Genomic DNA, 59903 nt, shown 5'->3' with positions numbered 1-59903 from the left:
GTCTCCAACTTCCAGAGGCAGATGGCTTCATGGCTTCATTTTCTCGAATTGACCCGATTTTCTATTTCTACACTAACTACCTGTCCTTAATTCTGGCTTCATTCCCCCCTTTAGCTATAGGAACTCCTAACTGCTTTAAGGAAAAGGGGGCGTCGGTCGTTCTGGCTGCTTCGAAGCTGAAAGGGGGCAGCGAGGGGTAAAGCAGTTTGGAGTTCCTTTTTTAAAAATCGGGTCAATCGAGGGGTCCAAGGTAGAAGTCTGGTTGGGGAAGAGCAGGTTGTAAAGTCATCTGGGGGTGGGTGCTTCTATGATAGAAGAACAAAAAGACATGAGTACTGAAATGAGATTAGTACAAAGTAAATGTTGCAGCATCTGGAACATGCCACTGAGTATCATGAAAATGACAGAAGTCAATCTTTCACCAGGCGGGTGGAAGAATTGAGAAATTGTTCCCATAACTAGGCCTAGCAAAGGCTGGAGAGGACAAGGCCTTTATTTGGGAACTTTAACATTGTCCAGGTTATCAGGAATGTAAACACAACATTTAACTCTTAATGTCATAGATGTCCCAAAAAAAAACATAGTTAAGCTATACTTAATGTCATCTGATTTTTGTAAAATATCCCTTTATTGGTATAACCTGTGTTTAGTAGAGAGCTCTATACTTCTGTTACTTAGGGATAGCTAATCATATGAGCAAACATAGGTTAAGTCTACCTGTGTAGCTTAGGAAGGTCTGCAGGCCTTAAACTGACTAAAAACTTCTGACTCTGGCAGTTTCTCTTGATAGTTATCAGGCACATTTGCTGAAGAATCTTTCTTTCATTTGTAGCTTCCAGTCTTTATTCTAGTGGGCTAATACAAGTGTACATCTTAAGTTACATTTAACTATTATTTCTTTTAAATGCCCAAGAATGATTATATTTTGGTTTTCACTGTTTTGCTGGGTGTCTAAGATCAAGCTGGTCAAATTGACCTGATTCCTGTCTTGTTAAAGAGTCAGCTGAGTTCCCACAGGGGCCACTTGTAGAGAACTTAAGAGCAGCTTCTTAGCTCCACCAGTGCCATTGGTTAGGTGGGGTCTCCTTGATGAGGTGACTTCCTTTGGAAGCATTAAGGGATGTCTCCCTTTTTCCATGACCCTCCTTTGCAGCAGATGCACTGAGTGATTTTTCATCCTCTAGTCTCAACAATCTCCTTGATCAGGAGGTTGTGTGACCCAGAGTTGCAGCACTCCTTAGAGAAGTCCTCTTATTCCCTGGGTTCAGGCTGACTGAGAGCAAAAGATCCAAATACTGGTCTATCTTGCCTTCTGTATTTAATTCCAATCTCTAAGTTTGATCTTAATCATCCAGCAAGCCAGTCTCACCAGTCATAAAGTAAGAGTACTGGGCTTTAACTTTAATGTCCATAACTTTACAGTTATTTACCCTTTTATCTAACTGGAGTCTGCATTAGTTCTGGAAGTTACCACTATCTGTTAGGTGATGGCTTATTATCACAAGTTACCTAGGTTGCATGTTCTTGAAGCAGCTACTTCTGCAAAACATTAACAGGTAACAGTTTTACAAAATGAAATTAGCAAGAGTAAAAATATATTCAGCTTGTATAATAGCTATGTTGAATTTTGACTGAGAACCACATTATATTCCCTATTTGAGATCATAGTAATTTTACAACAAAAAAATAATCTTTTGACTATAACTTTAAATAAGCTGAAGTCTGACTAACAAATAAATAAGCTGGAGTCACTCTAACATGCAGTAAGGTGGGAGGCAGAGCCTTATCTCAGGTAAGGCATGGCTCTTTACAGACCTTAAGTGTTCTTATTCTGATGTTGATTTTTGTTTCTTCCTTAAATATCATTAAGTAGTTCACATATACTGTTTCCTGAGTCTATATAAACTTTATAATTAACACAATTTAACATTGTATCTAAAACATGAATCACAGAAAGGCTGAGAGAGCTTTTAACTTTCCTTTTGTGTGTCAAAGTGGCAAAATATTTTCATGTTTCACAAAATTAACCTTTAAACAAGTCAGGCTCTAATGTTTAGAAATACATTTACATTTGAAATTCTTTATCTCAGTGTAAAAAGTAACAAATTTTACATATACCCTATTGATAACAGGTCCTATAATAGAACATTAAATGATAGAAATAAATCCCCAATAAAATTTACTCTTTATAAGTTTAAAATTACCATTACAGACAAGTTTAATCTGGAGAATAGCAGCTGGATAAATTCCCTGCTTTAAAACTTGTATACCTGAAAAATATGAACACATTTAATATACAACTAGTGACCACTTCACAATTACCTTGACACTTTTTTCTTATCAAATTTAGTTTTTAAAGAAAAATGTAGACTCTGTAACACAGTATAATACTCTAACAGTTGTTTAACCATAATTGTATAAACCCCAATTTTTAAGACTAATTGTTCTAAAGAAAAAAAACTTAATAGACACAAAGTTAAGAGTAAATTAGTGTTTCTAAGAAATCCTTGCCATTTAACCATGTCATTTTACCATATAGATTAAACTTTGGTTTATATCAGAACATTAGTATTTCACTTTAGGAAAAACCTTAAATAGCTTTAGCTGTTTCACATACATACAACCAACTTAGTTACACGCAAACTTGTTGAAACTTGCCCTTTACGTACACAGACTTTCTTAGCACTTACTTAGACCCTCATGTATTTCATCACACAGAAACATTTCCTTTTCCCTTTTACTAAATATATTTCCATACCCAGAACCTTTTATTTTCTCTTTCCTATCTGTTGACCCTTTTTTGTTCATATTTTGAAACAACTCTTATGAAATTTCTGAATTTAGATAAATTGCTCTATTTTAATAAGATTAAATATTTTGTTGTTTATAGTACTCTAATTGAAACACAGTTGAAACTTTTGGGACCCTTTGTACATAGAATTGCACTTGTTAGGACATAACTCTTAGTAACCTTGTTTTTAGTTTAGTGATGACACAAAGCAAGTTTAAACCCTTTTATTTACCAACCTATAAAAACACCAATAATGTTTAAGTATGATACCCCATGGAATTTAAAGAGTTAAGAGTACTTGATGTTATTTAACAATTAGCATTTTAACTTTGAAAATTAATCAGATGTCTCTACAAACACATTTGAGTAATCCCATACATGTTAACTCTAATTCACTTATTCTGTAAAAACCAAGAAAGCAGGCAAGTGTCCTGAACAGTATTTGCTATCTCTTTCCTGTTGAAGGAAAGTCCTAGAAACAATTGATATTAGACATTTTATTAACATCAATATTTTATTAGATTGACCACCTAGAGACTTGCGAGTTATTTTCAAAGACATTTTACTTTCATTAGTTTACCCAATTTGAATTGAACCTTTAAATCACGTGAATTAAAAGTATTTGGATCCATTTTTAAATTTTAATTTTAGGAGCGCTCAGTTTTGATACAGACAACACCAGACAGCACGACATACAAATAACACAAAATCAAAGGCCTTGTAACTTTATAGGTGAATCTCCATTGCAATGTAACAGATGTTCAAAAGCTGTAGTTGAATAAAAAAATAGAACTTATCAAAAAAAATCATGAGCTCAAAAAATATATAGAATTAAAAAAAACAAGAGTCCTGGAAAAATGATACGGCCGTTAATTACTTTAGTAAAGCACCATAAAATTTACTTTTGCTGGAGTTTAGGTAAGGCTCTTTTTACCTTTTTTTTCTTTGGGTTTGAGACCGGTCTCCTACTGAGCCTTTGGGCTTCTTTTATTTACATTTCAATGTAAGCCTTGACTGAGATCTGGAAGGACCTAACAGATTTGAATAGAAACCTTGTGCCTAAGGCACTTTAGCCATCTCATCAGTACAGGTTGGATGTCAAAGAAAATTATGAGACCTTATTTTCCATTTCTTTTGAGAATGAAGCTACTTTGCTAAGTTCCTCACTGAGATATGCCATTGGTTATTGAGTTGCCTATGGCTGCCTATCCAGGATTTATTTTCCCCTTTTGTGACAAACAGGTTAAATCTTGCTTCATAGGTAAGCTGAGGACAGGAGCTTGAAGTAAGGCCCCTTCCTGGGGCAGAATATTGTCCTATAGTGGTTATTTTCTGTAGTATTGAACCTGTTGATGACATAATTAAGCTTTATTTTTTTGAGATATTATAATTCCTATTAGCTAAGAAGTTTAGGAGTTCTGCAATGGCCTTTTGATATTCCTCCTGGGTGGAGGCACATAAAGTATGTACTTTACTTACTGGAGAACAATCACAGAATGTTTTATCTCTGAATTTTGTTAAGTCCTTAGCTAAGGTTTGTCCGGAACAGGTGAGGGCCATCTAAATCCTGAGGCAATACTGTCTAGGTTAGTTGAGATACAGTATCTGGTTCCTCAAAGGCAAACAAATTGTTATTCAGAGTCTAGCATAAACAGGAAAAACCATCTTTTAAATCTAACAGTAAACCAAGCAGCAGTTGGAATCCAAGATAAAAGTGTATGGATTAAGAACTACAGGATGGGGGAAATTACTGCTTCATTATTCTAAGGTCTTAGACTAGGCAGTTTGCTTTTTAACTCCTAAAATGGGCAAATTGCATGGACTATTGCAAGGCATTAAAAGTTTCTATCAGTTTGAATGATCTTTAATAAGTCCTTTTTCTTGCCTATATGTTCCCTTTTTTCTTTTTGATGTCTATTAAAAACAGAAGATGCAAGCTGGAGAAGATCATCTGAGGATTGATCAGGGCCACGTGCCAATTTTGAAATTTCCTCTAAATATTTGGGGCTGACTAAATGATAAATTTATACTTTAAAAGTAGGTGGCCCTTTATGGATTCAGGATTCAGAGTGGTGTGCTTTCTTATTGCTTTCCTAAGTCTCTCCATGAAAATAGCAGGACTTTCCTGAAGGCTGCATAATAGTTTTTTTAGGCATCCTACTCATTATTGGATGGTTTCTGGGAAGTGCCTGTGCTCTAGATGGTTAATAGCATAATTTTCCAGGTGAGGTCAAATACCTGGCATAAGTTTTGAAACATCTCAATATTTATTAGGATCCTCCAAAAGCCTCCTTAAATTTATTTTTGCCTATCTTAAGTTGGGAGGGTTCCCTCAATTTTCCTCCCTTAGTGGGCAATTCCTCAAGACTTTCTCCTCTCATGGTAGAGATTATTGCTGTCAAGCATGGTAACATATGAAAGGCACTTTTCATTTGCAATTTAGCAGTATGCAGGCTAGTGGTGAACCTGGCAATACTGTTGAGAGAGAAGCTCCCATCTAAGTGGAAGAAAAGAAAAATAGACCTCAGGCGCCCGTGCCGGAGACTATGTGCAGGGACGTCTCCCTAAGTTTGAGCTTCAATCCGGTCCAGAAAACCCGTCTCTCACCACCTGGCTTTGCCAAAGTATTTCTGGCCTCCTTTGGCAAAGTGCTGGGGCTCTAGTTTGCCCTGTGCTAGAGACCCTTGGAGGATTCAGACTTAAGGGCATTACTGCTTTCCTCCCTGCCACTATAAACTCCTAATTATGAAAAATGATGACAAAAGTAAAAAGTGTGCCTTTTGCCTATCTTCTTGCCCTGTAGACGAAAGGAATCTCCGGAGGGTGAGGGGACATCTATTGGTTGTTAGGCGTATAACGCCCTTTGCTTGGAGGGTCTCATGGGAGGGGTTTTTAAATGCCTCCCTCTTGCAGCTTAAAGAGAACACAGTGAGCACATTTAAGCATGGGAACAGTAATGGGGAGACTCTAGATAGACTAGTGAAGGCTAACTATGTGAACAAAGGGAACCTGGGCATTTTCATACTAATCATCCCAGGCCTTAATCCTACAGCTTGAATTCCTAATGTCTGACCGGCAAGGGAAGGGGAGCATCCAGGAGGGAGTGGATGTGCGGGAGTGTTGTGCACTGTATAGCCCATACGGAGGCAAAGGTGATTGGCGCTTTCCCTCAGTGCCATTGTCTACCGATCAGCCTGGATACCCTTCAGGGCTGTCGGGAGGGGGAGTCTGGAGAAGGAACCTTTGGGGTCCACCCGAGAGTAGCCCGGGCCGAGAACCCCGCAGTTGCTCCAACCCTTCCTCCACCTCCACGCATCCTGGGCAGATCAGGACTAGGGACACTGTGTACTTGCGGCAATTGCGCTCCGGGCCTGGACAGAAAAGTAGGAAACGGCTTCAGCAGAGCCCCAACATGCCTGCAGAGCAGGGGATTGGAAACTTGCCTGGGCCGGGAAACCTCTCACCCGAGTCTTAAGGATGGCGGCTGCACTAACTGCATTTAAGTAGCCGACGGGTGCCCATTTTGCCCTCCAAAAATAAAGATACAGAAAGAAAGATGTACCTCAAACAGATGTGGGGTGCATGGAGAGAGAAGCTTACTTACCTTGGCGTAAATCTCGGTGGGACCTCCAAATCTGATACCGCCGTTTACCGGTGACGAGTTCTGCTTCTTCTAATGTTGAAGATTAAGCACTAGAGAAGCACGCCAAGGCAAGCATATTAAGCAGGTTTATTTAAAGGGAATAATACAGACTTCTCCCGGCAGGGAGAAGGGGGCCATGGCTGATGTTCTAAAGTCCCAAGAAGTGAGCGCACCCTACATCTTTTATAGGTTAAAGTCTTTTGTTCTCCAGTTCTCTCCCCCCTTATCTCTCTCTCCTTCCTGCCTACGTGACTAGGCCCGGTTTTGCATAAGTGAGAAGCCAAGGGCAGGGGGAGGGCCAAGGTGATTCAGGCGGGTAAGGGCCAGGGGGCATTAATTAGCAGCTCCTTGTTTGCAGTCCTTGATAAAGGCAGGTAAATTTGGTAATCAATGGGCTCCGGAGATCTTTGATATTCCATTCTTCCAGGGGCAGTCTCCAACTTCCAGAGGCAGATGGCTTCATGGCTTCATTTTCTCGAATTGACCCGATTTTCTATTTCTACACTAACTACCTGTCCTTAATTCTGGCTTCAATGTAAAGAAGTGCAGTTGTACTAAGCAACAGGGTCTATTCTGATGATCAATTTAAGATGAAGTCACCAAGGTGGACCCTTTTCTGACTGTACTTATGAAAAGAGAAAATTTGAACAAAAGAACACACACACACACACACACACACACACACACACACACAGAATGCAGTGTAAAGATTGGAGCTATGCTGCAGCAACTCAAGGAACTACCAAAACTTGAGAGAGACCTAGAGCAGATCCTTCCCTAGCTCCTTCTGAAGTATCATGGCCCTGCCAAGAACTTGATCGCAGGTTGTCAGCATCCAGAACTGTGAGATAATAAATTTTGTTTTGTTTAACTATTCATTACCCCTATGGGCACTCTTGCAATGTTACACTAACTCATCTCTCCCATTTTCAACACATCTTCCATACTACCGCAAAAGCAGTCTTAATCACAAAGATGAGCCTTTGTAAACTAAGAACACAACGTGACCTATGCCCTAGAGTACAAAAAAATCTCCACTAGCTCTATTATAAACAAAATAAAGCCTAAACTTGTATTACCTGTATTACAAAACTCAACAATCTGACCTCAACAAGCCATTCCACTTTTATCCCTTAAATAAATGTTAGTAGTCTTTAAAAGTGCTTCCCTTGCCTTGCCTTTGTGAATTTGCTAAAAAAAAAAGTTTTACTCATTTCTCAGCATACCAAAATCCTTTTACTCCTTGATAGCTCAATTAAAGATCATATGTTTATGAAAACTCTCTAGTTTTTTCATATCACCATGAGAGAGAGAAAGACAGACACATGCCCTATCACACACAATACCCTCTTCTATACTTCAGCACCAGAGACCAACACATAAAGAAATTTCATTAAACATTTTTTGAATGAATGAATAAAAGCTCTTTCAACAAAGGTTTTCCCAAATGAACTTGTACCTTCAGTTCAAAGAGGCTACACATGGTATTTCTTCCTGAAACTTGAAACAATCAAGCTCTTGACCTAAGCTTAAAGTAAAAGGATAAAAGAATAAAACATCCTCCTAACCCTTGTTGTACAGCTTATAACCCTCTTACCTTATCTTGTTCTTTCTTCTGCCTGTTATTATTTGTAGATGCATCTCAATACCATGTATCTGTGGCAATACATGATCAGGGCTTCATTGCTTGATTAATGATGCCTGAGTTCAAAGCATGACATATCATGTCAGTCACTTGAGATCAACAACATACCCCTGAACTCTGATTTTGTTTTCCTACTAGGCCCTCCTCCATCCCAAGGCAGTAGCATCACATACGTCCATCCCAGGATAAAACATTCACACAGGTAAACCACAGCCACCCATCTATAGAATACATGATTGTTTCCATTAAACTTAGCCATTCTAAAAAGCAAGTTAATTATAAATCAGTCAATAACCTACTAGAGTAATTACATTTGCATATTACATGTGTAAAATTTTGAATAATCAACAGTTACTAATGATATTTCAAGTTGATTTGTTATTCTTCATAACACAAAACAAAAAATTAAATTTCTCATCATTGGAATTATTTACATAAAAGTTTCATACAGATTTAGATACGAAGGCTTTATGTCATCTAAGAGTTTTAATAATCAAACAAGGGACTAAGGAAATTGCACATCTTATGTTAAATAAGTGTCTTCTAGGGGTTGGGGTTGTGGCTCAGTGGTAGAGCACTTGCCTGGCATGTGGAGGCACTGGGTTCAATTCTCAACACCACATGTAAATAAATAAAATAAAATAAAGGTCCATGGACAACTAAAATCATGTAAAATTAATAAATAAATGTCTTCTCCAATTATGCCAATGTTTTGGTGTGCATTAGTCCTTAAATCCCTTTTATATTAATATTTATCAATACCATTTATCACTAGGGATTAAGAGAACACAAAGACAGTTTTTTTTTATCATTTATTATTTTTTATTTAACCATGAAACCACCATCTTAAAAAAATTTCCACAGTAACTCTTTGGTTAATCTATAATATAGTTCACAAAACAAAGGTAGGATAAATATTTGAATCTTTCCTTTATCTATCTAATATACAAAATAATGAATTGGATTCACAGTGTGCTCTAGGTATTTCTTTTTTTATTTTTATTTTATTTAGCTTTTAATTTTTTACAGACTGCATTTTGATTCATTGTACACAAATGGGGTACATAATTTGTTTCTATGGTCGTACACAATGTAGATTCATACCATGCATGTGATCATACATATACAAAGGGTAATGATGTCTGTCTCATTCCACAAAGACAGTTTTAATAAGCAATTTTTCACAGCTGTTTTCTCCTGCAGATGACTGCATTTCAACATGGGAGTCAAAACTTTAGAGAATAAAAGCATATATTTACCTATTTCCTGTGAATTTACAGCCAAGAACTTCAGGTACATAGAGCTGTCCCATAAAACAGAACCACCACAGGTTCAAAAGACTTTGCTTCATTTGTCCACTGAGCTGATTTCTCAGGACTTTGCACAGGTTGAAAAGACTTTGCTTCATTTGTCCACTGAGCTGATTTCTCAGGACTTTGCACAGGTTGAAAAGACTTTGCTTCATTTGTCCACTGAGCTGATTTCTCAGGATGCTCGAGAGGATAAATATATGAGATTAAAAAGGCTGGACTCAGTGGCACACACCTGTAATCCCAGCAGCTCAGGAGGCTGAGAGAGGAAGATTGCAAGTTCAAAGTCAGCCTCAGCAAATTAGCAAGGCCCTAACCAACTTAGTAAGACACTGTCTCAAAATAAAAAGGGCTGGGATATAGCTCAGTGGTTAAGCACTTCTGGACTCAATCTCTGGTACCCCACCCCCCACCCCCCAAAAAAGAGAGAGAGAGTGAGAGAGAGATACAATGAGCAACGTTGGCATGAGAAGTACACTGATCATCAGCATAATTAACTGCACCACAGAAGTGTCCACAAAAGCCAGTTTCAAGTTAGCCAGAATTTCACAAGTGAAATGATTGATGATGCTGTTGCCACAGAGAGACTGCTGCAGCACAGGCACCGTTTCCACCAGGGCAGTGAGGCAAGCCTGTCAACCAGGAACTAGCTGCAATCTGCACACAGACCCTCCTGTTCATGATGAGAGGGTATCTCAAGGGGTTGCAAATGGCCACATACCGGTCATAGGCCATCATGGAGAGGAGCACACTCAGTGGAGCCCATGGCAAGGGAGAAATACATCTGAGAAGCACATCCTGAGAAGGAGATGGTGTTTGTCCATGAAACAAAGTTGTGAGCATCAGAGTGAAAGCAGATGTGTACCAGATGCTGAGAAAGGAAAGGATGCTGAGGAGCTGAGGAAGAGGTACATGGGGGTGTGCAGTGGGAATCCAGAACAGGAATAGAAATCAAAGTTACACTGCCCAGCAAGCTGCTCAGGTACATTATCAGACAAGCACAAATGTGATGACCTCAACTTGGGGGCAGTGAGAAAATCCCAGGAAAAAAAAAATTAAAATGATTATCCAGCTTAAATCTAGAGTAGTGAATAGAAGTCTATATTTTATATATTTAAAAATTTAAACCTCATGAACTTTCAAGGAATTTTTATTAGAAGTGCTTTATAGGGATCATTGTCCTGTCAAAATTACTGGCAATATCACATTATTAATTCATTCATCCAACATTTATTGAATACACTATAGGGCACTGAATATCTACAGCTGAATTATACAAATCTTCTCTTGGGCAATGCACAATGAAATATAGTAAACAGAAAAGTAAATAAATAACTATAATATGATATAATTATGCCTCAGGATACTAGGCAAATACAAACTAAGAAACCTAACTCTATATTATAGGCAGTTGCTTCGTCAAATCTTATAAAACTTACAAATTCATTGGACCTAATTAGGACCAGAGGGAATTAGCTAGGCAAAGAGCTGTTTTTTTAAGTTGAAATAAAAAGTGACTTCATAAACATGCAGATTACTTAATATGACAGACAAATATTCTGTATCCTGACGAATATCAGAGGAGACTAGGAAGACAGGCAACAGCCCAGTCCCTGTAATACTACGCCATCTTTATCCTCCAGAAGGCACTTTTGAATATGGAAATGACCTCAAATCCTGCTTTATTAGAAAGAAAATCACTTTTAAAACTTACTATTTTATTATTTGAATCAAATTACCTAAAACATATGTCACAACTGATCACATATGGAGACATGTATAAAAACCCTGTTACACAAGACAGAGTTCAAACACAGTATCAAATACACAGATTTGCATTCTCTCTGTTCTCTACTTCTCCAAGCTCATTTCCCAACACTACCCCTCCCACTTCCACATACAATTTTTTTAAATTTTTAAAGTTTTATTTTTACAGAATGCATTTTAATTCACTATACACAAATGGGATACAACTTTACATTTCTATGCTTATACATGATGTAGATTTACACCATTCCTATAATCACACATGTACATATGGTAATGGTATCTACCTCAGTCCACTATCTTTCCTTCCCCTGCCTCTTCCCCCACCTCATTTCCCTTTACAAAATCCAAAATTCCACCATTCTTCCCTTATTCCCCCCACCTTCCCCCTGTTATGTAGCATCATCTACTTCTCAGAGAAAATGTTTGGCCCAATGATGTTGCTCATAGAAATAGAAAAAGCAATCATGGAATACATTTGGAAGAATAAGAGACCTAGAATAGCCAAGGCAATCCTTAACAGGGAGAGTGAGGCAGCAGGTACCATAATACCAGACCTTAAACTATACTACAGAGTAATAGTAACAGAAACAGCATGGTATTGGCATCAAAATTGACAGGTACAGAATAGAAGACACAGAGACAAACCCACATAAATACATTTATCTCATACTAGACAAAGGTGTCAAAAACATACAATGGAGAAAAGATAACCTCTTCCACAAATGGTGCTAGGACAATCCATATGCAACAAAATGAAATTTAACCCTATCTCTCACCCCATACACAACACAAAATGGATAAAGGACCTAGGAATAAAACCAGAAACCCTGAACCAAATAGGAGAAAAAGTAGGCCCAAATCTTTATGTCAGCTTAGTACCAGACTTCCTTAACAAGACTCCCAAAGCACAAGAAATAAAATCAAGAATCAATAAATAGGATAGATTCAAACTAAAAAGTTTTTTTTTTCAGCAAAGGAAACAATCAATAACATGAAGACAGAGCCTAAAGAGTGCTAGAAAATCTTTACCACACACACTTCAGATAGAGCACTAATCTCCAGGATTTACAAAGAAGTCAAAAAACTTTACACCAAAAATACAAAGAACCCAATCAATAAATGGGGTAAGGAACTGAGCAGATACTTTACAACTTCACAGAGGAAGATATACAAGCAATCAACAGATGATATATGAAAAAATGTTCAACATCTGTAACCATTAGGAAAATGCAAATTGAAACTACCCTAAGATTTCATCTCACTCCAATTAGAATGGCTATTATCAAGAATACAAGCAACAGGTTGGACTTCCCTCAAACACAACACCAACTGCTTCCTGATCCCAAACTGCCTGCAACTGCGTCCACAGGTTGTTTCCCAACTCAATACCCATGCCCCACTCGGATTCCCTGCTGTGGCTCCCTTGGGCATTTGGAGGCTGGTGCAGACAGCTTGAATTATCCCTGAGGGCATGGCCACCATCTATGGGTGAGGTGGTTCCCCTCCTGAGATGCCTGTGGAAGAATGTTTGACAGGTACCTCGCTTTCATTGGGATACCAAAGACTGGGAGGTCTGAGTGGTGGATGGCTATTGTAGAATTTTTTATTTTTTTTTCTCACTCTATTTTCCTTTTATTTACCCGTTTCCTCAAAGTCTCCTTCTCCTTTTTTTCATAATGAACAACCTCTTTTGATCTCACTATCACTCTTGCCTTGATATATTACCTCCGTATGCTCCCTTTTATCCCATTTACTCCTAAGCCCCTCCCCATCCTCATTGTCCACCATTAGAAATTATAGAACTCATTACAAGCCTATTGGCTATCTGTAGATTATAATCAAACCCATCCTATTTGTTCACTGCAATACTGTTAACATCTTCATAGGGTCTATCTGGTTTAGGGCTGCATATTGTTAGCTAATATTGATCTCTGCCTCAAAGAAGTATTGGAAACCTGCAGGGTCACAGTTAGCCTACAGGGGTAAGCTGCTATACCTCACATCTTCACTGCTAGAAGGGAAGATACACGAACAACATGAAAAACAGGAAAAGAAAGTGTCCGTAACAAACCAAGATGCTATTTTGATAGAATCCAATGGCAGCATGGCAGTAGAAATGACAGAAAAGGAGTTTAGAATATATATAATTAAAATGATTATGAAGCAAAGGATGAGATAAGAGAGCAAAAGCAGGCAATGTATCACTACTCCAATAAAGAGTTAAAAGAGCAAATGCAGGAAGCAAAAGAGCATTTCAATAAAGAGATTGAGATTCTGGAAAAAAAAAAAAAAAAAAAACAGACCAAACAGAAATACTTGAAATGAAAGAAACAATAAATCAAATTAAAAACTCAATAGAAAGCATTACCAAGACTAGATCTCATGGAAGACAGAATCTCAGACAATGAAGACAAAATATTTAATCTTGAAAATGAAGTTGACCAAACTCAGAAGATGGTAAGAAATCATGAAAGGAACCTAATAGAATTATTAGATATCATAAAAAGACCCAATTTATTAATTATTGGGATTAAGGAAGGCACAGAGATACAAACTAAAGGATTAAATGACCTGTTCAATGAAATAATATCAGAAAATTTCCCAAACCTGAAGAATATAATGGAAAATCAACTATGAGAGGCATACAGAACACCAAATGCACAAAATTATAAGAGATCCATACCAAGTTGGTTATACATTATAATGAAAATGCCTAATATCCAAAATAAAGATAGGATTTTAAAGGTTGTGAGAGAAAAAGCATCAGATTATATACAAGAAGAAACCAATACAGATATCAGCAGATTTCTCAGCCCAGACACTAAAAGCTAGAAGGGCCTGGAACCATATATTTCAAGTTCTGAAAGTACATGGATGCCAACGAAGAATCTCATACCTAACAAAACTAACCTACAGATTTGATGATGAAATACAATCTTTCCATGATAAATAAAAGTTAAAAGAATTTACAAATAGCCTGTCCTGTAGAACATTCTCAGCAAAATATTTCATGAGGAGGTAGTGAAAAGCAACAATACAAGTGAGCATAGGGAGGAACTACCCTAAAGGAAAAACCAATCAAAGGACAAGTTAAAAACCAAAAATAAGCCAAAATTACCAGGAATACAAATCATATCTCAATAACCCTGAATGGCAATGACTAAACTCAATAATCAAAAGACATAGACTGGAAGATTGGATTAAAAAGAAAGACCCAATAATATGCTACCTTCAAGAGACTCGTCTCACAGAAAAAGACATCCATGGACTAAAGGTGAAAGAATGGGGAAAAATATACCATGCACATGGACCCAGTAAAAAGCAGGAGTCTCCATCCTCATATCAGATAAAGTGAACTTCAAACCTAAGTTAGTAAGAAGGGATAAAGAAGGACATTTCATACTGCTTAGGGGAAGCATAAATCAGCAAGACATAACGATTTTAAAAATATTTATGCACCAAACAATGGAGCATCTATGTACATCAAACAAACCCTTCTCAATTTCAAGAATCAAATAGACCACAACACAATAATATTGGGTGACTTTTACACATCACTCTCACCACTGGATAGATCCACCAAACAAAAACTGAATGAAGAAACTATAGAATTAAATAATGCAATCAATGATATAGACTTAACTGATATATAGAGAGTATTTCAACCATCATCAAGCAAATACTCTTTCTTCTTGGCAACTCATGGATCCTTCTCCAAATTAGAGCTTATGATATGCCACAAAGAAGCCATTTGTAAATACAAAAAATAGAGATACTAACTTGTATCCTGTCAGAACATAATGGAATGCAATTAGAAATGAATGATTAAATAAAAAATAAAACTACTCCAACACCTGAAGACTAAATAATATGCTTCTGAATGATACAATGATAACAAAAAACATCAGGGAGGAAATTGAAAAATTCTTAGAGATAAATGAGAACAACAATACAACATAACAAAATCTCTGGGACACTATGAAAAATTCATTGCATTGAGCTCATACATTAAAAGAATAAAAAGTCAACAACTAAATGACCTAACACTACATCTCAAAGCCCTAGTAAAAGAAGAGATGAACACCCAAAGTAGTAGAAGACAGGAAATAATTAAAATCAGAGCTTAAATCAATGAAATTGAAACAAAAGAAACAATTTAAAAAGTTGACAAAAGTTCATTCTTTAAAAAAGTAAACAAAATTGACAAACCCTTAGCTGCACTAATGAAGAGAAAGAGAAAATTCAAATTACTAGAATTCATGATGAAAAAGGAAAGATCATGACAGACGCCATTGAAATACATAACATAATTAGAAGTTACTTTGAAAATTTGTACTGCAAGAAAATGGGAAATATTGAAGACATTGACAAATTTTTAGTCAAATGAACCTCCCAAACTGAATCAGGAAGACTTACACAATCTAAACAGATCAATTTCAAGCACCAAAATAGAAAAAGCCATAAAAAGCCTACCAACCAAGAAAAGCCCAGGACCAGATGGACTCTCAGCCGAATTCCACAAGCCCTTCAATGAAGAACTAATAACAATACTCCTCAAAGTATTCCAGGAAATAGAAGAGGAGGGAACCCTTCCAAACTCATTCTATGAAGCTAGTTTCACTCTGATACCAAAACCAGATGAAGACACATCAAAGAAGGAAAACTTTAGACCAATATCCCTGATGAATATAGTTGCAAAAATCCTTAACAAAATTATGGCAAATCACATACAAACACACATTAAAAAGATAGTGTACCATGATCAACTGGGGTTTATCACAGGGATGCAAGCTTGGTTTAACACCCAGAAATCAATAATCATAATTCATCATATCAGTAGACATAAGGTTAAGAATCATATGATTATTTCAATAGATGCAGAGAAAGTATTTGATAAAATACAGCATCCCTTCATCATGCTCAAAACAGCAGGAAAAATAGGAATATTAGGAACATATGTCAACATTTTAAAAGCTATCTATACTAAGCCCAAAACCAACATCATTCTAAATGGCGAAAAATTGAAAGCATTCCCTCTAAAAACTGGAACAAGACTAGAATGCCCTCTTTCACCATTTCTATTGAACACCATCCTTGAAATTCTAGCCAGAGTAATTAAACAGTTCAAAGTAATTAAAGGGATATAAATATGAAAAGAAGAATTCAAGCTGTCACTATTTGTCAATGACATGATTCTATATTTAAAGGACACAAAGAACACCACCAGAAAACTTCTAGAACTAATAAATGAATTCAGCAAAGTAGCAGGATATAAAATCAGCACTCATAAATCTAATGCATTTCTATTCATAAGTGATGAATCCTCTGAAAGATTAATTAGGAAAACTCCCCCAATCACAATCACCTTTAAAAAAAATGAAATAAAACAACAGAGGTGGAAGATCTCTACAATGAAAATTACTGAACACTAAAGAAAGAAATTAAAGAAAACCTTAGAAGATGGAAAGCTCTCCCATGTTCTTGGGTAGGCAGAATTAATATTGTCAAAATGGTCATACTACCAAAAGTTAAAATCCCAATGATGTTCCTCATAGAAATAGAGAAAGCAATCATGAGATTCATCTGAAACAATAAGAGACCTCGAATAACCAAAACAATCCTGAGCAGAAAGAGTGAAGCAGGAGGTATCACAATACCAGAACTTAAACTACTCTACAGAGCAATAGTAACAAAAACAGCATGATATTAGCACCAAAATACATGGGCAGACCAACGTACAGAATAGAAGACACAGAGACAAGCCCTCATAAATACAGTTACCTCATACTAGACAAAGGAGTCAAAAACATACAATGGAGAAAAGATAGCATGTTCAACAAATGATGCTGGGAAAACTGGAAATCCATATGCAATAAAATGAAATTAAAACTCTATCTCTCCCCCTGCACAAAACTCAACTCAAAATGGATCAAGGACCTAGGAATTAGACCAGAAACCATGCAACAAAGAGAAGAAAATGTAGGCCAGAATCTTCAATATGTTGGCTTAGGATCAGACTTCCTTAACAATACTCCCAAAGCACAAGAAATACAATCAAGAATAAATAAATGGGATGGACTCAAACTAAAAAGATTTTTATAGCAAAGGATACAATCAATAATGTGAAAAGAGAGCCTACAGACTCAGAGAAAATCTTTTCCACAGGCACTTCAGACAGAGTACTAAATCTCCAAAAAAGAACTTACAAAACTACACCAAAAATAAAAGAACCCAGTCAACAAATAGGTCAAGGAACTGGACAGACACTTTACAGAAGAAGACATACAGGCGATTAATAAATATATAAAAATGTGTTCAACATCTCTAGTAATTAGAGTAATGCAAATTAAAACAACTTTAAAATTTCATCTTACTCCAATTAGAATGGCTTTTATCAAGAACACAAACAATAATAGATGTTGGCATGGATGTGAGGAAAAAGGCACAATTTTACATTGCTGATGGAGTTGCAAATTGGTGCAGCCACTCTGGAAAGCAGTGTGGAGATTCCTCAGAAAATTTGGAATGGAACCACCTTTTGCCCCAGTTATCCCACTCCTCAATTTATACCAAAGAACTTAAAATCAGCATACTTCAGTAATGCAACCACATTAATGTTTATAGCAGTTCAATTCACAATAGCTAGATTGTGGAACCAATCTAGATGCCTTTCAACAGATGAATGGATTAAGAAACTATTGCATATATACACAATGGAATATTATTCAGCCATAAAGAAGAATAATATGGCATTTGCAGATAAATGAATGGAATTGGAGAATATCATGCTAAGTTATATAAGCCAAGTCCAAAAAAATCAAATGCCAAATGTTTTCCCTGATAAGTGGATGATGATAAGCAATGGGGGTGGGGTTGGTGGGTAAGAAAAGAATGAAGAAATTTAGATTACATAGAGGGAAATGAGAGGGAGGAGGGGTGAGGGTATGAAAGATGGTGAAATGAGACAGACATCATTACCCTATGTACATGGATGATTACACAAATGGTATGAATCTATATCATGTGCAATCATAGAAATGAAAAGTTGTACCCCTTTGTGTATAATGAATCAAAATGCAGCCTATAAAAATTAAAAAATAGATAATTTTTTTAAAAGTCAAAAAGAATAGAATACAGGCAATAATAGATGTTGGCGAGAATGTGGGGGAAAATGTACTCTTGTACATTGCTGGTGGGGTTGCAAATTGGTGTAGCCACTCCAGAAAGCTGTATGGAGATTCCTTAGAAAACTCGGAATGGAACCACCATTTGACCCAGCTATCCCACTCCTTGGCCTATACCCAAAGGACTAAAAATCAGCATACTACAGTGACACAGCTACATCAATTTTTATAGCAGCTCATTTCACAATAGCTGGATTGTAGAACCAAACTAGATGCCCTTCAGTAGATGAATGGATAAAGAAACTGTTGTATATATACAGAGTGGAATATTACTCAGCCATAAAGAAGAATAAAATTATGGCATTTGGAGGTAAATGGATAATATCATGTGAAGTGAAATAATCCAATCCCCCAAAACCGAAGGCTGAATGCTTTCTCTGATAAGTGGATGCCGATACATAACAGGGGTTGGGGGAAAATGCAGGAACTTTGGATTGTGTAGAAAGGGAAATGAGTGGAGGGGAGGGTGGAGCGGGAAAGAAAGATGGTGGAATGAGATGGACATCATTACCCTATATACATGGGTATGTACACAAATGGTGTGACTCCACATCATGTACAACAAGAGAAATGAAAAGTTGTACTCCATTTGTATACAATGAATCAAAATGCATACTGCTGTCATGTATAACTAAATAGAAAAGACAATAAAAAATTTTGAAACTTTTTTCTTCTTAGGACATAAGCCAACCACAGATTGTAGAAAATGTAAAATATTTTTAGCTCCAAAACAGTATACCCAATAAAAAAAACAATTTTCTTAGTACTAGTTATGAATGAGTTCTTTCAAATCCCATAAAACATTTTGTAATGATTTTAGTAAGGTAGCAAGGAAGAAAATAAAAATTATTATGAAGTACCTGATCACTATCTGTATCTAACAAATATAAAGCAAATTATGAATTTCAAGGTAAATTGTACCAAACATCTCTATGATAGTGTCTCTAGGTTGGCCTGATCTGGCCAATAGATCTGTAATATGAGTAGATTCTGAGACAAAAATACTCGTGCCAAGGTTTTAGAGACGACCCAGTTCTCAGCAGAAAACTTCCTAGATTTTAGCACAGACCAAGGTCAATTGTTCCTAATGATTTGAAGTTCAAAACAACTTTCTGTCTGGATCCCAGTAATGAAAACTTCTATCATAGGACTTATTTCAAAACCTAAGTTGAAAACACATACTTGGAGCTGCTCTTTTTGTTTTCAGAGAAGATGAGACAACTCTCTGTTCTACACTATTGGTACCAATGTTATTAACAATAACACCAGATCCTTTCTAAATGGATCCAAATTTTCAAAAATAAGCATGCCACTACTATTCAATATATATGATTATGAATTTATTAAATATTCTACTAAAATTTAACAGCAGCTACATGATTAAGAAATGGTATGTTTCGGATCAATATTTTCCATGGGAACCAGGCAGGCAACAATATAAATCTTTTACATCAGCCCAGAGGAATGCTCTTTATCACTCATGGGGAAATTGGACAGGGACAAATATTAGTTTACTTAGAGGTTTAGTTGACCTTTCATCAGCATCTATTCTATATGCAGAGCATGACTTCCCCAGAGTCTCAAAGTAACCTTTAAAAGGGCACTTAATAACACATTCATAGCAACTTGGGAAATTTGTTATCCTTCAGGACTCAAGATTATTCATAAATATGAGAGTTTAATATCATATCAAATAATTACATTTTGTCCCAGGTTTATTTAGACTCCAGAAAATAATTTTGTCAATTCAATTCAAGTAAGAAGTGTGAACTCTAATGTCAGTCTTTTCAGAATCATAACCATGCATGTTGACTTTTTCAAACTACTTCAGAATTTTTGAAACCAAGGTGATACCTCTTGTTTTAGATTTTAAGTTATTTAACTTTTAAAATAATAGCAATATCTGTAATAGCCCTAAAAGGCCTTAGCGAACAAATATCCAGAATGTCTTTTGAAGGAATGTATTAAAATCAATGACATATATAAAAAGACAGAACAACAGAATATCTATGTGCAAATGTCTAGTCATTCAGCAATTATGACTATCAAATTCAGGGCTATGATGGTGAATCAGGGAAGTATTTCAAATTGTTCCTAAGTCTGTATATATTGATTTATTGAACTTTAATTTCTAATGTTAAAGATGAATGATAGATGAAAGTGTGTGGCTTCAAAATACATTCTTTGTGATACACTCCTCATCTCATAAGTGAAGAAGAGGGAACTTCTGATGAAACAATTAGCATGTTCCATTGAGAAACACAAGTTTTCTTGTTTGAACATTCATTCTTTTACTTATTATTTATTAATAACATATCATTTTAGGTGAGATGGTCACCAATGCCTTCATAAAAAAAAAAAAAAGACAACCATGGAAGTGAAAGATTTGCATGCTGAAAACTATAAACATTGATGAAATAAATTGAAAAGATTCAAATAATGGAAAGATAACTCATGTTAATGGACTGCAAAAATTAATATTGTTAAAATGTACATATCAAAAAATGCAATTTCAATGCCTATGAATGTTACAATGGCATTATCAACAGAAATTTAAAAGTCAATCCTAAAATTGGTTAGGAAACCAGAAAAGTCCTGAAGCAATTTTTAGCAAAAAGAACAAAACTTGAGGCATCACATCTCTGATTTCAAAATATGTTATTAAATTATCACAATAACTAACAATATGATATTGGTCTAAAAACAGACATATCAACTACTAAAATAGAATGGACAGCCCAGAAATAAATCCAAAAATTTGTAGTCAATTGATTTTTCACAAAATCACCTAGCATTCGCAATGAAAAAGGTCAGTATCTTCAATAAATGGTGCTGAGAAAACTGAATATGCATAAAAAAGAAACTGGACACTTATCTCATACCATATACAAAAATCAACTCAAAACTGATAAAAAAAAATAACGGTAGGACTTGAAAATATAATGCTACTAGAAGAAAATATAAAGAAAAAGCTCCACAACATTGATCTGGGCAATGATTTCTTGGAGATAACTCCAAAAGCACAGACAACAAAAGTGAAAATAGACAAAATTGCATCAAACTATGAAGGTTCTACACAGCAAAAGACATAACAGAGTGAAGAGATAACTCACAGACTGGGAGAAAATATTTGTAACCCATACATCTGATAAGGATCTAATATCCAAAATATGTAAGGAATTCAGGTCAGAATAATAATCCAAATGTCTCATGGTTAGAGAAGAAGGAAAATTATAACACTGATATATTTTCCAGGATCAAAAATTTAGTAACATGCAGCAAGCTGTACAAAGGGCAATCAGCATTATGCATCATAACAGACTTTAAGTAAATTAAATTATGTTAATCATAATATTGAAATCCATGATAGTGACTAATTTATAAAAAATCTAAAACCAGATCATTCCATCTTATAATAAAAATAAGGAAGTGTGCCATTATGTAGGAGCAAGCACTGACTTCCTCAACAAGACACCTACGACTCAAGAAACAAAACCAAGAATCAATAAGTGGGATTGCATCAAATTTAAAGAACTTCTGCTCAGCAAATAATTAAGAGCATGAAGAGAGAGATTATAAAGCGGGAGAAAATCCTTGACAACTGCTCCCCTGGCAGGGGATTAATATCCAGAATATATAAAGAACTCATAAAACTTAAGGTCAATCAATAAATAAGTAAACAAAATAGGCCAATCAAATATTGAGCAAAAGAAGCAAGCAGACATTTCTTAAAAGAAGAAATACAAATGGCCAACAAATATATGAAAAAATGTTCAACATCTCTAGCAATCAGGGAAATGCAAATCAAAACAGCACTGAGACCTTACTTCACTCTAATCAGAATGGCAATTATCAAGAACCTAAATAAATAATGCCAGTGAGGAACTAGGGGGAAAGGTGTGCTCACACATTGTTGGTGGGACTGCAAATTAGGACAACCCACTGGAAAGCAGTATGGAGATTCCTCAAAAAAGTAGAAATTGAACCACACCCAGCTCTCGGACTCCTAGGTATTTATCCAAAAGAATTAAAATCACCATCTATAGTGATATAGTCACTTCAAGGTTTATGGCAGCACAATTTACAATAGCCAAATTATGGCATCTGACCAGATGCCTGTCAATAGAAGAATGGATCAATAAAACATGCTAAAATAGAATAGACAGTATGTTTACACAATGGAGTTTTACTCAGCCATAAAGAATGAAATTATTGCAATTGCAGATAAATGGATGAAAATGGAGAACATGATGCTAAGTGAAATAAGCCAGACTCAAAAGATCAAGGGTTAAATGTTTTCTCTCATATGTAGAAGTTAGAACAAATTAAAGAAGTCTGGGTAGATCAGATTTCACAGTTATAGGGAAGATCAGTGGAATAGAAGGAGATCCAAAGTGAGGAAGGAAGAGGTTGGGAAGGGGGAGGAAAGAGGAAATGAATTTAACAAAATTCCTTCACTTGAATATATGAATATACCACAGGGAATTTCACCGTTAGGTATATGTAGAAAGTACCAATCAAAATAAATAAAGGAGTGAAAGAAAGATCAATAGAACAGAGGAGGGAGAATGGGGGAAGAAGGGGGGAAATGTGGGGAGGAATGGGGACCGAAATAAAATTCCACACATATATGATTTTGTCAAAATGAGCTCAACTACTATGTATAACTATAAGGCTCTAATAAAAAATAAGGAAGTATGAAATTGGTTTTTGAAATAATTTTATGGAAATAAAAGGGAAAAGAAGGTTTTACTCCTGTCTATAAATCTCCCTCAGTATCATTGTGTCCCTCAATTTGCCCTCACAACCAAGTTTTTCAACAACAAAAACCAACACAACAAAGGAGACTATTATGCTAAGGGAAATAAACCAATTCAAAAAAAAAATGTCAAACGTTCTTTCTGATATGTGGATGCTAACACAACAAGGAAGGGGAGGGGAAGAATAGAAGTTCAGTGGGTTAGACAAAGGGGAATGAAGGGAAGGGAGGGGGGATAGGAATAGGAAAGACAGTGGAATGATCTGACATAACTTTCCTGTGTACATCTAAGAATACACCACGGTGAATCTCCACATCATGTACACTCACAAGATTGGGTTCCTAATTAGAATAAGATGTATTCCATGTTTGCATAAATATGCCAAAATATACTCTAGTTATGTATAACTAAAAAGACAAGAAGAAGGGGAAAAAAACTATAATACTTGACTCCTAAACACTGAAATTTATTTACTTATTTACTTTTTTCCTTATGTACTTCACCAGAGAATGATATTTTGGAGAGACTTGTGAGATGAATTTGAAATAGCAGCAGGAATTTGTGTTTAATTCTTATTTTCCTAATTGATTTCAACATTGTGATTATAAAATTATCTTCCCCTGTACCACTTACTTGTTTAAAAATTTTCTTCTCCGCAGATATTTTACTGCTTGATTCACGTTTTTGTTCCTAAGATTAAAGGATTCATCATAGGAGTAACCCCATAGAATAGGAAGTTACTGTTATTACTAGTAGTATCATCCCTATTTTATCGAGAGGAGGAAACAAGGCACAGAAAAGTTAGGTCATGTAGCTGATAAATTGTTAATGCTTGGGTTTTTTTTTTTTTTTTTTTTTTTTTTGGAACGTTAGCTCTATCAGACATGTACAACTTGATTTCTTTAAATACTTTTTTTTGGTTGTAGATAAACACAATACCTTTATTTTATTTATTTATTTTATGTGGTGCTGAGGATGAACTCAGTGCCTCACACATATGAGGTAGATGCTCCACCACTGAGCCATAACCCCAACCCTAATTCTTGGATTTAAACCCAAGCCGTATAGCTGCAGTGGTCAAGCTTTAAACGTTCATTTTTCAAAGAGAATTTGGTTCATAGGCTAGAATAGCCTGTAATCTGATTGACAGTACTAACATTTCAAAAGAAATATCCTACAAAATAATGTGACCAATGGCAAAAAATGTGACCAATCATCAATGTGATGATTTTAAAACAGTTGATTTTGATACTTTATACTATGCTTGGAAATTATACGTTTTTATAGCAACAAATATTTCGTCATTTGCACTTAATTCTTATAATTCTTATTGCTTCCATTGTATGAGAAGTTCTCATTTTTCTGTACTGTTATATGATTTATTTATTTGACTCACAAAGAATGTTCCTGTTGAAAGTCTTCCTTTAAAAAATATAGTAGCTTTAGGACAGATTTGTGCTTTCTACTTTTGCATGTGTGTTTCATTAATTTAAGTTTTTATCTTTGAAAATGTCTTTAACCTTATTTGGATTTATTTTTATAATTTTATGATATAAGAACACAATTATTTAATATTTCACATTTCTCCTGTAGTTCTAACTCTACTAAAGTCATTTAAAGCTGTTTTGCTTCAACTTTTTGTATAGACTTCTGAAATCTTTTCATGGGTTTCTAGAGAATATTTTTCATTTTCTTTCAGTGTCCTCTTTGATATAGGAGGTAGTAAGTACGTGTCCTTTCTCATCTAGTGACTAGGTATTTTTGTTCAATCTCCACTTTTTATTTCCAATTTATTTTATTATAAGAAAATGGGACTTAAAATTCTCTAGTTATGAACTTTTTGACAGTCAATTACATGATATGTTTTAAAAGTTGACCAAAAATGAATCAGAAATGTCTTATCACAAGAAAAGAACACATACATAGGCAACTCTTAGATTATGCTATTTTGTAAATGTTATCAAAAAATGTGATTTCTCTTTCAGAGGGATGTAAGGTTTTATAAACATACACAAAACATGTATACATATGATAAAGTTTATTTTGTATTATCACAATGTTTTCAATAATTTTAATTTTCTGCCACCCAAATTTAATCAATTCTGGATAAATACTTGTAATTCAATTCTTCTTGCAAATCTAGAATCATTTTGTTTTATGGGTTTAGTTTCTGTGTTGTTTCATGTATATGTTTTTATGACTGAAATAGCTTCTTCATCAATTATGACAGTTATCACTGATTGACATACCTATATTATTTGGTACTTTAATTTCCATTTTTATTATATATTAATATAACACTTTAGTTTCCTTTTGCTTTCCTCTGTGAACTTTTTAGTTTCAACTTTTTCTCTTTGTTTTACTACTTATAAATAACATATCTGAGTTTGATCGGAAATAACTTCTAAAGTTCTTTTTGTTGTTTTTAGAAATATATGACAGTACAGTGTATTTTGACATATTATACATATATGGAGTGCATCCCATTCCAGTTAGGATCCCATTCTTGTGGTTGTACATAATATGGAGTTACACTGGTGAGGTATTCATTTAGGAGCAATTAATTCCAATTCATTTAGTATGTCCAATTCATTCTACTGTCTTTCCCATTCCCATACCAACCTCCTTCCCTTCATTCCCCTTTGTCTAATCCAACGACCTTCTATTCTTCCTTCCCCTACCCTCCCTTGTTGTGGGTTAGCATCCACAGAGAGAGCATTCAGCCTTTGTTTTTGGGGGGAATGACTTATTTCACTTAGCATATTTTCCAGTTTCCATTCATTTACTCGCAAATGTCATAATTTTATTATTCTTTATGGTTGAGTATATATACCACATTTTCTTTACCCATTCATCTGTTTAAGGGCACCTAGGTTTGTTACATACCTTGGCTATCGTGAATTCAGCTGCTATGAACATTGATGTGGCTGTGTCACTGAAGTATGCTGATTTTAAGTCCTTCAGTTATAAACCAAGGAGTGGGATAACTGGGTCAAATGGTGGTTCCATTCCAAGTTTTCTAAGAAATCTCCATACTGCTTCCCATCTTGGTTGGACCAACTTGCAGTCCCAATAGCAATGTATAAGTGAACCTTTCTCCCCATATCCTCAGTGTGGTTTTTATTTGCATTTCTCTAATTGCTAGAGATGCTGAACATTTTTTCATATATTATTTGTTGGTCATTCGTATCTCTTCTTCAGCAAAATGTCTGTTCAGTTCCTTTGCCCGTTTATTGATTGGGTTATTTGTTTGTTTTTGTTAAGTTTTTTGAGTTCTTTATATATCCTAGAGATTAAGGCTTTATCGAGGTTTAGGTGGCAAAAATTTTCTCCCATTCTGTAGGCTCTCTGTTCATGTTCTTGATTTTTTCCTTTTCTGTGAAGAAACTTTGTATGTTGATGCCATCTCATTTATTGATTCTTGATTTTACTTCTTGAATTTGAGAAGTCTTTTTAAGGAATTCAGTTCCTAAACTGACATGATATAGATTTATGCCTGCTCTTTCTTCTGCTAGGTGCAGGGTCTCTGGTCTAATGCCTAGGTGCTTAATCCACTTTGAGTTTTATGCTGGGTGAGAGATAGGGATTAAATTTCACTCTACTACATATAGATTTCCAGTCTTCCTAGCACCATTGATTGAAGAGGCTATCTTTTCTCCAGTGTATGTTTATGTCACCTTTGTCTAGAATGAAATAACTGTATTTATGTGGATTTATCTCTGTGTCTTGTATTCTGTTCTATCGGTCTTCATGTCTGTTTTGGTGCCAATATCATGGCAATTTTGTTACTATGGCTCTGCTATATAATTTAAGGTCAGGTATTGTGATGTTTCCTAATTCACTTGTTAAGGATTGCTTTGGCTCTTCTAGGTCTCTTATTATTCCAAATGAATATCATGACTACTTTTTCTGTTTCTATGAAGAATGCTATTGGAATTTTAATTAACCCAGCATACTGTTGGGTCTTGTTTTTTAAACCAATCTGCCAGTCTATGTCTTTTGATTGATGAGTCTAGACCATTTACATTCAAAGTTATTATTAAGAAATGATTTTTATTCCCTATCATTTTGATTTGTTTCTGGTTTTAAATTTGAATTAGTTTTTCCTTTGATTGAGTATTCTTCTTGTGTAGTTCCTCCCTTTGTTGGTTTTCACTTTTATTTTTCATTTCTTCTTCATGAAATGTTTTATTGAGTGTTTTGTAGTACAGGCTTTCTAGTTGTGAATTCTTTTTACTTTAGTTTATTGTAGAAGGTTTTTATTTCATCATCAATTATGAAGCTTAATTTTGCTGGGTATAGTATTCTTAGTTGGCATTCATTTTCTTTCAGAGCTTGATATAGATATTATTCAAAGACCTTCTAACTTTGAGAATCTGCGTTGAGAAATCAGATGAGATCCAATTGATTTTCCTCTGAATATGAACTGCTGCTTTTCTCTAGCAGGCTTTAAAATTCTATTCTTATTCTCTATGCTGGGCATTTTCATAATAATGTGATTTGGTGTGGGTCTGTTGTAATTTTGTATATCTTGGGTTCTTTAAGCCTCCTGTGTTTGGTTTTCCATTTCATTCTTATGGTTTGGGAAAATTTCTGACATTATTCCATTGAAAATATTGTGTATTACTTCATTTTGCATCTCTGCACCTTCATATATCTTGATAAATCTTAAGTTTGGTCTTTTCATGTTATCCCATATTTCTTGGTAGTTCTGACATGGTCTCTTAACATCTTTTCTCCATGAAAATTTTATTTTCAAGATTATGTATTTTGTCTTCAATGCCTTAAACTCTGTCTTCCAAGTGATCTAGTCTGTGGTGATACTTTCCAATGATTTTTTAATTTAGTTTATTGATTCCTTTATTTCAAGGATTTCTGACTGATTTTTTGTCAGAATCTCTATCTCCTTGAAATGACCTTTCGCTTCTTGTATTTTCTCTCTGTTTTCATTTCATACATCATCTTTTACCTCATCGATCAGTTTAACCATGAACTTTCTGAACTCCATCTCTCACATTTCCTCCACTGTAGTGTCAAACCCTCAAAATACAGGGCATGGGAAATAATGCCTTCAAAAAAGGATAAAGAAAGAGGAAAAAAAAAAGCTAAAAATGAGGAGAGAGGAACAAATATGCATATGTGTAGAGGTCCTTGAATCAATCGGTACACATTCAAATAAAACAAAAATCCAAAGGAGTCTATTGTTGAGGTATTTTGCATTGTTAAGGATGGTTTGTTCCCTTGCCTTTTCATATTGTTTGTGTGTCTGCCCAGTTTTCTGGATGAATATGATGCTGTAGAATTTCTACTTTACAAGTTTATAGTGTCCCTCAATGTTAATAATACATCACAAATTGGGGGGGGGGGCGGCAATGATAGCAATAATCTATGCAAACAATATATAGCAGTAGACTTGGTCCTTAGTTCCTCTTTTGATATCTTGCATTAATTGGTACAATATGTAGAAATAGCAGGATCAACAACTTCCATCAGTAAAACAGTAAATAACCATGCACTATATCTGGCTTAAAATGAAATAATAGGTGTTATCTATGATTTCTACCATATTAATTATTACTATGACATTATTGGTAGGGGCAGACATTACATACCTCAATTAATTTTAAGAAATGTTAAGGATATAGTTGAGTATGAAGACAGAAGAAGAGAAAGGAGTATAGAAAGTGTTTGCAATCTCAAAGGACAAATAGGGCAGATACAGCAGTAACAGGATATGGTGTTAATGTGAAAGGGGAAGAAAAAATAGAAGATTATAAAGGAAGAGAGAGAGAATGGAATTTGGGTGTCAGCGACAGGAAAGGAGAGAGGGAGACAAGGGAGATAGAGTAGTGGCAAAGACTATACAAAACAAAATCAAAGTATGCTAATCAAAAACCCTAACCCTCAAAATACAGGGCATGGGAAATAATGCCTTCAAAAAAGGACAAAGAAAGAGGAAAAAAAAAAGCTAAAAATGAGGAGAGAGGAACAAATATGCATATGTGTAGAGGTCCTTGAATCAATCGGTACACATTCAAATAAAACAAAAATCCAACACAGAAAACCAAAACAAAAAGCAAAACATCATCATCATCATCAACAACAACAACAACAACAACAAAATCTTGGTGAAATGTTAAGAAATTAAGGAATCATTTCCACTATGGTGGGTAAAATATTCAGTGAGCATATGTGTTCCCTGTCTGTACCCAACTGATTTTCCTTTCAATTCTTGTTGAGCTAAGAACTAAGTGTGGGGGCATGGGCCGTGGGTTGTGGAGTCCTTCCTTTTTACTCTGTTGCTCACCGAGTTGAAGGTTGAGGTCTAAGATTTACCAATTTCTCTTCTTGGGACATTAGTGTGGGTGAGCCAGGCTGCGGGCCAGATATGAAGTGGCTGACTGGGTAGGTGGGCCTGTGGCAAAGTGGCAAGCTGGGCAAGCTGGTTGAGGGCAGGCAGCCAAGGGGCTGGCCACATAGTCAGGGTGGCCCGAGGCCATCAGTGAGGCTGTGTGCTGGGCCAGGCAGGTCTGGTGGTAAAGCAACAACCTGGCACACAGGGCTACGGGCCGGTGGTGAAGCTGTGGGCAGGATGGGGCCTGGCAGGTCCTGGCAGGTCCCTGGGACCAGGACTGGTGGATACTGGATTAGGGAGGGAACTGTGAACTTCGATGGTGACAGAATGGCTGGCTGGGCAAGCCAAGAGCCAAACGCTCTTACACCACTTTTAAAGTTTTTTGTTTGTTTGTTTGTTTTGGGGGATTGAACCCAGGGCTACTCAACCACTGAGCCACATCCCCAGCCATTTTATTTTATTTATTTAGAGACAGGGTCTCACTGAGTTGCTTAGGGCCTTGTTAAGTTGGTGAGGCTGGCTTTGAACTTGTGATCCTCCTTCCTTAGCCTTCCTAGCCTCTGGAATTATAGGCATGAGCCACTGCATGGGCTACTTTTAAAGTTTTTGTAATTTAAAAAAATGTTCATCCTATTAATTTTAACATAATTATTAATGTACTTCATTTTATTCTTTACATACTTATTTTTATTACTTGTTTTAGATTACCACATTCTCTTTTTTCCACTTTCTACTGTTTGTTGAAGTTATCAGGACTATTTTTTAATTACTTTAAATATTTACTCTAGTTTTTCATTCCAAAAGTGGTTCTCTTCTCTGTCCTTACTCTTGTACCTTGACTGACAGGATCCTATCATTTTGCTCACAGAGATGAAGTGTTTTCCTACTAGGGTGCTCTCTAACCCCTTAACTATCCTTCATACCAAAATGAAGATGAAACCAAGAGGATACTTCTAATCCCCAATTTCCATGTCAATCCCCAAACTCTCAGACTTTATTGAGATGATATAAAAGTATTTGGATTTTCTGTACAACTTACCTTTTTGAGAGTTCTTCAGTCCTTACATGATGCAAACTTGGATAATCAGTCTTGATCAATGTATCTACTGTTGTGTTTATTCATTGATCACTATTAGTACCTCTCCTGTTTTTCATTCCCAGTCTTGAGGTCTGTATTTGTGTTTTGGTTTAGTTAGAGTATATTTACAGGGACTTCATTCAGATTACAGTATAACATCATCAATTATCACTCTTTTATTGCAGGCAAAAATATGTGACTCACCTATACATTCTACATCTAAGAATATATTTGGAGAAAATAATATGTAATTGTATATTATCTATAACATATAGTTAAATCTTATGTATAACTAACATGTATAAATAAATTAATAAATAATAATTATATACTTATGTATATAATTATAACTGTCATTCTTAATTGACATATTTATACTATTTGGTAATTTGTGCTTATATACATTATTTATACATTGTTTACATATATATTGTTACATGTACACATGAATAAATAGATGTTAGCTGAAAAGGGTGTTTAAGAAGATGGCCAAAATCTCAAGGAACTTCCACACAGAGAAATTTCCTAAAATCATAAGCGCATACATATAATTTTTGACAACAGATTTACTTCTCAATAATTGTCATACAGACATACTGGCATTATCTGCAAAGTGATTAACATAAAAATTGATTAATTAAAATATTATTTCTGATAACAGATGTGGGAACAATTTATATTTCTACAAGGAAGGAACATAAAAATAGTAGGACACTAGTCTACTGCCAAAAGAAATGAAGGTTTTTTTTTTTTCTGTACACTGATAAGGAAAGATCTTCAAGAAATATTAGGTAGAATAGTAATGTTAAGAACAATTTATATGACACTCCATTGTTGGTTTAAGAAAGATTATATGTGTGTATGTATTTTTTTCCTCACACATATGTCTATAAACATAAATAAAGGTCTTTATCTCCAGAAAAAAAATGGATAACTTCAGGGATGGGAGGTAAGCTGTTTATTATATATCCTTTAGGGTCTCTTAAAATTTTTAAGCTTGTTCAAAAAAATTTTCAATAACATTTATAAATAAATATAATTAATAAATAACATTTAAGGGGCTGGGGAGATAGCTCAATCAGTAGAGTGCTTGCCTTGCAAGCACAAGGCTCTGGGTTCAATCCCCAGCACTGCAAAAAAAAAAAAATAAATAAATAAATAAATAAATAAATAACATTTAAGGTAAAGAGTTCTTGCTTCTAAGATTCATTGCCTTTCTCCTTTCTTTTTTTCTAATAATACACTGTATTATTGCCATAGGACATAATGATATGTTAACTTAGAAAATTATTCTAAATTACAATATCACACACTAAATGGGATTGCTAGACTTTTAATACAGTCACATTCTCAATACTCATGTTCCATTCTCAGGTAGAAAGACTCTTTCCTTTTCAGAATCCTTTCTCACTTAACTTTATGAGGTATCTTTCTCTGAATCCACAGTTCATCTTCTCAATTGTATGACATAGTTTCCTCAGAATCACACTAAACCCAACCTGATTTGCCAATTCTCTTTCTATTGTCTGTTCTTAACATTCTTCAGACTTTATAAAGATTGCAGTTTCTCAATTTTCAGACTTTCTGGATTAAGAATAATTACTTGAGACCACACAGGGCACTAGGTACATGTGAAGCTCTTTGAATAATGGAGATTATGCATGTAGCTATAAAAGCCAACTCTGCAAAAATTATTATTTCATGATTTACTTTCATGCTGCCTTAGGGGCAGATTTGTTTCAAACATCATCTCTGCCCCTTATTAACTAGTTAACATGGACTTGTTTTTGATCATCACTTTCCCTAGCAACAGAATAATGATAAACACCTATACCATGTATTTGTTGATAAGTTTAAATGAGATGGTATGTGTAATTCAATTAGCACAGTAATGGTTCGTGTTGCTGGTACTTTCTTTCTTGCCTCTGTTTTATGACTCTTCCTTCTCTTAAGAGTCTTTACATCTCCTAACTGGTCAGCATTGTCCCTCCTTAAAATTAAGCACATCTTAAAATCTTAATCAGATTATACACTGATAAATGGTATTATTTTCATCTTTCAGACAAAGCCTAGTACAGTTTATTTCAGTCATTCCAATTCATTGGACACTAGCAAATTAGTTGACAGAAAAGAACAATCTCTCCCCCAAATTTGCCTTATATCAAATTCAATTCACTACATTAAAAATAGAATTTTAAGAAGACATCAGTGTGTTCTGTTCCTTGTCTTAAATCATATGGCTAACTTTTTTTGACGGACACTATTTTTAACATTCTAAACAAGTCCTTTCACATAAAAAAGAAAAGGAGAAGTTATTTTTACAATTACTACCTAATGACAAAAAAGCAAAAATTCAAAGTAGTCATCAGTTTTGCACACAAATACTTTAGGATAATGCTCAAGCAGGTCTCTTTCTGACTGAGCATTGTTTGGCAAATTTGCCTTTCTCAGATCCCAGGAGATTATTATTTTTGGTTTTTACAATTTTTCCAAACTGATTATAGTGTTTTTCTTATGTAATTTCGCTGATAGTTGCCAGTACAGTCCCTAGCAAACAGTTCAACTGGTTCACTGTTGACTAAACTAAATGAAAGGCAATAATGTGAAGGGACCACCAGTCCTAGATGTGTTCATTATGAATTCTATACCAAACACACAAACTGCTGTCTACAGTGCATTGAGCTTCAGTTAGCTATATACACAAAAGAGTGTTCAAATATTTTGTAACAGACTAACAGTCGATGAGTGGACCAAAGGCAATTCATATATGCTTGGCAAATTCCTTTTAGTTTGCTACACAAATGTGTTTGTGTGCAGAACTGCTCTTTTGGTCTCATCATTCTTTCACTTTTTCCTCACTATGTGCCAGTGAATAGACCCTTTAGTTCCATTACCAATATTCAGGTCTCTCCACAGTGAGAAAAGATCATTTTCAAACCTGACATATTTAAACCTTCAGTCCAAGTATTCCTTAGAGTTGGTAAATTTGTTTCTTGTTCTTCCAGTAACTTACTTCCAAACCAGAGGTTGCTTCACAGACTGTAAAAACAACAGCTTGTTGTCTTTTATACGTGCAGCCAGTCTTCACAGGTCTCATTAGTAACTTACCCTCCAAAAAGGCAGCTACCAGTAAGGAACCATTTTGTCACAGAAAATTATTGATTCATTTATATGCACAGAAACATGGTGAGGATTGTCATTAAATTCCTCTAGTTCAGATAAATATCATTACATTTCTTTAGTTTAACATTAGGAAGAAAACTAATACTTAGCAATAAATTTTAGGAACAGGTCAAATTAAATTTTCCCTGAAAACTCAGGTTGAAATACTATTCATTATGGAGACATACAAGCTCCTAAAGAATCTGCTTCAGGGTTTAGAAAGCAATTTTAAATATTCTGCTGTTAAGGACCACTCTGAACATCTGTGCACAACTTTAAATTGCTTCAGAGATGAAATATGAACAAAAGTTATGAAACTTCAGAAATAATGCCCTGAAGATCTAACTACAAAAGGCCTACGACTCTATTTCAACTATAAAATCAGAAGGGAGTCTGCCTATTGTCATTGAAATCTCTCCAACTGCATTCTCTCAATCTGTCCTTCCCTTTCTCTCCTCAACCCAAAACAAATATTTTGGAAGTATAATTATTTACTGTCTGAATAAAATTTCATTCACTTTATAGATTTGACTTATAGTAAAATTTACTCTTTGAACAAACATTTATTTTCATTAATTATAAAAGTAATGAATAGTGTAAAAAGAAAGAAGAATGTAAAAATAGAAGGAATAGCAGAAAGTAAAGTAAGGAAGGAAGGGAAGGAGGGAGGGAAAAAAGATAAGAAAGAAGTTATCCTCTAGCAATACACAAAGGTAAGCAATGCAGACAAAATATCATAATTGAACAACCTAGTAATTCAGAAGGAACCTGATCTTAATTATAAAGCAATGTAATACCTCAGGGCAAAATCATTTGCCCCTCTCTGGCAAGCACAAACTAAAACACTTTAACATGGACCCTTAAGATGAGGTTTTCTTTCTCCTCTTTGTTTTTTTTAAATATATTTTAACAAAATAATTTCAAATTAGTTTGTTAAGATAGAATTCTAAAAGTGAAATGAATGAGTCAAAATAAATGAAGACTTTTATGACTCCATAAAGCTAATACAGATTTAATGTGTAAATAACTATAATGGAAATTAGATGTAACTAAATATGGCTCCTATTCCTTCCACTAAAATTAAAAGAAAATTTGAAAATATGAAATGAATGACTATACACAAAGCTCTCACAAACATTTAACTCATATTTGCCTATATAAAAAGTGTTTGTGCCCGACATCCTCCGAATTTACTTTTCCATCGGTATAAAAGGTATTCAGCTAATTAGACTTCCTATGATGTGACTCACTCCTGAACATGCTCTCTCAGGGATCTTGGGCCATAAATTAGAAGAGTTATTCAGATAGAGGAAGGAGTCAAGGAGAAAACCAAGGAAAAGCAAGATAATGTCATCTCCTGCCCACCATCACTCAATCCTCCACTTCCTCAGATCACCAAGGTCTCAGATCTCATTAGAAAAGGGACAAGACATGAACAGGGTAAATCCCATTAAAAAGAAAATCTTGGATACTCTAATAAGATCTGGAAAAGTACTGCAATTTCCTCAGAATAGCAAACAAATCTGGATTCTTAAAAATGGGAAAGGATATGATCTTCATCTCATATTATTATCCATATTCTTATCTGAAAAAGCAGGCTCATTTTCAAACACATTCTTTTAATTTTGCATTTTTGTTATGCTAAAACTAACATGAAAGTTGAAAGAAAAAAAAGAGATTAGAGCATCTTGATTAATTCTAGAGAACCCCCCACCCCTAATCCCTGTTTATCTATTCCCTCCATAGTCCCAAAACTTAGCATTTTAGAGTTCCACAGGGGGAAAAATTTTAATGCTGAAAAAAAAAAATAACACTTGAACTGGGTTGTGTGGCACACACCTATAATCCTAGTGACTTGGAAGGTTGAGGCAGGGGGATCACAAGGTTGCTGTTGGCCTCAGTAATTTGGCAAGACCCTGTCTCAAAATAAAAAAAAATAAAAAAAAAAAACTGGGGATGTAGCTCAGTGGTAAATCACCTCCAGATTAAATTAAATACCCAGTACTAAATAAATAAATAATTTAATAGCATTTGATGGCTTAAGATTTTCAGATTGATGTAAAACTGCAATAGAAGGCTCTCCAATAGAAAATATAAATGAAGGATTTGGGGGATTTTCTGTTGACTTTTTTTCTTCACAATAGAGAACTTTATTTTTAAGGATTTGATGAATCGTTGCCTATGAAATAATGTATGGATTCAAAAAATGAGCATAAAACTATACACAACTTCCTACTTCAATACTGCAAAAAAATACAGACTATGAAGAAACTGTTCAAAAAAGTAGCCATCTCTTGATGCCATGTGACTTCTCTCTATTCCTCAGCCTATTGTCTTGTACCATGAAAATTCTTTATGAGCATCTAGTAATTTTAACATAACAGCACAGATACCAGTAAAATTAACCAAAATTCCAACATAATTATCAAGTTTCAACAATGTCCCATTAATTCGCAGCCCAATACATTTTCCAATCACTTGTTAAATAATCTTCTGTTCAGTAAATTTTTTAATGCCTCCTTTACATCCTTATTCCTAAGACTATAGATTAAAGGATTCATCATGGGAGTCATCACCCCATAGAACATGGATATAAGTTTGTCTGTTGCATCCAGACCATCTGAATCAAGTGTGTCTTTAGACTTGGGTTTCATGTACATGGAGAGAATGGTACCATAGAATATTATTACCACAGTCAGATGGGCTGAGCACGTAGAGAAGGCTTTGCTTCTGCCCTCAGAGGAGCGGATCTTGAGGATGCTGGAAACGATTAATGAGTAAGAAATGACAATCAAGAGCAGTGGCATCAGAGTGAACAATGTTGTGGCCACAAGCATGATGAGCTCATTACCTGAAATGTCAGCACAGGCCATCTTCATGACAGCCAGAATTTCACAGGAGAAATGATTGATGATGTTATTCCTGCAGAAAGGCAACTGTACCACAAATGCAGTTTGCACTGCAGAATTGACAACTCCTAAAAACCAGGAGCCAGCTGCCATGGTCACATAGGAATTCTTGCTCATGATGATGAGATATCTCAGAGGATTACAGATGGCCACATAGCGGTCAAAGGCCATCATGCCCAGGAGCACACACTCTGTTGTGCCCATGGCCAAGCCAAGGAACATCTGCACTGCACAGCCAGAGAAGGAAATGGTCTTTCTTTCTGAGAGGAAGCTCACCAGAGTAGAAGGAATGGAGGTGGTAGTGTAGCAGATATCCAAGAAGGAGAGGTTCCCCAGGAAGAAGTACATAGGGCTGTGGAGGTGAGAATCCAGGATGCTGATTATGATGAGGGTACCATTGCCCAGAAGGATGACCACATACATTAATAAGATGAGCACAAAAAAAAGTACCTCAAGCCTTGGGTAACCAGAAAGCCCCTTCAGAAAAAATTCCACCAAAATGGTTTGGTTTTCCCATTCCATTTTATCATCTCTTTCACCTGTAAGAATTCAAAGCATTTTTAAAATAAAAATTTCCTTACTATAAGAAGTCTAAGTACACCAATGCACAAATATAACATTTGTGATAAATCCAATGAGAGGAAGGAAGAAATAAAATAAGGAATAGAAGAAAGGAAGTAAAGGAAAAGGAATAAAAATAAATAATGTAAGAAGAGGAGTGTGAGAGAGAAACAATTGTATTGATCATTCATTCTGGGATAGGATTGTTGAGAGTTATTTTTCAGAGATTATGTCATTTAAACCTCACAATGTTATCATTTAAAAGCTAAGAAAACTTAACATAAGGGAGTTAAGCCTAAAGTCATATATCAAATGTGTGGAAAATGCCTTCCCATGGCCCATACTTATCTGACATTTTTCTATAAACCATGAAAGCAATACACAATGTGTTATATCAGAGATGTGGTTAAGTTACTTAAAAAGGCAGCCTGGCTCTAGATCAGAACTCAATAATAACCCATAAGTATTAAAATATTTTAAAAAAGTGAATCGATCTGAAGGGAAAATTGTCAGAAATGAACCTAATCGTATCAGTGCCTAGTTGTCAAAAAAGAAAAAAAGAAACAGGTTCAATTCATGTGGAAATCCTAATATTCTTGTCAAAATGCAAATGCCTTTTTGGGGTGGGGCAGCAGTGGAGGAGATAGAATGATTTTACTATCCTAATTTTTTTAACTATTATGCAGTTAAAAATGAATTGACTTTACCTTTCTATGTTCAATTCCTAAGAATTTTAAACATGTTTAGATTCAAGTAACTGCCACCATAACCAAATCACCGAACTTTCTTGTAAGTCCCCAAAAATCTTTCATGCAATTCCTTTTTTATTTACTTCTTCCACATACTCACAAACCCTGTTAACCACTGATGTGTTTTCTAGTCCCATAGTTTCATTTTATCCAGAATGTCATACAAATGACATGTAACCAAGTTGGACTTCTTTCACTTAGCTTAAAACCTCTAATATTCATTCAAGTTGATACTGCTGAATAGAATTCCATTGAATAGGTGTATTACAATTGTCTATCCATTTATCTTTTAAAGAACATCTGAGTTACCTCCAGTTTGGGACAGTTATAAATAGAGTGCTGTAAGTATTTATGATCCCGTTTTTATAAAACACTAGCTTCCATTTCTCTATGGTAAATATCTAGTAGTGGGATAATACTCCTATGAAAAGCACACATTTAATTTTGCAATAAATGACAGTTTTCGAGAGCAGCTCACTTTTGCATTCCAACTCGCAATGTAAGAGAGTTCCAATTTCTTCCCATCCTCATCAACATTTAGTATTGTCAGCAGGTTTTGTAAATCCATTTTAATAGGTGTGTAGTTATATTTCATCATGGCTTTAATTTGCATTTCTTAATTACTAATGATGTTGAATATCTTTCCATGTTCTTTTTTGCCATCTTTATATTCTCTTTAGTAAAGAATCTGTTCACATCTTTCACCTGTTTTCAATTGAGTTATTTTATTTCTGTTGAATTTTCAGAGTTCTTTACATATTCTGAATGTGTCCTTTATCATATACATGATTTGCATATATTGTCTTCCAGTCTGAGTTCTCATTCTCTAAAGCAAACATCCATTAATTGCCATTTTAATGGATTGCTTTCTAAGTCTAATTAAAAAGGATCCAAAAGAAAGCCTATGACTAAGAAGTTATCTTCCAACAGGGCAGTTCTGTAACAGTTCTCATTCTGAATGTTTTCAGGGAAATATCCAGTTTTATCACCCAAGAATTAGGAATGGTGTTTGTTGCCTCCAAAGTTCTTCCTCAGAAGATCTTGAGCCACCTCTTCTATTTTTTTTCTCAAAAATAGTCCCTTACTAATGTTCCCATATACATACAAATTTTCAGTATTATCCTTGTTCATGACAGAATCCATTGAAAGTGCCCCAATCAATTCACAAAACAAAAAGTAATTTCTAGAAACAATAGGCACTTACCACAGAACATTTCCCCTTCTTAACAAAACTTTTCATAAGAGCAAAGACTGAATTAAAGACTTTCAACCTTTCAGTCATCTTCTAACTACCAAGGTCTGTCTTTAACCATTATTAAGATATTTTTTCTTTCATTCTGCTTTTCCCTTATTTCCATCATTTTAATCTTGCAAGCTTTGAGATTCTTTTATACACTAAATATGCCTGTTTCTTTTTTATCTGAAGCCCAGATTTACATTCTCAATTCTATGTCATAAAAAAAGCTACCCAAATACCTGCTCCTTGGTACATGGTGACTGAGAAGTAATTTTACTGTAAGAATCATTCTTCTAAGCACTACCACCATACAACTTATCATCATGTCAAATCCACTTTGCCTAATGGAAAGAACATGCATTTAAATATTATCTTAGCCAGTGACTAGTTCTATGCTCCTGGGTAATTTACTTCTCTGAGTCTCAGTATCACATTCATAACATGGAGATTTTAATAGCCTCATTATGGGGTTCTTTAGAAAATAAATTAGGTGATATATGTAAAGCATGTAGCACATGGCAAGTACTACTTTGGTTTCGTTCATCTTCTGGTGACTTGTTCTTCCATCATCTTTCTACTATCCAATCTACTATTTTTCATCTCTTCTATGATTTGAGATGAATATACATTATACCAAAGTTTAACCTTACACCATTATAACAAAAGTCCACTGCAGTTTAAAACAAGGAACTCACAAACTGACATTTTATAATGAAGGCTATTTCAGTTCATTCATCTAAAATCTAAATATGTGTGTAACACAAATATTTAAAATCATCATGAAACGTATCCCCAACAACACAAGGAAAATTTTAAATATTCAAAATAAGCTTCCAAATGTTCATGCAAACATAAGTCAAATTTTCTTCTAGTTAGATAATGACTCACTGTTTCTCTTTCTTTTTCACAAATCCAAAGATGTATTCAAGAACAAGAAATAAAGCATTCCAAAAGCAATCCCACATAAAGGTTCCAGGACAGGGACCAAGGTAAAACATTGTCTATTCATTATTACAATAGACAAACATTTGCTAAAGTGAACCAAACAAAGCTGTATTGGTGCTAAGAGGTAAATAGCTACAAAATCAGACCTTGGTGAAAATAGCCTGCTTTACATTTTGATCAAGAGGTTCAGATCTGCTGACTATTGTGCAGTAAACTCAGAACCAAAGAGAAATGATACTCTTTGAAGTATAGGCACTTATAATGAAGCAAGGACTAGAAAATACATTCTGACCAAACAATTTTTTATTCCCAATTAGGCCTAAGCAACCATCTGTTTTGGAGGTTCAAATTGCTTTGGATTTACAGCTATTCTTTTGGTTGGTTTTCCTCCCCCACAACACCCCAACACAATTTTCTAATTAAATTTAAGACCTTTCTCTTAGAAGCTTTATCCCTATTCCTTATACACTATTTCTAGAAGGAAATAGTCCATTTCCACAACACATGACTTATTTAAACTCAGTTCATAAAGACTGACTCTTTCTTTGATTTGTGAGTTATTAGTATGTTTTCTGCAATTACCTCTAAAAGGAAGATAGAGTTACCTGATTAGGCTGCCACACAAAGCAAAATTTTCCTTGATCTTCTACTTTCAGGCTATTGTACAAAATTTTCTATGAGACTGATGGATTTCTTCAAAAAGTGTTACCATTGGGGAGCCAGACGGTGACATGTAATTTGGAAAACATTGATGACAAAAGTGCCATTTCTAAATTATTTCAAATCTTTCTATACATTACACTCAAATGTATTTCCAAAGGGAGTATATTTTAGTTTCACTAGTTCAAAAGTAAAAGAAGAACAACTATTGACTAGTTCAGTCTGAGAATGTGGCACGTTGTAAAGGTCCAGGAAATTATCTAAAGAATCTTCTCCCAGCTCAGGAAGGCAATTTAAATATATCTTGCTCTTAGGGACTTCTGCAATTTTCTAAGCCAAAATTTTAAATTGTTTCAGGGGAAAGATGTTCAAACTTTTTGAAACGTCAAGAATAATACCCTAAGGACTTAATTATATTGGGCCCATTACTGTATTTTAAATAACCAATCAGAAGTCTTGAGGACATACATTACCCAATTCCCAAGTTACTATGTACTTCTAAGATTCTTATTCCATATACATTCTAATGACTTTGTCCAGACTTTGTTCATCTTATTATGTCTTGTTGGTAAATAGAAATTATTAGGTTACATTAATTCTTGGTTAATAATAATAACACAAATTTTCATGTATTGTTATAAAATTATACATATATATATTAATCTACTTAAGGCATATTTGGTAAACTAGTAAGAGAAGAAAAAGGGTTTTAATATACCAGTAATCTAAAAATTATTTTATTTGGCTCTGAAACACATTGTAAATGTAGGTGGCATTTTGAAATTCACAGCAAATTCAGAAATTTCCAAACTGCACAATGAAAACCTAAAGGCTATCAAGCTATTCAGTTTTTTGCAGTAGTTTTACAAGCTAATTTGTAACTCCATCCCACTATGCGTGTGTCCAAAGAATTCACCCAAATGGATTCTTGTATCACCCAGATTAATCACATTGGCATGAAGAGACTGGCAAATATCTGTAAGTTCCAGGTGCTCACACTCCGTGACCATCTGATCACTACCACAGAAGCGCCCCCCTTCCCTGAACTACTTCACCCAAATAATGAATATAACTTGTTAACCGCAAGACACTAAAATCACAGCACTGGGGAAGAAATAAGTTAAAACCGAGCATCGCCCAGTGTTTGTAATGTTCATTGATCATCCTGATCACAGGGAATTGATTCCTGGCCATCTTCTCAAGTTCTGCCACCTCAGGGCTAAGCTTTCTTCCTAAGAACAGAGCAACAAGTTATCATGGTTTTCTTTTTTAGAAGCTATTTTACTTTTAAAAAACAAATAAGGTCGTGTTTTGAAACAGAGTTTTTACCCATTCCTTTCCTTTCTTTCTTCCCAAGTCTCAAGAGGACCCTAAGTCTCATAATTTAAATAAAGTATCCAAATCAGTCACATCACAAGAGTTCAAGCTAACGAGATTGTTCTTTTAAATTTTTTGGCAAAGTTTTAATTGTTATTTTACCAGCCTATCTCATTCGAGAAGGATACAGGTGATAGTTTTATAAAAACAAACTTGTCCTCTGATAACAAGTATTAAAGTATACTATTCCTTCTGCCACATTTAGGATGTGGGAAACATCAAGGAGTATGAAATGCAACACAGCCTCAGTGTGTAACCTCCACAGATGTGAAGAAATTACCTAATCATTTATATGGAGGTTTTACATTATTTACCAAATTAATTTTTCTAAAGTAATTAGATATCTTCTTCAATTATATTTTCTTTTTTTTTTTTTTTTTTTGCAATTGTTTTGTTTTAACTTTATGTATCGGTATCTATTTTTGAAGTCAGGAAATTTCAGAAAAGATACCATAGCTAATTTTTTTGATATTTCTTGTTCTGGATGAAAACGCACAATATTGTTTCTGTTTTTATTTTATTTAACTATACTAGTATAAGTATCTTTTCAATAATACAAATTCTTCAAAAATTCTCTTTAGTAGTTACAAACTATACATTAAGTGAATGTACTATGACAATTTCATAATTATCCATGATCAAAGTAAATGAATATAGAAGGGTAACATGTTATGATAGCAAAATTATCCAACACCCCAAGGCCTATGGGAAATCATTTACTATCAACTATCCATAGTCTAAGAATTTTATTCTCTTTATCCAAACAAATTTTAAGATTCCACCTTAAAGAAGTAAACATAAATGTAGAAAAGGTTTCCAGCAGAAAGATATTCAACACCCTGCTCCTTTGAAAGGTCAAACATTTGGAATCAACAATTGCTTCTTAAAGGAGTTATTCTAGCATTGCAAAAGAAATACAGTTAATGGCCTGTATGCAATTAATTATCTTTTTCTCAAAAGCACCTAAAGAGATGGGTGGATCCCATAGGAATGTTTGCAAGTGAAATCTTTTGGCAGCAATCACCTCAGGATGTTAAAGTGTCAAATGTACAACCTTATCAGCATAAAATAATTGTTTTCTGAAAGTAAATAGGACCAAATATTCTGGAGAAATTACAAGAAATGAAATCCCACTTGACTCATATCTTCTCTTAACAGCTTCAGTACAAACCCCAGACCATTGATGCTCATGCAAAGCCCCAGAGTTTTGCTGTTCCACTAAGAGTAGGTTGGTTGTGCTCTTATAGTCAGTCAAATTCCAGTCAAACTGTACCAAATAGGAATGCATCATGGCCTATCAGCTCTTCACTGCTCTGTTATAAAGCCTGCATAGTTAGATGAAACTTAGATAAGAGTCCTTTTCAAGAACCACTAGGATAAGGAATTCTCCTTTATTGGACCATGATTAATTAGGGAGCAACATAAACTGTTTACAAATGACTGGCATAATGAATCCTATGCAATAACCAAAACTATTGTTTGAAGATACTGCATCAAAAGTCATCTATTGAAATAGTTAATTTACTTACCTATGACTATAGTTTGCAGCTGAGGTCAAATACCATGAAGATACAGAACTGATTTTAAAATGATACTCTGTGGTTCATTTACTATAAACAGGAAGGTTAGCTGCTAATATTTACCAATTAATTTTCTGAAGACTAAAATTATTTGCTGCTTACTGATGGGTAGACAACTCAGGTGCTTGAGCTAAACCAAAATTCTTTCCTTAGGAAAGTGATGACTCTAACTACAATTTCATTAAGTGCAAAAAGAATAACTTTCATGGAAAGGGATAGAAAGTAGTCTCCACAGAGAGCAATTTGGTTGCTTTTATTCCTTAAATCTAAACAACACAAAACTAAAATAAACCACACTGTAGTCTCACCTCCAAGTGTCACCAGAATGTTTTCACTTAACATAACTTACACATAACATACCAGTGGTGTTCTCTGAGGTATAGGAAAGAGATGGTCTGAAAGGCCTTGTACTCAGTCACAGTCTATAGACAAGCAGCATCAACATCACCATGAGCATGTTAATAAATGGAGATTCTCAGGACCCACCTCAGACCCACTAAATTAGAATCTTTTACAAAGTTTCCCCAAGGGATTCCTGGGAATATTAAAGTTTAAGACTCACTCAAGCACATCCATGTTTTTTTTTCCCCGGGTTGCTCTTTAGAATCACCTGGAGAGTATTACTTTAAAAGATGTCTGATTCCCAACTCTTAGACACCTTCCATAATGTTTGGATGACAATGAAGTTTAATAAAAATAACACATAGGGTTAAATCAAAAAGCTTCTCCACAGCAAAGGAAAAAGGGCATGAAAAAGAACCTACAGAATGGAAGAAAATTTTGTCAGCTATTCCTCCAATAGGGGATTAATAAGTAGAATATATAAAAAATTCGAATTAAATAATCCACTCAATAAATGGGTGAAAGAGATAAAGATATATTTCTCAAAAGAAGAAATATAAATGGTCAATAAATATGTAAAAAAATGTTCAACATCCTGGGCAATTAGGGTGATGCACATCAAACCTACACTAAGATCTCATCTCACCCCAGTTAGAACGGCAATCATGAAGAAGACAAATAATGACAATTGCTGTCAAGGATCAAAGGTGAGTGGAAGGTACATTTATAAATTGTCAGTGGGACTGAAAATTATTACAACCAGTTTGTAAAGTAATATGGATATTCCTCAAAAAAAAATCTAGGTATGGAACTACTATATGACCTAGTCCTTCAACCCATTGGTATATATCCATAAGAACTCAAATAAGCATACTATAGTGATACATGCATACCAGTGTTTATAGCAGCACAATCCACACTAGTCAAGTTATAGAACCAGGCCAGATGCCCATCAGTAGATGAATGGATAAAGAAAATGTGGTCTGTATACACAAATGTGTTCAACTCTACCATGAAAAGTAATTAAATTATGACATTTTCTCTTAAATGGATGAAAATAGAGAACATTATGCTAAGTGAAATAAACCAGATTCAGAAGATCAGGGGTCAAATGTTTTATCTCATATGCAGAAGTAAGAGAGAAAAAAAAAGGAGTTTAAAAAGGGAGACCTTGTGAAAACAGAAGGGAAATCAATGGAGTAGAAGCAAGGACTAAGGGCGATAGAGGAAGGGAGGAAAAGGGGAAAAAAATAAAGTCCACCAGATTGTAATAGATTTGTGTATAAATATACCACAATGCATTCTAATTTTATGTATAACTATAATATATCAATTAAAAATAGAGTAGAGGAAGGGGAGCAAGGTAAGGGAGGAAGGGAGGAAAGTGGGTGGTACCAGGGACTGAAATGGAGAAAACTGTTATACACATTTATGAATATGTCAAAATGAACCATATTATTATGTATAACTACAATGCACTGAAAATACACACAAAAAATTTTTGAATAGCAGTTCACTCAGTATGATTTTATGTAAACTTCACCTCTCAGGATTTCATTTTCCTCATAGAATTACAATGTTGATAAAATGAGTAAACTGTGTGAACATATTGTAAACTATAAACCCCCAAATCAATGGTATTGTTAATGATCGGTATGGTATTAAATAAAATAAACATTTGTTGAACAGATTAAGACATGCTTTCTTCAAAATATTTATTTTCCAAAGTGGAACTTGTGGATCCACCAAATCAACAGAAACAGATAATAAAGGAAGGAAACTGAGGAATGGAGAGTGAGAAGGAAAGGAGAGGTACTGGACAAATTATGTTAAGTGCCTATACAAATATATCACAATAAATTTCACTACTATGTATAACTAAAGTACACCAACAAAAACAAAATAAAATACAAAGGGTTTTTCCCTCCCTTATATCTCACGCATCACGATCTCTAAAAATAAAATATAGAAGCTGCTCATTTAACAAGCTACAAAAGCAGCTCAATTGTTTCAAAAGGTAGGAGAACCCCATGAACTAATCTCTCTGTTTTTATCACTGTTCCATCTAGTATTATCATAGTTGTAGGACCTCTACTTCAATTACCTCTTCACATTATATGAAATCACTCATTTAATTCACATGCTGTTTATTTTTCTGAATTACTCTGGGTTGGAAATACAAATGAAAAAAAAAAATTGGACAACTGAGATTGAGTTCATCCTGAGAGGTCTTTCTAATACCCAGAAGTAGACAAAACAATTTTTTTACATGTTTAGTGATGTAACTGGAATCCTATAATTTCCCCCAGAACTGCATTTAGATCATCCTAACTTTCCTGGTAAAAAACTCTTTTCATTGGATGTAATATATAAATGTCTGTTTCCTATTGCATGGGGTCCACAGTGTACTCCTGGCAGTGATGGTGTATGACTTCTATGTGTCCATTAGCAAATATCTGAGTTTCCCCAACATCATAAATAAGAGTCCTTGTATTTAGAAGACAGCTGTTCTTCATGAATTAGGCTTTTTCAACAAATTGACATAAATGTACTAACAATGTGGAAGAAATATCATTCGTTAATCATTTTTCTGAAACATTATCTTTAATGAAAGTAGTGTGCACATGTTTCCTAGAATGATAGTATAATATGTTGGACCATGGAATGTTTTCATTTACTCCATTACTGCTAATTTCTGTTTTCTATATTTTTACCACCTATGCTATACTGAAATAAATTCAGCTGAAAGAAGTAAAAAGTTTTTTCTGCATGTTCAGTCCACATGAGTGGGGATTGTGTTTTATGGAGTATGTGTTTTATGTAAATGAAGCAAACATCCAAAGATACTCCTTCTGACAAACTAATAGACTTGGTCTATTGTGTAGTCATCCCCATGTCCAATTCTATTATCTATAACCTAAGGAGTAAAGAGGTACTTGGGTATATAAAGAAAATTGATGAGTAGACACTGGTGCTGGAAGAAATGATAAGAAATGAATGACTTTGAGTTCATGAATAAAATAAGTTGACAAATTTTGAGGCAAAATTTTAAATATAAACAGAGCAAAGAAAGGAAGATTATATGTGGAAACAATTTCAGAGTTAGAAATTTAGGATTAATCTAACTATATCACTTATGAAAATGATCTCATAAAATATAGAGACAAGTTGTCAAAGTAGTACAAACAAGTAAACTTATAAGGTCAAGACAAAAAAAATTGAAATTAATCTTATCCAAGAAAGTCCAACACATAAGCCTTCTAAGAAATTATATTTGTCAACCTCTTCCATTTGGAAAACCTTTGATATATTAGCTTGTTTACCATTATTTTTTTATTTTACCCAAGGACCTCATCTAGTCCCAACCTACATGTCCAGGTATGTATCACCTTCTTTTCATGATGACCATGTTTGTCCCCATCACCTTCACACATACTGTGTTCATTCACCATGTAGTTTTGCAGTTACTTTATGTTCTTACACAGCTAAACACAGTAACACATGCTATTTCCTCTGCACATCATCTTCCTTCTTTCCTGGTGAAATCCTAGCAATGTCAGAAGAGACAGTGTCACAACTTCTGCAAAGCCTTCTCACATGCCCTTGAGTTGGTCATTCCCTCCTCTGTGCTGCCCTGACCCTTACCTTTACCACTATGTTTTTTCTTTTATGGCATAAACATTTGTTAATGGCTAAAATCTTCTCAAGGTCAGAAGCATGGCTAACTGTTCATTTTATGAAGTCCAAAGCCAAGTTAAATAAATGGTAGGCAGTAATTAACTGTTAATGAACTAATTAATTAAAAATTAAAAAGAACAGTAAAAATGCAAGTCCAAGTATTATTTGAAATAAGAAAAGTGAATATTATATATCATTCTATCCCTCAAACCACAATTCCAAACACTCTTGGTAAAATATCAGCTTATCTTTAAACATAGGAGAAAACAGGTAAGAAAAGATGACTAAATGAAACGGAAGAGGTCATCTGGTCTGGGCAAGACAGACAGTATAGAAGTGTACAATATTATCTGATAATCAATTGGCAAGAAAATAAAAAGCACTGACTCTTATTCATATGTAAATTTATTATAAATATTTTCCATTCATAAAAACTGACCTTAGGTGGCTAGTGAGGTGCAATATATGCTATTGTTGCCCAAGATATCATCACTCTTCTTGTTTTGTATTTTGCCCCAATGTTTCTACAAACTCATATGAAAATTTTAAGAACAAACTTTAAAATAATTCCAAATATTGTATGTTGGGTTTTTAAAAAATATTGTTTCCAAACAATATTTTGGAGTAAATGTTTCTTTCAAAGGAAATTCAGTTTACAGCACATGAAAAATTTCTGATTCAAAAACAAAATTCAGAATCAACATTTTAATTCTCCTTCTGAGAACTGTCAGCCTGTATATCAGGCAAAACAACTGTTCTTAAGCTTTTTAACAATTTCTCTTTTACCCTCTTGTGCTTCTGAAATGTCTTTTGAGGTATTTCCCAACTCATCTAAGCATAAGTAGCCCTTTCTTTCCTGGGACCCCTCTTTAAAGGGAAATTTTACATACTCCCTCCACAAACTCTTCACATGCTACATCGTAGTTGAGAACCACCACCACCACCAACCCTGGAAATCTGTGACCCAGCCAAATTATGCTCATCTATGGCCAGTCTTAGAATGTTGACACTGCAAAAAGAAACTGAATCTATCACCAAATGTCTTAAAGAATATTGTCCATCTTTATTGAGATTATCAAGACTCAATTAGGTTGGGTCACACAAAACCAGCATCAAAACTTTCCCAAAATTCAATTTAGCGATTCTTTTCCTTTTCCCCTAATTCTATTTTTGCAGTATCTCCTCCCCTATCTTCAAAATCTCTAGTATGCATTGCTTTCTTCCTCATTCCACTGTCCCCACTTTCTCACTGACGTCTTTCTTTCTGAAAGAGGGTTCAGATCCTTTCATATGAAGATCAGCATATGACCACATTTAAATTACTCCCAGTAGGGCTGAGGGTATAGCTCATGGGTTTGATTTCAGCACCTCAATAAATTAGTTAATTAATTGCTCCAAGTTCACCCATTACTGTGTTCAGCCCAAAAAAGACCCAATAGAAGTTGGGGAGAGGTAAATATTCTATTTTTGTTCCTAATTTATGTCAGTCTATAGTCAAAAAAGTCACATGTTCCTCGGCCATGTTGTTTTTTGTTTGTTTGTTTGTTTTTCCAGGTTGTTTAGTTGTGTTCTTTTTTTTCATCAATAGTTAACAGTGCCTAAGACAATATAGGTATTTAGTAAATACTGGTTGATTAAATAAGTAACAAATAACTGAATGAATGAAAGGAAAGCTCCTATTCTACAGGAAATTCATGCAACTGCAGAAATACCTAATTTGTTATACTATAATAAATTATCATTGTGTTCTTAGAGAACCTTACAGTCAAATTCTTTAGAAATCAAGTAATTTTTCAGTCATTAAACAATAACAATGTTAAAAAAAACAATAACAATGTTAAAAAACAATACCAATGTTTTTTACTCAAAGTTACCACCGTTCGTCTATTTAAACACAAGATAGACTAAAATTCATCATCAACTGAATAAACAAAACGTGACATTACCCCAGACATCTCTGCATGGAAGGGTGCTTGCTAGTTTGAAGTCAAAATGAAATCAGACCTAGGTGACACAGCTTCATATTTCTCAATGAAAATGACATATATCCATTCCAGGTAACCAATACCCAAATGTTTCTCTGTAAGATCATCTCTGTCTCATTATGGGTCACTTAATGTTGAGTTTACATAGTACTCTGACCCTTAACAAGACCCTTTCCACTAGATCTTCTAAGAGTGATGGGGCTATAAAACTGATTCACATAGAAAATAAGAGATTAAGTTAGTAAAACGGTCCTTTCTTTTGCATAAGATTAGTGAACTCATCATTCCAGAGTTAAACTAAACTTCGTTTTCCATAAGAAAGAGGGTGATTTGGATGAGAATTTTTTTAGCCATAAATTTCTATCTCTCACTTCTTCAAACAGTTTAGCCCTACATTTCTCCTTCATTTAAATATTAGGAACAAAAAAATAAGAATTTCAAAAATTAGTGGTCCTTATATTTATTTTGGAGTCAACAGGTAAAAATTACCCCTGCATTTAGAGTAAAACAATTCAACACACAGAGTAGCATTTACATTCCTTCTTAAAAACGTTTCTGACACAGTATATTCTTGACGGCTGCCTTCACATCTTTGTTCCTCAAACTGTAGATGAGGGGATTGAGCATGGGTGTCACCACTCCGTAGAAGAGAGAGATAATTTTGTCTGTGACTTGTTCTTTGTCGGCCCCAGAAGAGTCTTTAGCCTTGGGTTTTGCATACATGAAGAGGATGGTCCCATAGAATATAATAACCACTGTTAGGTGGGCAGAGCAGGTGGAAAAGGCCTTCCGTTTTCCCTCTGCAGAAGGAATCCTCAGGATGGTGGAGAGAATGAAAACATATGAAATAAAAATAAAAAGTACCGGGGCCACAAGAAAAATTACATTAGCAACAACCATGCTAATAATATTAATGGATATGTCAGCACAGGCCAATTTTAAGACAGCCAAGATTTCACAAGTAAAATGATTGATGACATTATCACCACAGAAAGGAAGCCGCATTGCAAGTGAAGTTTGCAACACAGAATTGACACCCCCAGCAATCCAGGACCCAGCAGCCATGGGCACATAAGAAGTCTTGCTCATTATGATGGGGTATCTCAAAGGGTTACAGATGGCCACATAGCGATCAAATGCCATCATACTTAAAAGGACACACTCCGTGGCTCCCATAGCAAAGGAGAGAAACATTTGTACTCCACATCCAGAGAAGGAAATGGTTTTCTTTGAAGTTAAGAAGCTGCTGAGAAATAAGGGAATAGAAGAACTAGTGTAGCAGATGTCCAAGAATGACAAGTTACTGAGGAAAAAGTACATGGGGGTGTGCAAGTGGGAGTCAAAGACACTTACAGTGATGATGACTCCGTTTCCCATCAGGATCACCAGGTACATGCATAGGACCAACACAAAGTAAATGGCCTCAAGCTCTGGGTAACCTGTAAGCCCCAGCAGGATAAATTCTGTCACAGAAGATTGATTGTATTTTCCCATGTTAGTATTTTCTTTTACCAAAACGAATTCTATAATGGCTGAAATGCATGTGAATCTGCTACGGCAGTGTCAGTAAGAACCGCTTACATTCTTAAGTGGTTTCCCATGTGGGCAATAAAGACCTACAATTGAACACACAATTAGCACAAGAATATATTACTATCCTTGAAGTTAAGATCAGTTAGACTTTCGTATCTCATGAAAGAGGTTTAGCTCTAAAATAAATGTCCTTCTTAAAGTTGAATAGATAAGAATACATGCAGCCAGGAGTGGTGGCTCACACCTGTAATCCCAGCAGCTTGGGAGGCTGAGGCAGGAGGATCTTGAGTTCAAAGCCAGCCTCAACAATGGCAAGGTGCTAAGCAACTCAGTAAGTCCCTGTCTAAATAAAATACAAACTAGGGCTTGGGATGTGGCTCAGTGGCTTGGGATGTGAACTCAGTGCCCCTGAGTTCAGTCCCCTGTACTTATCTCCACACCAAAAAAAAAAAAAAAATGCAACTAGAATCTTGCAACTCATTTGCATTATGAATTTAAAATTACTTTACTGCAATGTCACATTAGTATTTTGACCAAACAATTCAGAATAAATCTAAAATGTATAAAATAACATTGGCCAACAACTATTTGACCATTTTAACAATCATATATCATAAGCTAATTTTTTTCTCAATAACTAATATGATACCCTTAACAAAAATCACTGTTCTTCAGTTACTAAAACAAAGCAGCTTCTGTAAATCCTGCTCCAAAGATCATTTAAAGTCAGTTTCAGAAGAGTTTTAGAGCTAAATGAACAAATAGAAAAGAAGATGTATTTTCAGAAAAAGGACTTTTAGTTATTTTTAATAGGGAAGACTATAAATGCCTGCAACATCCTAAGAATATTAACTAGAGCCTTAATAATGTTGGTAAAAGAAAACAAGAAACATTTTTAGGTAAAATGATTCTTCTTCCTCTCTTTGAGTAACAATTAGGAAGTATCTGTAAGTCACTATATTGTCCTGCCTGGTGCACATAATGAATGATAAATTGACCTCAGGAAAACACTAGTGCCCAGTCTCAAGCTGCAATCAAATCCCAAATAATTGTATAAATTACAAAATTGCAGTAACAGGGGATTTACTCTTTTACCTTCAGGTTTGAGAAAATGTGAATCATCTCCTCTTTGCACAGATGTCAGTTTCCTCTGCTCTAACAGCTGCTCTGCGGTCTTCCTCACTGCATATTCAGAAATACCCATGACAGTAAGAAGTAGGCCACTTGAAAATTCTTAATGTAGCAATTTCCTATAATTATTTGTATCCCCATTACATTGGAATATGGAGTGTTTCTATATTAAAATGCCAGAACCAGAAGTCCTATGTTTTTATGAGATTGCTAGTCTCATAATTTCCACTTCAGCAAGATAAATAAGAACTAGCTGTGTCCCAGTTCTCATTAAAATCAAGTAGCTGGCATTGGAAAAACCAATTAACCAGTGGCAAAATAGAAATGACTTCCAGTAACGATGAAAGCCGGGTTCTTCACAGTCTTCTTCACTACTAGAGGATCCTTTAAAGGACCAGCCAATGGAACACCGAAGCAACTTAAAGTGTTTGCTACTCTGAGGATGTTTCTAATCCCCAAAGTAATTTTAAGTTCTCAATGTGGATTGGATAGAAATTAGAAACTTCCTAGTAATTTTGGGATTAAGTCCCTCAGAAGCAATTAAAACAAAGTTGCCAGTACAACTTAATTGTGTAACTCACAAACCAGCAATAATTCTAGCTTCATACTCTCTGGTAAGAGCAAATGTAGGACTTCCACACAGGTTAAATGGTCAAAAGATAGAAATTAGAATGGACAATATTTAATGGAAAGCTATGTCAGATATCTGTGACAGTTCAAAATGATACTCTGTTCTCAATAACTTAATTGCTAATTATCTTTACTTTGACCTTAGTACTAGAGTCCCAGACCCCTATAAAAATCATTCTGGTATCATTCGCTTCCCTAAACAGACATAACTATAAGCACAGTCATTTTAATTTTTCTTACTCACACCTCTGTTCAAGTATATACGCAAGGCCCAAACTTAGCCAATCTGTCCTTTACTTAAAGCTCACACTGGCCTGATACAACAAGCACTAGAAATGCAACAATTTCCATGACTGGGAAAACAATAGTTTACTTCAGGACAGGAAAATAAATTCTGACTTGAAGTAATTATTATAACATTTGCCTTGACTATCTGTTGAAATGAATGTTAACTCATAAAGAATTCAATTCTTTTACATGGATATTTCAATTCTGAAAGTAAATGGAATCATTAAGTGTAGTGTTTAAAAGAAGAGAATAAAATTTGACAAAATTGTTCGTTTTTATCAGTGGAAAATATTTTTAAAATGTCATTAAGAACTATAACATAGAAAAGCAACATATGCCAAGAAAGATGTTATGACATTCTTCAATAAATCAAATTTGAAAATCAATTCTCAGAGTTGTTAACTTTATGCAAACATGCTCAGTATACTGGTTTATAATGCAACTGTTGAGAATGTTTTCTTACTAAACAGTGTTCAATGGACAAAAGAATTGAGTAGATTGATGTGACCACTGAGGAAGTTATATTACAATATAAATGAAAGATAAACTACAACTGAAAGAATTTCATAAGCAAATTTTGAACAGAAATAAATGCTGAATATAGTTAAATAAATACATAAAGAGGTATGCAATATAGGTTCTTATAACTTGTTTCAGATAAACAAAAAATAATTTTTTAGCATGTAGTACCCATGTAATATTCTTCTTTTATGCCAGTATACATATGCAAAGGAAATAGTTCAAATTTAACTGGATGTCATACATTTTTCTTTTGCTAAGGTAGCAATCTTAACCTCCTGAAACCAAGACTCACATGGAATTCAGTTCAAGCTCGTGTTGCCCCACCCAGCCACTTCCAGTCATTGGAGCGTATGGAGCCCAGACCTCTGGCAGTACTCCTCACAATGATACTGTCAGGTAGTACTTTTTTCAGAACTTTCAAATAAGGAACAGAAAATATTTAGTCTTTTAGCCCATTTGGTCTACTGTAGCAAAATATTGATATCTCCTTCCCAAGGAGTGTCTTGTCACTGGATGATGTTTGCTTCCTTCCCAGAGATTGTCCTGTCACTGGGAAAGAATATATTAGGAAAGGATCAATGTCATCAATGTGTTGCCTTCTCCCTCACTCCCTCTTCCCAGGCCACAATATTTTGGGGTTTGTTGTTTTTCATATGGTACAGAACATGTAAGCAAGCTTTGCCTTTAGTCTGTTCCCTTTGAAATTACCCAGAAGTAATCTGGAATGGTGGGATTCTTTTTTATTATTATTTATGTTTTAACTAATACATTAAAAACATAAAAATTTTACATATTTATGGGATACCAAGTGATGTTCTAATACATGGGTACATTGTATAAAGTTTATATCAGGTTAAACAAATCTATCTCAAGATCCAAGATGGTGGAATAGAGGAGGTCGTGTTCCAGGATACTCCGTGGCATGAAACCTAGAAAGCAGGTGAAGAAAATAAAAGGGAGACCTTCAGTGGAACTTAAAACTGGATATTCAAAGCAGATGGGGGAAACAGGAGGTTGGATATAATAAAATAAGGAAAAATCCCCAGGGCACAGCTACTACCACAGCTGGGCCAAAAGCACCATCCAGAGAGGTCCCTTCGTGAGCTTAGTAGAGGGTTAAAGGAATTAAAGAAACCTGCATTTTTGGGAGGACCAAGGTGTGTCTGGGCACAGAGTATTTAGAGACCAAGGATATCACCTAACAAACCTGAAGGATGAGTTGCACAATATCTGTGTATGGGGAAAGAAGTCACCACCTCTCCAAAGTGTAGAGGACAAAGGAAGGAACCATTTTGCAGCTGTGACACAGGGACCAGCAACTGAAAAAGCTGATTCCTGGTAAACCCAAGTTTGGCCCAAAATATACACTGCACAACATAGAATGTGCTTAAGTGACCAGAAGAAAATAAAATGTGAGGAGAGGTTTACATGGGGGACAACTGATCATGGAAACCCACCTGGTTCTACCCCTCCCCCTTCAATCCAACTGCTTGTCGGACTAGCTGGGACAGAAGCATCTCACAGGGAACTCTGAAGGGCAGGGGCAGGAGAAATTGTTTGGAGCCTGAATCAGAAACCAGAAAACATGGGGTCTACAGGGGACCTAGGGGACTAAGAATTGACTCCCCCACCAACACTAAAGGGAGGAACTACACTAAAGGAATACTCAAAGGAGAAACTAATTCAAATTAAAAGCTAGAAATAAACCAAGATGACGAAGAATACAAATCATATCTCAATAATAACCTTGAATATTAATGGCCTACACTCATCAACCAAAAGACACAGACTAGTAGATTGGATTAAAAAACCAGACCCAACAATATGCTGTCTCCAAGAGACTCACCTCACAGGCAAAGACATCCACAGACTGAAGGTGAAAGAATGGGAAAAAACATCTACACATGAATCGAGTAAACAGCAGGGGTTTCCATCCTCATACCAGATAAAGTGTACTTCAAACCAAAGATAACCAAAGGGACAAAGAAGGACATTTTCATACTGCTTGAAAGGAATTATACATCAACAAGACATAACAATCTTAAATATTTAGGCCTCAAACAATGGATCATCTACATACATCAAACAAACCCTTCTCAATTTCAAGATTAAATAGATCACAACACAATAATACTGGGTGACTTTAACATATCTCTCTCACTACTGACTAGATCCCCCAAATGAAAACTAAACAAAAAACTATAAAACCAAATAATACAATGAACAGTATAGAATACTTCATCCATCAATGAGCAAATACATTTTCTTCTAAGCAACACATGGATCATTCTCTAAAATAGACCATCTGATGCCACAAAGCAACTCTTAGCAAATACAAAATAATAATAATAATAATAGAGATAACACCCTGCATTCTGTCAGATCATAACAGAATGAAACTAGAAGTCAACGACAGAATAACAAGTAGAAGCTACTCTAACATCTGGAGACTAAATAATATGCTATTAAATGAACAATGAATAGCAGAGGAAATCAAGGATGAAATTAAAAATGCTTAGAGGTAAATAAGAATAGTGATACAACATATCAAAATCTCTGGGACAAAATAAAGGAAAAGCTAACAGAAGAGTTCATTGCATTGAGCTCATTCATTAAAATAATAGAAAGTCAACAAATAAATGACCTAACATTGCATCTCGAAGTCCTAGAAGAAGAACAAATCAACACCAAAAGCAGTAGAAGACAGGAAAGAATTAAAACCTGAGCTGAAATCAATGAAATTGAAACAAAGAAAAGAATTCAAAAACAATTCAAAAAACTTGGCAAGATAGAAAGTTTGTACTTTGAATAAATAAATAAAATTGAAAACCCTTAACCATGCTAATGAAGAGAGAGAGAAAACTCAAATTACTAAAATCCATGATGAAAAAGGAAATATCATGATGGACACTACTGAAATACAATATTCAGAAACAAAATGAAAATTTATGCTACAATAAAATAGAAAATCTCAAAGACATCAACAAATTTATAGAGACATATGACTGAGCCAAAGTGAATCAGGAGGACATACACAGTTTGAACAGATCAATCTCAAAAAATGAAATAGAAGACACCATCAAAAATACAAACATCATTACCCTATGTACATGTATGATTACACAAACGGTGTGACTCTACTTCATGTACATCCAGAGAAATGAAAGTTGTACCTCATTTGCGTACAATGAATCAAAATTTCTAAAAAAGAATACCAACAAAGAAAAGCCCAGAATCAGATGGATTCTCAGCCAAGTTCTGCAAGAACTTCAAATACTCCTCAAATTATACCATGAAATAGAAAAGGAGGGAACCCTTCCAAACTCATGCTATGAAGCTTGTATCACCCTGACACCAAAACCAGAAAAAGACACATCAAGGAAAGAAAACTTCAGACCAGTATCTCTGATGAACAAAAATTCTGGCAAATTGCATACAAAATCATATTAAAAAATAGTGCACCATGATCAAGTGGGGTTCGTCCCAAGGATGCAAGTTTGGTTCAACATACAGAAATCAACAAACAAATTCATCACATCAATAGACTTAAAGATAAGAACCAAATGATCATCTCGATAGTGCAGAGAAAGCATTTGACAAAATAAAGCACCCCTTCATGTTCAAAACACTAGAAAACCTAGGAAAAATAGGAATATACCTCAACATTGTAAAAGTTATCTATGTGAAGCCCAAGGCCAACATCATTTTAAATGGAGAAAAACTGAAACTATTCCCTCTAGAAACTGAAACAAGACAGGAATGCCCTCTTTCACCACTTCTATTCAACATAGTCCTTGAAACTCTTTTCAGAGCAATTAGGCAGACAAAAGAAATTAAAGAGATACAAATAGGAAAAGAAGAACTCAAACTATCACTATTTGCTGACAACATGATTCTATACTTAGAGCACCCAAAAAATTCCACCAGAAAACTTCTAGAACTAATAAATGCATTCATAAAAGTAGCAGTATATAAAATCAACACCCATAAATCAAGTGCATTTCTGTATATCAGTGATGAATCCTCTCAAAGAGAAATTAGAAAAACTATCCCATTCACAATAGCCTCAAAAATAATCTACTTGGGAATCAACAAAAGAGGTGAAAGACCTCTAAAATGAAAACTACAGAATACTAAAGAAGGAAATCAAAGAAGACCTTAGAAGATGGAAATATCTCTCTTGTCCTTGGATAGGGAGAATTAATATTGTCAAAATGACCACACTACCAAAAGCATTATATAGATTTAATGCAATTCCAATTAAAATCCCAACGGCATTCCTCATAGAAATAGAAAAAGCAATCATGAAATTCATTTGGAAAAATAAGAGATCCCCCAGAATGATCAAAGCAATCCTTAGCAAGAAGAGTGAAGCAGGAGGCATCACAATATCAGACTTTAAACTATAATACAGAGCTATACTAACAAAAGAGTCATGGTATTGGCACCAATATAGTCAAGGGGGTCAAGGGAAGAATGGAGGAAATATGGAGAGTGCAGAGGGGAGGGTGGGAGGGGGAAGGTGTATGGGGACAGAAAAGATGGTGGAATGAGATGAACATTATTACCCTATGTACATGAACGATTGCACAAATGCTGTGATTGCATTGTGTACGATCAGTGGAATGAAAAGTTGTGCTCCATTTGTGTACAGAGTCGAAATAAATTCTGCTGTTATGTATAAGAAATTAGAACAAATTTAAAAAACACATCCTACTCAATAAAAGGATCAAATAGTCCTCAGTACAAATAACACTGGATGGTTTCAACACATCTCTCACCAATAGATTGGTCATACAGACAAAAAGTATAGACTCTTCAGAACTAAAAAAATGCTATTAATCAAATGGATCTGACAGACATCTATGGAAACCCTCACTCATCAATAATCAAGTTTACTTTCTTCTCAATGGTATGGGAAATTTCTCTAAAATATACCATATTTTAGGACATAAAATAAGTCTTAGAAAATATGTAAAATAGAGATAATTCTTTGTATCCTATCAGATCACAATGGTGTGAAATTAGAAATTAATAACAAGCTGGGTGTTGTGGCACATGCTCATAACCCCAGAGGCTCAGGAGGCTGAGGCAGGAGGATTGCAATTTTGAGGCAAGCCTCAGCAACTTAGTGAGGCCCTAAGTAACTTAGTGAGACCCTGTCTCAAAATAAAAAATAAAAAGATTTGGTGATATGACTCAGTTTAAGCACCCCTGAGTTCAATCCCTGGTGATAAAAAAAAAAAAAAAAAAAATATATATATATATAATATATATATATATATAGAGAGAGAGAGAGAGAGAGGAGAGAGAGAGAGAGAGGAGAGAGAGAGAGAGAGAGAGAGAGAGAGAGAGAGAGAGCGAAATAGAACATATGAAAATCCCTGGGATCATATGAAGACAGTTCCAAAAAGAAAGTTTATAGCATTGTGTGTTTACATTGAAAAAAAAATGATCCCAAATAAATAATTTAATTTTATACCTTGAGTCCTTAGAAAAGGAATAACAAACTAATTTCAAAGCCAGAAGACAGGAAATAATTAAGGTCAGAGATGAAATTAATTACTTTTTAAAGAATACAAAGGATCAATACATAAAGAGTTGCTTCTTTGAAAAGATACAAGATTGATAAATGCTTAGGCAAACTAACCAAAACAAAGGCCCAACTCAAAATTAGAACTGAAACACAGATATCAACACAGACACTTCTGAAATCCAAAGGATCATTAGAAACTGTTTGTTATTCAAATAGTATATACATTAAAATTTATACCCCAATAAACTGGAAAATCTAAATGATACTGACAAATTTTAGAATATATAATACCTACTCAAACTGAACCATGAGGATATAGAAAACAAGCACACCAATATCAAGCAATGAGTTTGAAGTTGTAATTAAAAGTCTTTCAAAAAACAAAAGCTCACAATCAGAGGAATTCTCATCTGATTTCTATCAGACATTTAAAGAAAAAGTAAGGCGAATCCTTTTCAAACTATTTCCTGAAATACTAAGGAAGGGAATACTGCCAAATGCATTCCATGAAGCCAGTATCACCCAGATACAAACCAAAGAAA

The 59903-nt window shown here is 34.8% G+C and overlaps 2 protein-coding genes and 1 pseudogene across 2 annotated transcripts; all 3 read right to left on the bottom strand.

Annotated features, from left to right (window-relative positions):
• Window positions 1-9368: 9368 nt before the first annotated feature.
• LOC124964061 (olfactory receptor 13F1-like) lies at window positions 9369-12552 on the bottom strand (annotated as a pseudogene).
• Window positions 12553-36172: 23620 nt separating this feature from the next.
• On the bottom strand, window positions 36173-37129 carry LOC124964640 (olfactory receptor 13C9). The gene has a single exon (XM_047525181.1). The coding sequence runs from the start codon at window positions 37127-37129 to the stop codon at window positions 36173-36175; it is 957 nt and encodes a 318-aa protein (XP_047381137.1).
• A 12529-nt stretch (window positions 37130-49658) lies between these two features.
• Window positions 49659-54225, bottom strand: LOC124964248 (olfactory receptor 13C7-like). Its single transcript, XM_047524206.1, has 3 exons — window positions 54118-54225; window positions 52350-52436; window positions 49659-51337 (listed from the first exon to the last, which is right to left on the bottom strand). Exon 3 carries the CDS (start codon window positions 51213-51215, stop codon window positions 50265-50267), a length of 951 nt encoding a protein of 316 aa, XP_047380162.1. The 5' UTR covers window positions 51216-51337; window positions 52350-52436; window positions 54118-54225; the 3' UTR covers window positions 49659-50264.
• Between the last annotated feature and the right edge of the window lie 5678 nt (window positions 54226-59903).

The sequence above is a fragment of the Sciurus carolinensis genome, chromosome 14 (genome assembly GCF_902686445.1).
Source record: "Sciurus carolinensis chromosome 14, mSciCar1.2, whole genome shotgun sequence".
Taxonomy (NCBI): Eukaryota; Metazoa; Chordata; class Mammalia; order Rodentia; family Sciuridae; genus Sciurus; species Sciurus carolinensis.
The sequence above is the reverse complement of the archived record's forward strand: the minus strand, read 5'-3'. Positions and strand labels throughout refer to the sequence as shown.

What these genes read in the sequence shown, in the direction of transcription:
- LOC124964640 (XM_047525181.1), bottom strand. Translation starts at nt 37,129, where the DNA reads ATGGAATGGGAAAACCAAACCATTTTGGTGGAATTTTTTCTGAAGGGG.
- LOC124964248 (XM_047524206.1), bottom strand. Translation starts at nt 51,215, where the DNA reads ATGGGAAAATACAATCAATCTTCTGTGACAGAATTTATCCTGCTGGGG.